Source organism: Pristiophorus japonicus, chromosome 20, assembly GCF_044704955.1.
Source record: "Pristiophorus japonicus isolate sPriJap1 chromosome 20, sPriJap1.hap1, whole genome shotgun sequence".
NCBI lineage: Eukaryota > Metazoa > Chordata > Chondrichthyes > Pristiophoridae > Pristiophorus > Pristiophorus japonicus.
In genome coordinates this window covers 79,578,576-79,650,267 of record NC_091996.1, presented here as the reverse complement: position 1 = coordinate 79,650,267, position 71,692 = coordinate 79,578,576, and the positions used below count along the sequence as shown (strand labels likewise).

General features: G+C 53.2%; 1 pseudogene; it reads right to left on the bottom strand.

Moving 5' to 3' along the window:
* Nucleotides 1-18,111: 18,111 nt before the first annotated feature.
* LOC139232620 (zinc finger protein 271-like) lies at nt 18,112-34,534 on the bottom strand (annotated as a pseudogene).
* Between the last annotated feature and the right edge of the window lie 37,158 nt (nt 34,535-71,692).

Below are 71,692 nucleotides of genomic sequence, written 5' to 3'. Positions count from 1 at the left end.
TGTGTGGCACCTTGTCAAATGCCTTCTTGAAGTCCAAATACACCACATCCACTGGTTCCCCTTTATCCACCCTGTTTGTTACATCTTCAAAGAATTCCAGAAAATTTGTCAAACATGACTTCCCCTTCATAAATCCATGCTGACTCTGCCTGACCAAAGTTTGCTTTTCCAAATGTCCTGTTACTGCTTCTTTAATAATGGACTCCAACATTTCCCGACCACAGATGTTAGGCTAACTGGTCTATAGTTTCCTACTTTTTGTCTGTCTCCTTGTTTGAATAGGCGTGTTACATTTGCAGTTTTCCAATCTGCTGGGACCTCCCCAGAATCCAGGGAATTTTGGTAAATTACAACCACCCCGGAACCTCAATGGTGGGAAAATTATTCTAAAAAAATCCTGAAGGACAGGATAAATTTTCATGTGGAAAGATATGGATTAATCAAGGACATTCAGCATGGATTTGTGAAGGGAAGGTCATGTCTGACTAACTTGATCGAATTTTTCGAGAAGGTAACAAGGAGGATCGATGAGGGCAGTGCATATGATGTAGTATATATGGATTTTAGCAAAGCTTTTGATAAAGTCCCACATGGCAGACTGGTCACGAAAGTAAAAGCCCATGGGATCCAAGGCAAAGTGACAAGTTGGATCGAAAATTGGCTCAGGCTGGAAGCAAAGGGTAATGGTTGATGGGCGTTTTTGTGACTGGAAGGCTGTATCCAGTGGGGTTCCGCAGGGCTCAGTGCTGGGTCCCTTGTTTTTGTTTGGTATATATCAATGACTTGGACTTGAATGTTGGGGATATGATTAAGAAGTTTGCAGATGACACTAAAATAGGCTGTGCGATTGAGAATTAAAAAGAAAGCTGCGGACTGCAGGAAGATATCAATGTACTGGTCAGGTGGGCAGAACAGTGGCAAATGGAATTCAATCCAGATAAGTGTGAGGTAATGCATTTGGGGAGGTCTAACAAGGCAAGGGAATACACATTACATGGTATGACACTGGTGTCGCAGTTGTGTGAGGCGGACTGGTTGGGCTGCCTGCTCTTTGCCTTTCCGTCATTGTTTATCGGTTTATATGTAACCTTCAGGGCTGCTGACCAAGGACCGTGCGGCTCTTTGTCGGCCAGCGCGGACACGATGGGCCGAAATGGCCTCCTTCTGCGCTGTAAATTTCGATGTTTCTATGTTTTTATGTGTAGAGGAACAGTGGGACCTTGGGGTGCAGGTCCACAGATCCCTGAAGGTGGCAGGCCAAGTAGATTAGGTGGTTAAGAAAGCATATGGAATACTTGCCTTTTAGTCGAGGCATAAAATACAAGAGCTAGGAAGTTATGCTTGAAAGGTATAAAACACTGGTTAGGCAGCAGCTGGAATACTGTGTGCAGTTCTGGTCACCACATTACAGGAAGGATGTGATTGTACTGGAAAGGGTACAGAGGAGATTTACAAGAATGTTGCCTGGACTGGAGAATTTTGGCTATGAGGAAAGATTGGAGATGCTGGGTCTGTTTTCTTTGGAATAGAGGAGGTTGAGGGGAGACCTGATTGAAGTGTATAAAATTATGAGGGGCCTGGATAGAGTGGATAGGAAGGACCGGTTTCCTTTGGCAGAGTGGTCAACAACCAGGGGACATAGATTTAAAATAATTGGTTTAGAGAAGATACGAAAGGAAATGTCTTCACCCAGAGGATGGTGGGGGTCTGGGACTCACTGCCTGAAAGGGTGGTAGAGGCAGAAACCCTCCAAAAAATTCTTGGATGTGCACTTAAAGTGTCGTTACCTACAGGGCTACAGACCAAGAAAGTGGGATTAGGCTGGATAGCTCTTGGTTGGCCGGCACGGACACAGTGGCCCAAAATGGCCTCCTGCCATGCTGTAAATTTTGATGATTTTATGATTAATGACCGAGATGAAGGGACCGAGTGTAATGTGTCCTAATTTACTGATGATACAGAACTAGGTGGGACAGTAAGTTGTGAGAACACAAGAGTCTGCAAGATATATAGATAGACGATGTGAGTGGGCAGTAAGGTGGCAGATGGAGTATAATGTAAGGAAATGTGAGATTATTCATTATGGTAGGAACAATAGAAAAACAGACTATCATTTAAATGGTGAGAAACTTTTAAATGTTGGTGTTCAGAGAGATTTGAGTCCTCGTGCAAGAAACACAGGAAGTGAGCGTGCAGGTACGCAAGCAATAAGGAAGGCAAATGGTATGATGTTCTTTATTGCAAGGGGTTGGAGTATAAGAGTAAGGAAGTCTTGCTACAATTGTACAGGGCCTTGGTGAGACCACACCTGGAGTACTGGGCACAGTTTTGGTCTCCTGATCTAAGGAAGGAAACACAAAGGTTCACAAGATTGATTCCTGGGATAAGAAGACTGTCTTATGATGAGGGATTGTGCAGAATAGACCTATACACTCTCGAGTTTAGAAGAATGAGGTGTGATCTCATTGAAACACACACGATTCTGAAGGGGACTGACAGGTTGGATGCTGAGAGGTTGATTCCCCCGGCTGGAGTGTCTAGAACTAGGGGGCACTGTCTCAGGATAAGGCGTAGGCCATTTACGACAGAGATGAGGAATTTCTTCATTGAGAGGGTTGTCAATCTTTGGAATTCTCTGCCCCAGAGGGCTGTGGATGCTCAGTCTATTCAAGGCTGAGACAGGTAGATTTTTGGACTCTCGGCCTCTCGAGCCTGCTCTGCCATTCAATGAGATCACGGCAGATCTTTTACCTCAACTCCACTTTCCTGCACTATTCCCATATCCCTTGATTCCTTTATATACAAAAATCTAGCAATCTCTACCTTGAATATACTCAACGACTGACCTTCCACAGCCCTCTGGAGTAGAGAATTCCAAAGATTCACCACCCTCTGAGTGAAGAGGTTTCTCCTCATCTCAGTCCTAAATGGCCAACCCCTTATTTTGAGACTGTGACCCCGGTACTCGACTCCCCAGCCAGAGGAAACATCCTCCCTGCATCTACCCTGTCAAGCCCTGTAAGAATTTTGTATGTTTCAATGAGATCACCTCTCAGTCTTCTAAACTCGAAAGAATATAGGCCTAGTCTACTCAATCTCTCCTCATACGACAATTCCCCCATCCCAGGAATTCAATCTGGTGAACCTTCATTGCCATCCTCAATGACAAGTACATCCTTCCTTAGGTAAGCAGCCAAAACTGTACACAGTACTCAGTTCCAGTCTCACCAGGGCCCTATATAATTTCAGTAAGACATCTTTACTCTTGTACTCAAATCCTCTTGTAATAAAGGTCAACATACCATTTGCTTTCTTAATTACTTGCTGTACCTGCATATTAATTTTATAATTTGTGTGCAAGGACACCAAGCTCCCTCTGAACACCAACATTTCCCAATCTATCACCATTTCAAGTTGCTGTTTCCAGTCCACTTTGGCTAAATCACATCTCAGCTTAGTAAAATTGGCTTTTCATTAATTGAGAACTTTTATTCCTGGTCTATCTTTGTCCTTTTCCATAACTACCCTAAATCTAACTGAATTATGATCACTAGCACCAACATGCGGTCCCATTGATAGCCCTTTCACCTGCCCAGCTTCAGTCACTAATACTAAGTCCAGAACTTCCCCCTCTCTTGTTGGGCTTGCTACGTTCTGGCTAAAATGTTCTGCTGGTTGCTGACCCCTCTGTGAAGGGAAATGGGTCCTTCCTATCCACTCTATCTAGGCCCCTCATAATTTTATACACCTCATTAAGGTCTCCCCTCAGCCTCCTCTGTTCCAAAGAAAACAAACTATTAAGGAGTGTTGGTGGGCAGGAGGAGGTTACAGAGATTGAGAGGGTTAGGCCCTGGAGAGATCTGAACAAAAGGATTGATTATTTTAAAGGCTGATGCCACCAGCCATCGCGCCCAGCACAGAATGTGACTCACTACCAGCAGGAAGGATGTTACTTTAACTACTAAAGATGCATAATGCAGGAAAATCAATCTCTGTCCCTTTAACTAACAGCGACATGGAAAGAGGAAAATGAATTACCTTTAAACACCTGGTCCACTTGGCACAGAAGTGTCTGAAACTCATAATAGGAACTCATGGAAATAAAATGCTGACAAATGTTAAACTGTTTTGTTGACAAAAGGAATCTCGACTTAACTTTAAAAAAATTAATTGTTCAAAGCACAAACTCACCTGACTGGCCGACTCAGGATCCACCCCTCAAGCACCACAATTGGTTGCAGAACACGCTGCTCCCTGGGCCCTCCGGCCTCTGAGCTCTCTTTCTGTTGGTTCCTAGGGCAATCAATCACCACTCGTCAACATTACGCTGCCAGATGAAGTCGAGAGGCTCGGAGGAAGAAATAAAATGAGGCCGTGAATCTGAATTAAGAAATAAAATTAGAGAAGCATGATTAAATGAATGAGGAGAGGCAATATAAACTAAAGGGTACAATCCTAAAGGGGGTGCATGAACAGTGAGACCTGCGGGTATATGTGCACAAATCGCTGAAGGTGGCAGGACAGGTTGAGAAAGCAGTTAAAAAAGCTTACAGGATCCTGGGATCATAGAGTACAAAAGGCAAGGAGGTTATGATGAATCTTTATAAAACACTGGCTCGGCCTCAACTGGAACATTGTATCCAATTCTGGTCACCGCACATTAAAATGTGGTGCCTTAGAGAGGGTGCAGAAAAGATTGACAAGAATGATTCACGAGATGAGGGACTTCAGTTACGTGGGTCGACTGTAGAAGCTGGTGTTGTTCTCCTTGGAGCAGAGAAGGTTGAGAGGAGATTTGATAGAGGTGTTCAAAATCAGGAGGGGTGTGGGCAGAGTAGATAGAGAGAAACTGTTTCTATTGGTGGAAGGGTCGAGAACCAGAGGAGACGGAGTTAAGGTGATTGGCAGAAGAACCAAAGGTGACATGAGAAAAATCTATTTTGCACAGCGAGTGGTTAGGATCTGGAATGCACGGCCTGAAAGGGTGGTGGAGGCAGACTCAATCACAGCTTTCAAAAGGGAGTTGGATAAGTATCTGAAAGAAAACATTTGCAGGGCCGGGGGAAAATGGCAGGGCAGTGGGACGAGCTGGGAGCCGGCAAGGGCTCGACGGGCCGAATGGCCTTCCGTGCTGTAACCATTCTCTGATTGTGTGAGCAGAACCACTCTGTTCCCTGACTCAATCTAACGCTTTCCTGACTGTGAGCACCTGTTAAACCTGCCCTGCACCTTCACTGCTCCTCCCCTCCCCTTTTATAGGGGGCACTGGAAAAAATTTTGATTTTAGCGCCCAAAAAATAAAACAAAAAAAAGAAAAACACAAAAAAAGGAGAGAAAAAAAAGGGCCTTGTAAATGTCTGATGTGTCACCCAGGTCGGGTGGCACGGTTTAATGTTTTTTTGTTTTGCAGATAAACTCCAAAAAGAGATTCACTGCTCCAAGGAGAACCACACCAGATGCTGCAGCCATCATCTTATTGAATAGCCATCTCCTATTTCTTATGTTCTCATGTATTCATGTCACTAGTCCCCATCCTGCAACGGGACAATGGAACGCATTGCGACGTTGAGGAAGCCCTGCCCCTGTCGCTCCCTGCTCCCAGCGGCGGGCGGACAAGTGCTGCCCAAAGATGGCGGCCGAACGCCTGCAACCCCCAACAGTAACCAAGGCCCGTCCCCGCCCGAAGGTGCCCTGCATCCGCCACCGACTCGGTGACGAAATCTCGCCGCCCACGCGTGTACGTGAGTGCGCAGGGAGGCTGGGCGCGCTGCCCGGGCTGCTCCTCCATCCTCCACGGCAGCTGTGAAATGTCGTCTGTCCTCGGGTAATCTCCCACAATAGGCTGGCCCCGCGCCTGCACACAACTCCGCCCCGCCTCACCCGGGCCACCGAGCTCAAAGGCCGCAAGTGGAGCCCGCCAACAAACCACCAACCCGCGCGCAACACTCAGCCCGCAGCCAATGGCGAGGAAGCACGGGGCACCAGCCCACCCAGCGCGCGCTGCTCCGCACCAATCAGCGGCGGGGGGCGGGGCCGCGGCACCAATCAATCAATCAGCGAACAATCCAGGGCGCGCGGTGCTGAAGGGAAAGTGTCTCTGGCGACACAAACAGAAGATGCTGGAAGTGTCCGCGGGTCAGGCAGCATCTGTGGGCAGCAACAGAGTTAACGGTTCGTCACAACTTGAGAGTGTTGGGAAAGGACAGATGTGCGGCAGGGACAGGCTGGTGGAGGACCTTTGTTTTACGGACGTTTAGTGTAAGGCCTATGCTTTCGTATGCCTCAGTCAATACGTTGACTATAACTTGGAGTTCAGCCTCTGTATGTGCGCAGAAGCAGGCGTCGTCCGCGTTCTGTAGCTTGATGACCGAGGTTGGTGGGTCTTGGACCTGGCCTGGAGAAGACGAAGGTTGAACAGGTGCCCACTGGTTCTGTAGTTTCGTTCCACTCCAGCAGGGAGCTTGTTGAGTGTGAGGTGGAGCAGGACAGTGACGGAGATTGAGAAGAGGGTTGGGGCGATGACACAGCCCGTCTGAACGTGGATTGGGTGTGTAATGGATCTGTTGGTAAGGATCACCCACCACCCCTGTGCTCACTGACCGACATTGGCTCCCGGTTCAGCAACGCCTCCTGGTTTACAAATCCCTCCACGGCCTCGCCCCTCCCTATCTCTGTGATCTCCTTCAGTCTCATAACCCCCGCCCTCCCCCTGAGATAGCCTCTAATTCTGGCCTTGACCATCCCGGATTATAATCGCTCCACCAGCGGTGGCCGTGCCTTGAGCTGCCTGGGCCCCAAGCTCGGGAACTCCCTCCCTAAACCTCTCCCTCTCTTTCCTCCTTCAAGCCGCTCCTTAAAAGCCGCCTCTTTGAGCGGCCTGTCGCTCCCCGGCCTTCATTGATTGTTGTGTCTCGGGGCCCAATGTATTTGTCCTGGAACACTCTCACACCGCGCGCTGTATAAATACAAGTTGTTGTTGTTGTGGCTCAGCCAATCAGCGGCACAGGTCCCGACCCTCGGGCTCCCCGATTGGTTGGAGGACCCGCCTCCGGCTCGCTCCTCCAGCCCCGCCCCGCTCGCTCCCCATTGGTCGGAAGCTCCCGTCAATCAGTCCGTGGGCCAGGGTCACGTGTCCCTCGAGCGCGCTCCACCAAACTGTGTGAAGTGGTGTCGGGGACCCGGATGTGCGGACTCTCAGGTTTGGATTTCCCTTTATTCTCCCCCTCCCCCCCCGCGCGATTCTCTACCCAATCGGAGCGGAGAAAACTCACTTTACGTCACCGATCGCGGCTCTTTAACGGACACAAACGCCTTTCCCCGGAAGGCCCCGCGCCCACCCGACTCCGCGTCACAGGATCCGATCGCGCAGGCGCAGCTCCCAGTGTGGGTGGGCTGTTCGTGTCCGCTGGACATGCGCTGCTGTTACCGATGGTGACCGAGAGGGGACGCTGTGCGGGGCGCGGTTCCCGTTGCGCAAGCGCGGGCTCTGGCCTGCCAATCACCCATCAGGCAGTGCGACTGCTGGTGAGACCTGTGACATCATAGAATCCCAGACAGTGACATCACAGAAGGAGGCCATTCGGCCCATCGTGTCCCTACCGGCCGGCACAGGGCTCTCCAGCCTAATCCCACTGTACAGCTCTTGGTCCTTAACCCCGTAAGTAACGGCACAAAAAAGAAAGACTTATATTTATATAGCGCCTTTCACGACCACCAAACGCCTCAAAGCTTTTCACAGAGAATGAAGTTCTGTTGGAGCGCAGTCACTGTTGTAATGTGGGAAACGCGGCAGCTAATTTGAGCACAGCAAGCTCCCACAGACAGCAACGTGATGACCAGATAAACGTTTTGTTATTTTGATTGAGGGATAAATATTGGCCAGGATGCCGGGGATAACTCCCCTGGTCTTCGAAATAGGATTGTTTACGTCCACCAAATAGAGAGTTGACAGGGTTTCGGTTTAATGCCTCATCCGAAAGACGGCTCCTCAGCACTCCCTCAGCACTGCAGTCAGCCGACAGTTTTTGTGCTCAAGTTCCTGGAGTAGGATTTGAACCCACAACCTTCTGACTCGGAGATGAGAGTGCTACCCACTGAGACATAGCTGACCCCTCTGCTAAGGGACATAGGTCCTTGCTATCCAGGCCCTCATAATTTTATACACCTCACTTAGGCCTCCCATCTAATCCTTCCTCCAAGTACTTTGATTCTATACCCCACGAGTTATTATCCATTCTGCTAAGGCAAGTCCTTCCTATCCACTTTATCTCGGCCTCTCAAGTGCATATCCAGGTACCTTTAAATGCTATGACGGTTTCTGCCTCGACCACCCTTTCAGGCAGTGAGTTCCAGACTCACACCATCCTCTGGATGAAAAAACTTCTCCTCAAATCCCATCTACACCTTTGACCAATTAATTGAAATCTATGCCCCCAAGTTATTGACCCCTCTACAAAGGGAAATAGGTCCTTCCTGTCCACACTATCTAGGCCTCTCATAACTTTATACACCTCAATGAGGTCTCCCCTCTGCCTCCTCTGTTCCAAAGAAAACAACCCTGGCCTATCCAATCTGTCCTCAGGAGGTAAAATTCTCCAGTCCAGGCAACATCCTCGTAAGTCTTTGTACCCTCTCTGCTGCAATCATATTTTTCCTGTAATGTGGTGACCAGAACTGCATGCAGTGCTCCAGCTGTGGCCTAACTAGATGCCAGCAAGAGTAAGCACCTTCAGGGAAGGAGAGGGAGGGAAACCAGTGAGTGTAGAACTGAACCCAGCCAGAGTCAGCACCTTCAGGGGAGGAGAGGGAGGGGAACCAGTGAGTGTAGAACTGAACCCAGCCAGAGTCAGCACCTTCAGGGGAGGAGAGGGAGGGGGAACCAGTGAGTGTAGAACTGAACCCAGCCAGAGTCAGCACCTTCAGGGGAGGAGAGGGAGGGAGGGGAACCAGTGAGTGTGGAACTGAACCGAGCCAGAGTCAGTACCTTCAGGGGAGGAGAGGGAGGGGGAACCAGTGAATGTAGAATTGAACCCAGCCAGAGTCAGCACCTTCAAGGGAGGGGAACCAGTGAGTGTAGAACTGAACCCAGCCAGAGTCAGCACCTTCAGCAAGGAAAAAATTTTGGAGGTGATGTAATGGGTTTGGATTTCAGCACGGGAAGTAGGGATAGTGTGTGTGACAGGGATTTACAGCTGTGGGGAAACCAGAGAGGAATGTGTGTACCACAGAAACTAGAATTGACTGTTCTGAATTTCTATCCTGTCCTTAGTGATTATTTTTGTAAACTCCTTTTACAGGGGATTGGAAATGGAGGATTTGCAGTTGGGAAATGCAAACCAAATATCACCATGATCTGACAGTCACTCGATCCACCGCAAGATGAATATCACTGGCCTTTGAATGTGGAAAGAGAAATGTTTGTCTGTTCTGCCTGTGGAAATAGATTTCAAACATCAGTGTGACTGGAAAAGCACCGAGACACACACACCCGAGTGAGAGTGTTCCAGTGCACTGCCTGTGGAAAGAGCTTTAACCAGTTACACAGCCTGAAAAAATATCGCACCATTCACAGCGGGGAGAAACTGTAAACGTGTTGTGTGTGGGCGAGGCTTCAACTGATCATCCAACCTGGAGAGACACAAGGACACCCCCACCACGGAGAAACCATGGGAATGTGGAGACTGTGGAAAGGGATTCCGTTCCCCGTCCCTGCTGGAAACTCATCGACGCAGTCACACTGGGGAGAGGCCGTTCACCTGCTCCGTGTGTGGGAAAGGATTCACTATTTTATCCAACCTCATTGAACACCAGCGAGTTCACACTGGGGAGAGGCCATTCACCTGCTCCGTTTTTTGGGAAGGGATTCACAAATTCATCCAACCTTCTGGTTCACCAGCGTATCCACACTGGGGAGAGACCGTTTACCTGTTGTGTGTGTGGGAAGGGATTCACTCAGTCATCCAGTCTGCTGAAACACCAAGTTGTTCACACCAATAGGAGACCATTTAAATGTTCTGATTGTGAGAAGAGCTTGAAAAGCAGAAGTGATCTGAGGAAACACCAACGTATCCGCACTGGGGAGAGGCCGTTCACCTGCTCTCAGTGTGGGAAGAGATTCACTGACCCATCTCACCTGCTGAGACACCAGCGAGTTCACAAGTGACTGCAGGGTTTGGATTCTGCTGTGAATCACATCAGGACTGAACTGTGTTCATTCTGACAGTTGGACTGTGTTTCCCCTGTAACTGGGCTGGAGTTTAATTTTTTGGATATCTGACAAATAAATCAGTTTTGGTTCAAACAGTGTGTCGATTCCTTGATTTCTCCAATATAAGAGGAGACGAATTGTTGTCCTGTCACCGACTGTTCCTTTTTTGGAACTTTTCTCCTTCAGTTAACAAAGACCTGTCCTGATGCAGCACCTTACATGACCTCAGGATGTCCCAAAGTGCTTTACAGCCAATGAAGTACAACAACATCAAAGTACATTTGAAGTGCATTCACTGTTGCAATGTAGGAAATGCAGCAGATGATTTGCACACAGCAAGCTGCCATGAACAGCAATGTGATACTGGCCAGATAATCTGTTTTAATGATATTGGTTGAGAGTTGATGGGGCCTCGGTTCAGGGATTCATCCGAAAGATAGCAACACTGACAGGGCAGCAATCCCTCAGTACTGCACTGGAATGTCAGCCTAGATTTTGTGCTCAAGTCTCTACAGGTGGACTTGAACCCACAACCTACTGACTCAGAGACAAAACTGCTACCACTGAGACACAACTGACACCCGATCATTACTCGTGATTATTTTAGTTCGGTTATTCTCATGGATAAACCCCAGCTCCCCAAACCTTCCAGAGTGCCTCTCCTAGCCTTGGTATCCAGAGAAGGTATTGGTAACATGTCCATGTACCTGTCCTGGGAGTGTTTGATGGGACAGTGTTATGGGAGTTTTACTCTGTATCTAACCCCATGCTGTACCTGCCCTGGGAGTGTTTGATGGGGCAGTGCAGAGAGAGATTTACTCTGTATCTAACCCATGCTGCACCTGCCCTGGGAGTGTTTGATGGGACAGTGTAGAGGGAGCTTTACTCTGTATCTAACCCCATGCTGTACCTGCCCTGGGAGTGTTTGATGGGACAGTGTAGAGAGAGATTTACTCTGTATCTAACCCCGTGCTGTACCTGCCCTGGGAGTGTTTGATGGGACAGTGTAGAGGGAGTTTTACTCTGTATCTAACCCCGTGCTGTACCTGCCCTGGGAGTGTTTGATGGGACAGTGTAGAGGGAGCTTTACTCTGTATCTAACCCGGGCTGTACCTGACTGCAGAGTGTTTATGGCAGACACGGGGTGCTCAGAATACTCCATTCCCCGGTGCTGACATCCATCACCTCGGTGAGAACATCATTTAAGACAAAGATAGAAACCCATCAGCTGTCCCTGGATACAGATCCGGAGGGACAGTGAGTGTCCCGAACATTGTTGTACAGAGTGTTCGATGGTTCATCCCTGGGTCTGGGCATTTTAGTGATGATTTGAATTTGATGCCCTCGAGTTACTGACTCACCGACTGATGGAAATAGTTTATCCTCATTTACCTTATCAAATTTTGAACACCTCCCTCAGATCTCCAATTACCTTTTGTTCTAATGAAAAGAGCCCCAGTTTCTCCAATCTCCCCTGATAACTAAAGCCGCTCTTCCCTGGTATCGTCTCAGTGAATCTCTCTGCACCCTCTCCATGGCCTAGACATCCTTCCTGGTGCAAGATCCCCAAAACCTGACACAATATTGGAACTGCAGCCTAACCAATGATTTGTACAGGTTTACATGACCTCTGCCCTTTTGTACTCCACACCCCTATTTATAAAACCTAAGATCCGGTGGGCTTTTTAACCACTTTATCAACTTGTCCTCCTACTTTTAAAGATTTGTGTAACTGAACCTTTTGTAGGTTTTAGACCTGGCTAAAATACATTAACTTTGACTTAAATGTGCATCATGGGAAAGAGAAGTTTAGTCTGAGTTAGAAACTCAAACAATCGATTCACTGCAGACAGGTCGCCATGGCAACACTGATAAGACATTCCATTCACTGAACCCACTGTTGGAATCTGTAATCAGATCAGGGGAAAGAACAGGGTTTGTCTGTTAGTAACCACAATATAAGCTTAAACCAGAGTGAGTAACACAATAGATTAGATTATAATGTGTGATGTTTGTACCTGTAATTGTGAAACTATAAGAAATAACGATTAACGGCAGGCGGGGGAGTTTAGGGATATTGAGAAAATTACTGAGGAAAAGTAACTGCTGGGAACCAGGGAAAGTATCCTTGTAAATCACAGATTAGAGAAGTTCCAGCTGCCTTTTCCTCGCTTCCTGCCCAAACCCAGCAGAGAAGACAAAGAGGAGTCCAGTGCCAGAGGTGGATCAGTGCAGGGTATAAAAGTGAGGGGAGACTGATGTAAGGGGGCAGTCGGGACTGGAGACACCGGAGATCAAGCTCAGGGCGCCCGAGGTTCCATCCAGCGGGCTGACTTGGTGTCAGTTCCTATGGACATGCGGGACTTGCATGTTTACTCTGATGTGGTAGAGCACACAGAATCTGCTCAAATTATATTTCTTAAGATATTAAAGTTGCTAATAATAATAATTGAATATATTTAAGGTGGAGATAGACAGTTTTGAAAGATAAGGGAGTGAAGGGTTATGGGGAGCGGGCAGGGAAGTGGAGTTGAGGCCAGGATCAGATCAGCCATGATCTTATTGAATGGCAGAGCAGGCTCGAGGAGCCAGATGGCCTACTCCTGTTCCTATTTCTTATGCTCTTGTGTTCCTTAATGAGACAATTAATTAGTTAGAATCTTACAACCCTAAATCGCTCTGCTCCTCTACTCCATTGAAAGTTTTACCATTTAATGTACAGTTCCTCTCTTTATCTTCCTCCCAAAATCTACCACAGCACATTTCTCTGCATTAAATTTCATTTCACATCTACCTGCCCCAATTACTAACCTGTATATTGACAATGAAGGCACTTAAAAGTCCTCTTCACAGCTGGCCATAGGCCCTTTTTGGCGTTCCCTGGAGATTTTGATCGTGTGCCCCATATACCCAAGCCCAGATCATTTCTCTATATTGAGCAGAGCAATGATCCCAACACTGACCCTGGGGACACCACTGTTTACATCCCTCCAGTCTGAAGAACCTCCATTAACTGCTACTCTCTGTTTTCTGCCCTTTACCCAACTTACTCTCCACACTGCCCCTCTCCCTTTAACACCGTGAGCCTTAATTTGATCAACAAGCCTCCTGTCCGGCACCTTATCAAACACCTTTTGACAATCCATCGACACAACATCCCCTGCATTTCCTTTCTCACTGCACTGTGTTACTTCCTGAAATAATCCCTGCTGTGTGTCCTGAATGAATCCATTTCACTACCAAACGTTGCAATGTTTGCTCCACACCACAGGGTTCCATCTGTTTAAAGCCACAACACAAAGGTCCAGTTTCCTCCTGGAGTTTGGGGGAAAACACTCCAAATTATCCACCTCCCCACAACTACCCGGGACACAAAGACACAAACTCCGGGACAACCAGGAAGTGCTGAGAAATCCCCAGTGGGTCAAGGAGCGTCTGTAAATGAAGGCAAAGTTACTATTTTTAGTGAACAAATATATCACTGATTTTAATGGGACTCTTCCCGTGACCCAGCTCCTGTAATAATACAATGTAATAACTTTTATGTAAAGAGCACCTTTAACATAGTAAAATGTTAATATGGTTGTAAAAGGACTGGATTCTCAGGAGGCTCGACACCACTAGCTACTCATGAGTCAGTGATCTCCCATCACATTAATGTGCTTCTGCTGTGTGTGTTTAACAAAGTGCCAGGAGCACTTCACAAAAAGTAGGGAACCAGTGAGTGTAGAACTGAACCCAGATACAGTCTGCACCTTCAAGGGAGGAGAGGGAGGGGAACCAGAGAGTGTAGAACGGAACCCAGCCAGAGTCAGCACCTTAACCAGTGAGTGTAGAACTGAACCCAGCTGGAGTCAGCACCCTCAAGGGAGGAGAGGGGAACCAGTGAGTGTAGAACTGAACCCAGCCGGAGTCAGCATCCTCAAGGGAGGAGAGGGGAACCAGTGAGTGTAGAACTGAACCCAGCCAGAGTCAGCACCTTCAGGGAGGAGAGGGAGGGAGACCAGTGAGTGCAGAACTGAACCCAGCCAGAGTCAGCACCTTCAGGGGAAGGGAACCAGTGAGTGTAGAACTGAACCCAGCTAGAGTCAGCACCTTCAGGGGAGGGGAACCAGTGAGTGTAGAACTGAACCCAACCAGAGTCAGCACCTTCAGGGGAGGGTAACCGGTGAGTGCAGAACTGAACCCAGCCAGAGTCAGCACCTTCAGGGGAGGGGAACCAGAGAGTGTAGAACTGAACCCAACCAGAGTCAGTACCTTCAGGGGAGGGTAACCGGTGAGTGTAGAACTGAACCCAGCCAGAGTCAGCACCTTCAGGGGAGGGTAACCGGTGAGTGTAGAACTGAACCCAGCCAGAGTCAGTACCTTCAGGGGAGGGGAACCAGTGAGTGTAGAACTGAACCCAGCCAGAGTCAGCACCTTCAGGAGAGGGGAACCAGTGAGTGTAGAACTGAACCCAGCCAGAGTCAGCATCTTCAGGAGAGGGGAACCAGTGAGTGTAGAACTGAACCCAGCCAGAGTCAGCACCTTCAGGAGAGGGGAACCAGTGAGTGTAGAACTGAACCCAGCCAGAGTCAGCCCCTTCAGGAGGAGGAGAGAAGTCGAACAAAAGGGAAAACATTGGAGATGGTTTGGACTTCAGCACAGGCAGGAGGGAATGTGTGTGGGCACAAGACAGGAAAGAACGTTCGATAGAAACTAGAATTGTCTATTCTGAATTTCTATCTTGTACTTAGTGATGACTTTTGTAAACTCCTTTTACAGGGTATTAGAAGGGGAGGATTTGCAGACAGAAAACACAAACCAAACATATAGTCAAGATCTGACTGAGACACTCGCTCAGGACCTGAATATCGTCGGCCTTTGAATGTGGAATGAGAAATGTTTATTCTGTTCTGTCTGTGTGAATAGATTTCAAACATCAGTGTGACTGGAAAAGCACCGAGGCACACACACCCGAGTGAGAGTGTTCCAATGCACTGTCTGTGGAAGGAGCTTTAACCAGTTACACAGCCTGAAAAAACATCGCACCATTCACAGCGTCGAGAAACCGAACACGTGTTGTGTGTGTGGACGAGGCTTCAACTGATCGTCCAAAACGTGGAGACACACAAGGATACCCACACCATGGAGAAATATTGGGAATGTGGGTACTGTGGGAAGGGATTCAATTACCCATCCCTGTTGGAAACTCATTGACGCAGTCACACCGGGGGGAGGCCATTCACCTGCTGTGTGCGTGGGAAGGGATTCACTCCAGGCTTCAAAAAACAAAACCGGCCTTGGAGCCTGGAAGGGAGTTAAGAACAGCTCTCCTACTGCTGAAACCCTCATCCATGCCTTTGTTACCTCTAGACTTGACTACGCCAACTCACTCCTGGCCGGCCTCCCACATTCTACACTACGTAAATTTGAGGTCTTCCAAAACTCAGCAGCCCCTGTCCTAACTCGCACCAAGTCATGATCACTCATCACCCCTGTGCTATCTGACCGACATTGGGTCCTGGTTAAACAACGCCTCGATTTCAAAATTCTCATCTTTGTTTACAAATCACTTCACGGCCTCGCCCCTTCCTGTCTTTTTCAGCCTCACAACCCCACAAGATATCTGTGCTCCTCAAATTCTGCCCTCTTGAACATCCCTCATTATATCTGCTCAACCATCGGTGGCCGTGCCTTCAGCAGTTTGGGTCCTATGCTCTGGAACTCCCTCCTTAAACCTCTCCACCTCTCTTTCCTCCTTTAAGATGCTCCTTAAAACCTACCTCTTCAACCAGGCTTTCGATCATCTATCTTAATTTCTTCTTTTGTGGCTCGGTGTCAAATTTATCTGTTTTGTCTTTTTAACACTGCTGTGAAGTGCCTTTGGATGTTTTACTACATTAAAGGTGCTATATAAGTAACAGTTTTATACAGGGATCGGTGCTGTGACCACTGTTCTGGCAATAGGTGGGCAGTGGTGTTCCCTAGGGATCGGTGCTGGGACCACTGTTCTGGAAATAGGTGGGAGGTGATGTTACACAGTGATCGGTGCTGGGACCACTGTTCTGGCAATAGGTGGACAGTGGTGTTCCCCAGGGATCGGTGCTGGGACCACTGTTCTGGCAATAGGTGGGAGGTGATGTTACACAGGGACCGGTGCTGGGACCACTGTTCTGGCAATAGGTGGGAGGTGATACATAGAAACATAGAAAATAGGTGCAGGAGTAGGCCATTCGGCCCTTCTAGCCTGCACCGCCATTCAATGAGTTCATGGCTGAACATTCAACTTCAATACCCCATTCCTGCTTTCTCGCCATACCCCTTGATCCCCCTAGTAGTAAGGACCTCATCTAACTCCTTTTTGAATATATTTAGTGAATTGGCCTCAACAACTTTCTGTGGTAGAGAATTCCACAGGTTCACCACTCTCTGGGTGAAGAAGTTCCTCCGCATCTCGGTCCTAAATGGCTTACCCCTTATCCTTAGACTGTGACCTCTGGTTCTGGACTTCCCCAACATTGGGAACATTCTTCCTGCATCTAACCTGTCTAACCCCGTCAGAATTTTAAATGTTTCTATGAGGTCCCCTCTCATTCTTCTGAACTCCAGTGAATACAAGCCCAGTTGATCCAGTCTTTCTTGATAGGTCAGTCCCGCCATCCCGGGGAATCAGTCTGGTGAACCTTCGCTGCACTCCCTCAATAGCAAGAATGTCCTTCCTCAGGTTAGGAGACCAAAACTGTACACAATACTCCAGGTGTGGCCTCACCAATGCCCTGTACAACTGTAGCAACACCTCCCTGCCCCTGTACTCAAATCCCCTTGCTATGAAGGCCAACATGCCATTTGCTTTCTTAACCGCCTGCTGCACCTGCATGCCAATCTTCAATGACTGATGTACCATAACACCCAGGTCTTTTTGCACCTCCCCTTTTCCTAATCTGTCACCATTCAGATAATAGTCTGTCTCTCTGTTTTTACCATCAAAGTGGATAACCTCACATTTATCGATTACACAGTGATCGGTGCTGGGACCGCTGTTCTGGCAATAGGTGGGAGGTGATGTTACAGTGATCGGTGCTGGGACCACTGTTCTGGCAATAGGTGGGCAGTGGTGTTCCCCAGGGATCGGTGCTGGGCCCACTGTTCTGGTAATAGGTGGGCAATGGTGTTCCCCAGGGATCTGTGCTGGGACCACTGTTCTGGCAATAGGTGGGAGGTGGTGTTCCACAGGGATCGGTGCTGGGACCACTGTTGTTCATCATTTACATAAAGGATTTGGACTCGGGAATCAGAAGTACAATTTCCACATTTTCAGATGACACAAATTGGGAGATAGAGTTAATACTGAGGAAGACTGTGACAAAATGCAAGACATTAATAAGTTTGCAGAATGCATGTGTAACTGGGAAATGAATTTCAGTATAGATCAGTGAGAGGTGGTGTGTTTTGGTCGGAAGAATAAGGAGGCCACATTCTATTTGGAAAATAAGAGTCTAAATGGGGCAGAGGAGCCAAGGGATCGAGGGGTACAGATACACAAATCATTAAAAGTAGCGACGTGCGTTAATATGGCCATTTAAAAAAGCAAACAAAGCACTGGGGATAATTTCTAAAGGAGCCTTCTGTTCCATGCCCAGGAGCTCTGAACAAAGGAAGAGTGGGACACATTTCTTACACACCTCAAGATTAACCTGCACGGCGACTGTGCTGTCAGTGCAGAGAGATGAGAGAGACCAAAGTGCTGTTTGGCCCGCTCAGTGTGGCCCTAAAGGATTGTGTCCAGGCTGAAGTTGTTTCCGCCGTACGATCCTCCCCTCAGATTGTCCTCTCTGAGCTCCAGCCGGGTGATGCTAAACACTCCGGTGGGAAAGACAAAAATCCACAGCAATGTGTTGAAAGCAAAGCTGATTTATTTCCCAATCATCCAGAATATTAAACTCCAACCCAGTTACAGGAGTTATCAGCAGAAACAAACCCCAACTGTCAGAATGAACATGGTTCAGTCCTGGATGTGATTAACAGCAGCAATACCAGCACAATCTAACCCCTGCAGTCACTTGTGAACTCGCTGGTGTGTCAGCAGGTTGCATGACTGAGTGAATCCCTTCCCACACACAGAGCAGGTGAACGGCCTCTCCCCAGTGTGAATGCGCTGGTGTATAGTAAGTCCAGATGATCGCGTGAACCCAGTCCTGCAGCGAGAGCACCTGAACGGTCTCTCCCCAGTGTGAATACGTTGATGGCACATCAATGGCCCGGGACTTTTATAGCACTTCCTGCAGTCCGAGCATTTAAAAGGTCTTTCGTCAGTGTGAACTCGCTGGTGAGTCAGCAGGCTGGATGACGAAGTGAATCCCTTCCCACACTCTGAGCAGATAAACGGCCTCTCCCCAGTGTGAACTCACTGGTGTATCAGAAGGTGGGATGACTGAATGAATCCCTTCCCACACTCTGAACAGGTAAACGGCCTCTCCCCAGTGAGACTGCGCTTGTGTCTCGATAGGCCAGAGATTTGGCTGAAGCCTTGTCCACACACAGAACACGTGTACACTTTCTCCCCACTGTCAACGGTGCTTTTTGCTTCCATATTGATGGGCCGATGATATACCGGTCCCAATGAATCGAGTGATGCCGTCAGATCTTGATGCGGTGTGCAATTTGAGTTTCCCGTCTGCAAATCCTCCCCTTCTAATACCTTGTAAAATTAATTTATAACAGGAAAAAGGGAGTGTGAGAGAGAACCCACAAAGAGGCAGGTTAGTAATAGACAAGACAAATTTGTGAAACATGATTCTGCCTGACTGAATTCTGCTTTTCCAAATGTCCTGCTACTGCTTCTTTAATAAGAGGCAAGTTAGTAATTTGAACTGAATGAATCTGCTAAATTGTGGGGCTGGCATTACAACAAAGTGACCATGACCCAGTGTGTCTGACTCTGGCTGGGTTCAGTTCGACACTCGCTGGTTCCCCTCCCTCTCCTCCCCTGAAGGTGCTGACTCTGGCGGGGTTCTGTTCTACACTCACTGGTTCCTCTCCCTCTCCTCCCCTGAAGGTGCTGACTCTGGCGGGGTTCTGTTCTACACTCACTGGTTCCCCTCCCTCTTCTCCCCTGGAGGTGCTGACTCTGACTGGGTTCAGTTCGACACTCACTGGTTCCCCTCCCTCTTCTCCCCTGAAGGTGCTGACTCTGGCTGGGTTCTGTTCTACACTCACTGGTTCCCCTCCCTCTCCTCCCCTGAAGGTGCTGACTCCGGCTGGGTTCAGTTCTACACTCACTGGTTCCCCTCCCTCTCCTCCCCTGAAGGTGCTGACTCTGGTTGGGTTCAGTTCGACACTCACTGGTTCCCCTCCCTCTTCTCCCCTGAAGGTGCTGACTCTGGCTGGGTTCAGTTCTACACTCACTGGCTCCCCTCCGTCTCCTCCCCTGAAGGTGCTGACTCTGGCTGGGTTCAGTTCTACACTCACTGGTTCCCCTCCCTCTCCTCCCCTGAAGGTGCTGACTCTGTCTGGGTTCAGTTCGACACTCACTGGTTCCCCTCCCACTCCTCCTCTGAAGGTGCTGACTCTGTCTGGGTGTCTGTGCTCTCGTCACCTCTTTATACACTCTGACCCTCCCTTCTATCTGTAATATCTCCCTGTTTTGGTGATGGGCTCTCCCTGACCACTCTCCATTTCACCTTCTGAGACAGATGCTCCCAGACTGTCACCATTTCAGAGAATCATACAGCACAGAAGACCAATCGGTCCATCAAGCCTGTCCGACTCACTGGAAGAGCCACTCCCTGCACCGACCCCAAAACACTGGAACATTTCCACTTTGAAGCATTCATCGTTTTGAAAGTTATTATTGATGAACTTTTCAAAGTGTGGAGCCCAACCCTCAATATCTGAGGTGTAACCAGTGACTGATAAAGGTTGACCATAATGAGCTTGTTGTTGTATCTATACTGCTATTAATACTGTAACAGATTGATCAGCTGACCCTGCCCCTCACAGATTTGTGGTCACCTTTAAATTGGACCATTTGGTTTAGAAAGCCTCCCATTTTTCTTCCTTCCAGAATACATTGAGTGTGGGTGTCCCTGGGAGCCTGAGGCCCTGTCCCCGCGGGCGGGACAACCCCGGGCTCAGCCTCTGGCCTGTTATTGGGCCCTGGGCCCTACACCAGGGGTTTATGAAGCTCACCAGCCCCACTCGCGGCTCCAATTCCTGCCCCGCGCCGACAACCCACCGTCTCGTGTCCCACATCATCCGGGCTCCACCCTCGCCGCCGCCGCCCGCGCATGCTCAGTGCGGGAGATCCGGGCTCAGCCCCGCCCTTTGCACACTCCGATTGGTTGGAGGACCAACTGCCCGCTCGGTCCTCCAGCCCCGCCCCCGATCTTCCTATTCGCCCAGAGCCGCCGTCAATCACCCGGGCAATGTGAGCTGAGCATGCGCGGTGGGGCTGCTGTGTCTGAGGCAGCGGCTGAGAGATGGACGGAGGGAGCGGGTTAATAAACCCCGGGGGGACGCGGGCTTCACACACACCGACAACACTCCGCATTATCCGCTTCACACACACCCGCTGTGGGCCTCAGGCCCCGAACAACAACCTGCGGCTCCGGCCTTTCCCCGGGCGCGGGGCTTTCTCCCGGTGACAGGCCCCCGGCAACGGCCGCTCTGTCCCGGGGTGGGCGCTGGGTGCGGGGCGGGGGGAGCTCTGTGTGTTGCAGCAGTTTGAGCGGCAGTGGGGATGGAGGAGAAGCTGCTGGGTTCCCCCCCAGTACTTCTGGGCCCAGTGGGTCCAACAATTGCCCATGTAGCTGTCCGGGGAGGTGGGCTCTGGGACCAACAATTGCCCATGTGGGGCTGTCCGGGGAGGTGGGCTCTGGGCCCAGTGAGACCAACAATTGCCCATGTGGGGCTGTCCGGGGAGGTGGGCTCTGGGCCCAGTGAGACCAACAATTGCCCATGTGTGGGGCTGTCCGGGGAGGTGGGCTCTGGGCCCAGTGGGTCCAACAATTGCCCATGTGTGGGCCTGTCCGGGGAGGTGGGCTCTGGGCCCAGTGAGACCAACAATTGCCCATGTGTGGGGCTGTCCGTAGGAGTGGGTTCTGGGCCCAGTGGGACCAACAATTGCCCATGTGTGGGGCTGTCCGTAGGAGTGGGTTCTGGGCCCAGTGGGACCAACAATTGCCCATGTAGCTGTCCGGGGAGGTGGGCTCTGGGACCAACAATTGCCCATGTGGGGCTGTCCGAGGAGGTGGGCTCTCGGCCCAGTGGGACCAACAATTGCCCATGTGGGGCTGTCCGAGGAGGTGGGCTCTCGGCCCAGTGGGACCAACAATTGCCCATGTGGGGCTGTCCGGGGAGGTGAGCAATGGGCCCAGTGGGACCAACAATTGCCCATGTGGGGCTGTCCGGGGAGGTGGGCTCTGGGCCCAGTGGGACCAACAATTGCCCATGTGGGGCTGTCCGGGGAGGTGGGCTCTGGGCCCAGTGGGACCAACAATTGCCCATGTGGGGCTGTCCGGGGAGGTGGGCTCTGGGCCCAGTGGGACCAACAATTGCCCATGTGTGGGGCTGTCCGTAGGAGTGGGTTCTGGGCCCAGTGGGACCAACAATTGCCCATGTAGCTGTCCGGGGAGGTGGGCTCTGGGACCAACAATTGCCCATGTGGGGCTGTCCGAGGAGGTGGGCTCTCGGCCCAGTGGGACCAACAATTGCCCATGTGGGGCTGTCCGGGGAGGTGAGCAATGGGCCCAGTGGGACCAACAATTGCCCATGTGGGGCTGTCCGAGGAGGTGGGCTCTCGGCCCAGTGGGACCAACAATTGCCCATGTGGGGCTGTCCGAGGAGGTGGGCTCTCGGCCCAGTGGGACCAACAATTGCCCATGTGGGGCTGTCCGGGGAGATTAGATTGTTAAACAGACATTGTGCACAATATAAAAGAGTTTTAGGATTAAGTATTTCTGCAGAGGCTTTACGTCCCTCTTACATACACAGATTTGTTTTAATTCATTCTTTGGATGTGGCCATTACTGGCAATATATTGCCAATCCCTAATTTTCCGTTGAACTGCTGCAGTCCGCATTTGCTCCCACAGTTAGGTAGGGAGTACCTGGAATGGCGATATATGTCTGATTCAGGATGGTGGAGAACTTGGAGATGTTAGAATCATAGAATGGTTACAGCGCTGAAGGAGACCATTCGGCCCGTCGAGCCCGTGCTGACTCCCTGCAAGAGCACCTCAGCCAGTCCCACTCATCTGTCCTTTCCCCGTAGCCCTGCAAATAGTTTTCTTTTAGGTACTTATCCAACACCCTTTTGAAAGCCACAGTTGAGTCTGCCTCTGCCTCCACCTCCCTTCCAGGCCGTTCATTCCAGATCCTAACCATTCACTGTGTAAAAATGTTTTTTCTTATGTCACCTTTGGTTCTTTTGCCAATCACCTTGAATCTATGTCCTCCGATTCTCGACCCTTCCACCAATGGTGGTCACTTTTTTAAAGCGCGGCCCCATAAATGACCAGATTCACTCAGCTCAATTTCACAACCTGCCTTTCATTTTTTCTTTCTCATGCTCCCTTTTTCCTATTTTATGTTCATTTCACAGGGCATTAGAAGGGGAGGATTTGCAGTCGCGAAGCTCAAACCAAACATTGCATCAGGATCTGACAGTCACTCGTGTCATCATGACCGAACTATCACACGCCTTTGAACATGGAATCAAAAAGCAGCGTTGACAGCGGGGAGAAACCGTGCACGTGTTTGTTGTGTGGATGTAGCTTCAGTCGATCCTCTGGCCTGGCGAAACACAAATGCAGTCACATCGGGGAGAATCTGCGTAAATGTGGGGTCTGTGGGAAGCGATTCAATTACCCGTCTGAGCTGGAAAATCATCAGCGAGTTCACACTGGGAGAGACCTTTTAAATGCCCTGACTGTGGGAAGTGTTATAAAAGTTCCAGGGAACTGAGCTGTCATCAATGTGTTCACACTGACGAGCGTCCGTTCAGGTGCTCTCACTTCGGGACTGGGTTCAGGCGATCATCTGGACTCACTGTACACCAGCGCACTGACACTGGGGAGAGGCCGATCACCTGCTCAGAGTGTGGTCATCCCACCTGCTGACACACCAGCAAGTTGACAAGTGACTGCAGGGGTTGGATTCTGCTATTATTGCTGCTGTTAATCACTTTCAGGACTGAACCATGTTCATTCTGATAGTTGGGCTTTGTTTCTACTGATGTTAATAACTCCTGTAACTGGGCTGGAGTTTAATCATAGAATCCTTACAGCACATTAGGAGGCCATTTGGTCCATCGAGCCAGTACCTGTGCAGGAGCACTTCAGCTCGTCCCACTCCCTCGCCCTTTCCCCATAGCCCTGCACATATATTTCTTTCAGGTACTTATCCAATTCCCTTTTGAAAGCCACGATTGAATCTGCGTCCACCACCCTTTCAGGCCAGATCCTAACCAATTGCTGCATTAAAAAGTTTTTTCTCATGTCGCCTTTGGTTCCTCTGTCCAATCATCTTAAATCTGTGTCCTCTGGTTCTCGATTCTTCGGCCAATGGGAACAGTTTCTCTCTCCACGCGGTCCAGACCCCTCATGGTTTTGAATACCTCCATCAAATCTCCTCTCAACCTTCTCTGCTCCAAGGAGAACAACCCCAGCTTCACCAGTTTATCCACGTAACTGAAGTCACTCTTCCCTGGAACCATTCTTGTAAATCTTTTCTGCACCCTCTCCAAAGCTAAAGTGCGGTGCCCAGAATTGGACATAATATTCCAGTTGTGGCTGAACCAGTGTTTTATAAAAATTCATCATTACTTCCTTGCTTTTATACTCTATGCCTCAATTTATAAAGCCCAGGATCCCCTATGCTTTGTAAACTGCTTTCTCATCTTGCCCTGTCACCTTCAATATTTTGTGCACATATACCAGCAGATCTCCCTGTTCCTGCACCCCGCCCCCCTCCCCTCTCAAAATATACCTTTTCATTTATATTACCTCTCATTCTTCCTCCCAAAATGTATCATTTTGCACTTTTCTGTGTTAAATTTCATCTGCTACATGTCCACCCATTCCACCAGCCTGTCTATGACCTCTTGAAGTCTATCACTATCCTCCTCACTGTTCACTATACTTCCAAGTTTTGAGTCATCCGCAACTTTTGAAATACTGCTCTCTACACCCAAGCCCAAATCATTAATATATATCAGGAAAAGCAGTGGTCCTAGTACCGACCCATGGGATAAACCACTGTATACTATCCTCCAATCCGAAAAACAGCTGTTCACCACTACTCTCTATTTCCTGTCTCTTAACCAATTTCATATCTGTGCTGCCACTGTGCCTTTTATTCCATGGGCTTCAAATTTGCTGGCAAGCCGATAATGTGGAACTTTAACAAACACCTTTTGGAAGTCCATGTACAGATCATCAATCACTTTACCCTGATCAGCCGTCTCCGTTACCTCATCAAAAATCTCAATCAAGTTATTTGAACACGATTTGCCTTTAACAAATCCGTGTTGGCTTTCCTTAATTAATCCACATTTGTCCAAACCATCTCTTTAATAGGCATTCCATTGTTCAATTAGTTTTGCCTGCTAATCTTTGATTCTAATTTACCTGGGCCAGATCCATTCTCATCCCACTGAAATTGGCTTTCCTCCAATTAAGTATTTTGACTATAGATTGCTCTTTGTTCTTTTTCATAGCTAACCTAAACATTAGGATACTATGATCACTATTCCCTAAATGTTCCCCGAGTGAAACATGCTCCACCTGACCCTCCTCATTCTCCAGGACCAGATCCAGCAATGCCTCCTTCCTCATTGGGCCAGAAACATACTGATCAAGAAAGTTCTTCTGAACACATTTTTGAAAGTCTTCCCCCTTTACATTATCACTATCCCAGTCTATATTAGGATAATTTAAGTCCCTGTTATCACTACTCTATAGTTCTTACACCTCTTTGTAATTTCCCTGCAAATTTGTTCCTCTCTATCCTTTCCACTGCCATCAGAGGAAATTCACAGCCTACAAGATATCCACGCTGAGACACAGGAAGCTTTGGCCTGGATATCCAACTTAGATATTGACATTTGATTTTCTTTGCTACTACTATACTAAAGAAGAAGATGATGAGTCGGTGACCAGGATATTCTGGATAGAAGTCAAATAGATCAGCTTTGCTTTTAACACAGTGCTATGGATTTTTGTCTTTCCCACCTGAGTGTTTAGCATCACACGGCTGGAGCTCAGCGAGGACAATCTGGGGGGAGGATCGTACGGCGGGAACAGAACTTCAGCCTGGACACAGTCCTTCAGGGTCACACTGAGAGGGGCAAACGGCACTTTGGTCTTTCTCATCTCCACTGACAGCAAAGTCGCCGTGCGGGTTAATCTTGAGGTGTGTAAGAAATGTGTCCCAGCCGCTCCCTTCCATGATTCAGAGTTCCTGGGCACGGAGCAGAAGGCTCCTTTACAACAGTGTTTAGAGTGGAGAAAAACAACGGTGAATGCTGGGAATGTGCTGTCCAATCAGAGATTAGTGTAAATCTGCGATCTGATGCTGACTGAAAGTGGAACGGCAGGTTTATGTTTCCACTATAAAATGACTGGTAATTATTCTATGAAGATTTAAAGTGTTTGTGTGATAATCTTGAATCTACCATTTTAAGGCAGGCTTTAACACATTTAAATAAATCCGTTTCAAATAAATTGGTTAAAGTCTGCATTAAAATAGCAGACGGAGGAGTTCACAGGAGCCTGATAACTGCTGGTACAATTACACAACAGTCAAGTGATCTCCAGATAAAGAAGGACCTGCAGCGTGTTTCCAGGAATTCCCTCTTTTATTGATGTGTGTGTGTGTTAGACACAAGGATAACTAAAACTACACGACCCGGAACATCCACGGGGGTGCGATCCTGACAGTTACTCTGGGATCACTCCCGCTGTGGAACTCCACCACTGACCCCGCTGAAGGTTGTAGGCTCAGGGAGTGGGGCCTCCAGGAGTTAGCCCCTTGCCCGTATTGTCAACAGCTCAATAGAGTCAGGGATTGTTGCCTCAGATTGGAAGGTAGCTCACGTAGTTCCCATTTTCAAAAATGGGGACAAATCAGAGCCAGATAAATAACAAAATAGTAAAATATTTTACAGGCACATCAATAAAATAAGGAAGGCTGGGATGGGAATAGGGCCATTAAGGGATAGACAGGGTGATACATAGGTAACGGTGGAGAGATGGCAGAAATATTAAATCATTATTTTGCTTCAGTATTTACCAGGGAGATAGAACAGGTGGACATGACATTGGATGATGAGATTAGAAATTAGATAAGTGCATTTAAATTTAAAAAGGGGATATATTAAATAAACTAATCAAGATCAAAGCGGACAAAACCCCTGGTCCGGATGGATTGCACCCAGGCATTTAAAAATAATCTAGGGAACAGATAGAAAAGGCATTACTATACATGTTTAGTAATTCGTTAGAAAAAGGTGCAGTGCCAGAGGACTGGCGGATAGCTAAGGTAATAGCTATATATAAGAAAGGGGACAGAACATGTCCAGATAATTATAGACCTGCAGCTTAACATCGGTGGTAGGAAAAATAATATAATCCCTGCTAAAGGAAAAAATAGATGATCAGTCATTGAAAGTTGGCATGCAGGTACAGCAGGCAGTAAAGGCGGCGGCAAATGGTATGTTGGCCTTCATAGCTACGGGATTTGAGTATAGGAGCAGGAAGGTGTTACTATAGTTGTACAGGGCCTTGGTGAGGCCTCACCTGGAATATTGTATTCAGTTTTGGTCTCCTAACGTGAGGAAGTACGTTCTTGCTATAGAGGGAGTGCAGCGAAGGTTCACCAGACTGATTCCCGGGATGGCAGGACTGACATACGAGGAGAGACTGGATCAATTGGGCCTGTATTCACTAGAGTTTAGAAGGATGAGAGGGGATCTCATAGAAACATAAAAAATTCTGATGGGACTGGACAGGTTAGATGCAGGAAGAATATTCCCAATGTTGGGGAAGTCCAGAACCAGGGGACACAGTCTAAGGATAAGGGGTAAGCCATTTAGGACTGAGATGAGGAGAAACTTCTTCACTCAGAGAGTTGTTAACCTGTGGAATTCCTTACCGCAGAGTTGTTGATGCCAGTTTATTGGACATATTCAAGAGGGAGTTACGGCTAAAGGGATCAAGGGGTATGGAGAGAAAGCAGGAAAGGGGTACTGAGGTGAATGATCAGCCATGATCTGATTGAATGGTGGTGCAGGCTCGAAGGGCCTACTCCTGCACCTATTTTTCTATGTTTTCTATGTCTATGTTTCTAAAAATATAATAATGAATAGTCAACATGGATTTCAAAAGGGAAAGTCTTGCTTGACGAACATTGAATTTTTTGAAGAGGTAAGAGAGTAGACAATGGTAATGTAGTCGATGTAATTTATCTAGATTTTGTACATCATAATGTACACCATAATAGACTGATGAACAAGGTCAGAGAATGCAGAGTCAGGGACAAGCAGCAGAATGGATAGCTATCTGGCTTCAAGGCAGAGAGTAGGGGTAAAGGGTAGCTATTCAGTGGCAGAATGGGGTAGTGGTGTCCCACAAGGATCATTGCTGGGACCGCTGCTGTCCACAATTTACAATAACAATTTATATTTGAAACCAAAAACACAATTTCCAAATCTGCGGATTACACCAAATTGGGGGAGATAGGAGGACTGCAACAAATTACAGGAGGACATTACTAAACTTGCAGAATGGGCATATATTTGGCAAATTAAGTTTAGCACAGATAAATGTGAGGTACAGGTGCAATGTCCCGAATCCGGAATTCTGAAAACCGTAATTGTCCAAAAACCAGCCATTTTGAGGCGGCCAAGATGGCGACATCGGGCGGCAAGGTCGAGGAAATCGGTAAAAAACACAGTGCCAGGGGGCTGCAGGTGGCATGAATCGGCGGCCATCGAGGAGCGCCAACAGCTCCGGCACGGATTCAGTCCCGAGGTGGCCGGACTTCAGACGTTGTACCTGTATTATATTTTGGTAGGAAGAATAGGGAAGTAACTTATTTCTTGAAGGGTGTGGGAAGGGCGGGGTAGGAGAACAAAGGGATCTCGGAATACAAGTACACAAATTACTAAAAGTTGCTACACAGGTTAGCAAGGTCATAGAAATGTAAACAAAGCACTCAGGTTTATTACTGGAGGTATAGAATTGAAAAATAGGGAAATTATGTTAAACCTGTATCGAACCTTGGTTAAACCACACACAGTACTGCGTACAGTTCTAGCTGCCATATTATAGAAAGGATATAGAGGCACTGGAGAGGGTGCAGAGAAGATTTAAAAGGATGATACCAGAAATGCGAGGGTATACACATCAGGAAAGGATGGACAGGCTGGGTCTCTTCTCTTGGGGAAAAAAAGGCGGCTGAGGGGTGACTTAATAAAGGTCTTTAAAATTATGAACATTTTTCAGAGGTGGATAGAGAATGTTTCCACTTGTTGAGAAGAGCATAACTAGAGGCCATCAATATAAGATAGTCACCAGGAAATCCATTCGGAAATTCGGAAGAAAATCCTTTACCCAGAGAATGGTGAGAATGTGGAACTCACTGCCACAGGGAGTGGTTGAAACAAACAGATGCATTTAAGGGGAGGCTAGACAAGTATATGGGGGAGAAGGGAATAGAGGGTTATGCTGATAGATTTAGATGAGGAAAGATGGGAGTGGACCATAAATGGCGGCATGGTCTGCTGGGGTTGAATGGCCTGTTTCTGTGCCGTATATCCTATATAATCCTATGCATCGTGATCATGAATACAGAATACTAAATTGCAAAAAGTACAAGAAAATCACTGTTTCACCTGGAAGGAGTGTTTGGGGCCCTGGATAGTGAGAAGGGAGGAGGTAAAAGGGCAGGTGTTGCATCTGCTGTGCTTGCACGGGAAGGTGCCATGGGAAGGGGAGGGGGTGTTGGGGGTGATTGTGGAGTGGACCAGAGTGTTGCAGAGGGAGCAATCCCTTTAGAATGCTGAGAGGGGAGGGGAAGATGTGATTGGTGGTGGGATCATGCTGGAGGGGGCAGAAATGGCAGAGGATGATCTGTTGAATGTGGAGACTGGTGGGGTGAAAGGTGAGGACAAGTTGAATCCTGTCATAGTTCTGAGAGGGAGGGGGAGGGGAAGGGGGTGAGAGCAGAGGTGTGGGAAATAAAATGGACACGGTCGAGGGAATCCTCGGTTGAGGAAAAAGGAAAACATCGGAAACACTAGTATGGATGGTGCCGTGATCCGAACAGATGCGACGGAGACAAGAGAAACTGGGAGAATGGAATGGAGTCCTTACAGGAAGCGGGGTGGGAGGAAGTGTGGTCCAGGTAGCTGTGGGAGTCAGTGGGCTTATAGTGGATGTTGGTCGATAGCCTGTCCCAGAAATGGAGACACAGAAGTGGAGGAAGGGAAGGGAAGAGTCAGAGATGGACCATGTGAAGGTGAGCATGTGCGGCACCGAGAAAGTTCCATCGATAATGGCACATTGGTGTTGTCAGCGACAACTTAGCATGGCGGCTGGAGCACGGGGGCTTGTGGGTATTGCAGCCGCCATTACTGTTGATACTTTCAACCAACCTATGCAGCAGCTGGGGCCTGAAAATCAGCTTCACTGCCCCTGGGCTGGGAAAGGGGGACATGAGGTAACATTTTCCCTATTCCCCTTTCTAAACTCACCACAGGGTTTTAGAAGTGGAGCATTTGTAGACAGGAAGTACAAACCAAACATCATGTAAAGGGGTAGTTACACTGCTTGGACCCCCAAAGAGACAGAGGGAGATAGACAAGCAAATATGTGGGTATATTTCTGAGAAGGTTAAATACAATAGGGCAATAATAGTAGGGCATTTCAACTACCCTAACATTAACTGGGATGGAATCAGTTTAAAAGGTATAGCGGGAGCAGAATTCTTAACATGCATTCAGGAGAACTTTATTAGCCAGAACCGAGCAAGCCCAACAAGTGAGGGATTTAGTTTTAGGGGATAAAACTGGGCAGGTGGAGAGAGTATTGTGGTGCTAGTGATCATAATTCAGTTACATTTAGGGTAGTTATGGAAAAGGACAAAGATAGACATGGATTAAAAGTTCTCGATTGGGGGAAAAGACCAATTTTAATAAGCTGAGATGTGATTTAGCAAAAGTGGACTGGAAACAACTTCTTGAAGTGTCAGAGCAGTGGGAGGCATTCAAGGAGGAGATCCTGAGGGTTCAGACCAAATATGTTCCCACAAACAAAAAGGGTGGGACTCCCAAATTTAGAGTCCCCTGGATATCAAGGGGCATAAAGGTTTGAAAAGGCAAAAAAGGGAAGCTTATGTCAGATACCGAGAGCTCAATACTGCAGAAACCCTCGACGAGTATAGAAAGTGCAGGGGTGAAACTAAAAAGGAAATTAGGAGAGCATGAAAAAATATTGGCAAGTAAAATGAAGGAAAACCCAAAGATGTTTTATGAATACATTAAGAGCAAGAGAATAACTAAAGAAAGAGTAGGAGACCAAAAAGGAAGGTTGTGGAATGTGAAGACGGAAGACGTGGGAATGGTTCTTAATGAATATATTGCGTCTGTCTTCACAGAAGAGAGGATCGATGCAGACATTGTAGTTAAGGAGGAGTGTGAAATATCAGATGAGATAAATATAGTGAGAGAGATAGAATGAAGGGTAGCATCTTTTGAAAGTGGATAAATCCCCAGGCCCGGATGAAGTGTATCCCAAGCAGTTAAGAGAAGCAAGGGAGGAAATAGCAGAGGTTCTAACCATCATTTTCAATCCTCTCTGGCTACAGGTGTGGTGCCGAGGACTGCTCACGTTGTACTGTTATTTAAAAAGGGAGAAACGGAGAGACCGAGTAATTACAGGCCAGTCAGCCTAACCTTGGTGGTGGGAAAATTGATGGAAGTATTTCTGAGGGACAGTATTAATTGTCATTTAGAAAGGCATCGATTAATCAAGAACAGTCAGCATGGATTTGTTATGGGAAGGTCGTGTCTAACTTGATTGAATGTTTTAAGGAGGGAACAAGGAATGTCGATGAGCGCATTTGATGTAGTCTACAAGGATCTTACCATAGAATCAGAGAATGGTTACAGCACGGAAGAGGGCTATGCGGCCTGTTGAACCTGTGCCAGCTCTCTGCAAGAGCACCTCAGCAAGTCCCACTCCCCTGCCCTTGGCCAAGGCCTTTGACAAGTTCCCACATGGCAGACTGGTCAGAAAAGTAAATGGCCTGGGATCCAAGGGAAGGTGGCACGTTGGATCCAAAATTGGCTCATGGACAGGAAGCAAAGGGTAATGGTCGACTGGAGTTTTTGTGATTGGAAGGCTGTTTCCAGTGGGGTTCCACAGGGCTCAGTACTGGGTCTCTTGTTGTTTGTGGTATACATCAATGATTTAGACTTGGATGTAGGGGGGCATGATTAAAAAGTTTGCAGACGATACAAAAATTGGCCTTGTGGTTAATAACGAGGAAGAAAGCTGCAGACTGCAGGAAGATATCAATGAACTGGTCAGGTGGGCAGAACAGTGGCAAATGGAATTCAATCTGGAGAAGTGTGAGGTAATGCATTTGGGGAGGGCTAACAAGGCAAGGGAATACACTTTAAATGGTAGGACACTGAGAAGTGTAGAGGAACAAAGGGACCTTGAAGTGCACAGATCCCTGAAGGTAGCAGGCCAAGTGGTTAAGGCGGCATACGGAATTCTTGCCTTTACTCGCCACAGAATAAAAGAGTGGGGAGGTTATGCTTGAACTGTATAAAGCACTAGTTAGGTCACAGCTAGAGTACTGCAAGCAGTTCTGGTCACCACATTACAGGAAAGTTGTGATTGCACTTGACAGGGTACAGAGGAGATTCACAAGGATGTTGACAGGACTTGGGAATTTTAGCTATGAGGAAAGATTGGATAGGCTGGAGTTGTTTTCTGTGGAACAGAGGCAGCTGAAGAGAGATTTAACTGTATAAAATTATGAGGGGCCTAGATAGAGTGGCTAGGAAGGACCTATTTCCCTTAGAAGAGGGGTCAACAACCAGGGGCACATGCTCTGACTTTAGTCATGAGTCCACTGTGTGGTATCTTATCGAAAGTCTTTTGAAAATCCAAGTATATTACCGTTTCTGTTCCCTCTTCAAAGAATTCACTGAGGTTGGTCAAGCATGACCTTCCCTTTTGAAATCCATGCTGACTGCATTAAGCTACTCTGTGGTTTACTGCACTTGTTGTGTCTCCCTTTTTAAACATAGGAATAACATTAGATATAACAATTATATATCTTTTCCAAATGTCATTAGTTTATCTTGTCTGATAGAAACCAACACCAGTCACTGACACCAATCCCCTCCTGTCTGATATAAACCCATCCCACAGTCACTGACACCAATCCCCTCCTGTCTGATATAAACCCACCCCACAGTCACTGACACCAATCTCCTCCTGTCTGATATAAACCCACCCCACAGTCACTGACACCAATCTCCTCCTGTCTGATATAACCCATCCCAGAGTCACTGACACCAATCTCCTCTTGTCTGATATAAACCAACCCCACAGTCACTGACACCAATCTCCTCTGGTCTGATATAAACTAACCCCACAGGCCTGGAAAGATTAAACTCAGCAGTTACTTGGTCTGGACTTGTCCCCATTCCCGTGCCGAAGGAATTGCTGTACCAGATGGAGGAGCAACATTTGGGGCTCTTGATTCTCCACCAATTCCCATCTTTCTGGTGGATACTGGAGGGGCCACGATGTGTAATGTGCAAGTCAGTAAGAATTGTCAGCAAGGATTAATCAGCACTTTCTAATTGGAGATGTTAATCAGTGAAGTCTTTCAGACAGTGAATTCTAGATTTTGTATCAAACATCAATTTAGGATTGAAATAAAAGTTCATAATGTTATTTTAAACTAATTTCTGACCAGAGTCCATAAATTAAGGGGAAAGATCACAGATAGCAGATCTTAAATGGACACTGCAGCCCCGAGAACACAATCAGCAATATATCCAGAATATTGAAGTCCAGCCCAGTTATAGGGTTGTTAACATTAACAGAAACAAACCCCAACTGTCAGAATGAATATGGTTCAGTCGGGATGTGATTAACAGCAGCAATAACAGCAGAATCCAACCCCTGCAGTTACTTGTGAGCTCGCTGGTGTTTCAGCAGGTTGGATGACTGAGTGAATACCTTCACACACTCCGAGCAGGTGAATGGCTTCTCCCCAGCGTGAACTCGCTGGTGTGCCAGTTGGCCAGATAGCTGAGCAAATCCCTTCCCGCACACGGAGCAGGTGAATGGCTTCTCCCCAGTGTGAACTCGCTGGTGTGCCAGTTGGCCAGATAGCTGAGCAAATCCCTTCCCGCACACGGTGCAAGTGAATGGCTTCTCCCCAGAGTGAACGCGCTGGTGTGCCAGTTGGCCAGATAGCTGAGCAAATCCCTTCCCGCACACGGAGCAAGTGAATGGCTTCTCCCCAGAGTGAACGCGCTGGTGTGCCAGTTGGCCAGATAACTGAGCAAATCCCTTCCCGCACACGGAGCAAGTGAATGGCTTCTCCCCAGAATGAACTCGCTGGTGTGCCAGTTGGCCAGATAGCTGAGCAAATCCCTTCCCGCACACGGAGCAAGTGAATGGCTTCTCCCCAGAATGAACTCGCTGGTGTGCCAGTAGGCCAGATAACTGAGCGAATCCCTTCCCGCACACGGAGCAAGTGAATGGCTTCTCCCCAGAATGAACTCGCTGGTGTGCCAGTTGGCCAGATAGCTGAGCAAATCCCTTCCCGCACACGGAGCAAGTGAATGGCTTCTCCCCAGAGTGAACTCGCTGGTGTGCCAATTGGCCAGATAGCTGAGCAAATCCCTTCCCGCACACGGAGCAAGTGAATGGCTTCTCCCCAGAGTGAACTCGCTGGTGTGCCAGTAGGCCAGATAACTGAGCAAATCCCTTCTCACACACAGAGCAGTTGAACGGCCTCTCCCCAGAGTGAACTCGCTGGTGTGCCAGTAGGCCAGATAACTGAGTAAATCCCTTCTCACACACAGGGCAGGTGAACGGCTTCTCCCCGGTGTGACTGCGCCGATGAGTTTCCAGCAGAGATGGGTAATTAAATCCTATCCCACAGTCCCCACATTTCCACGGTATCTCCATGGTGCGGGTGTCCTGGTGTCTCTCCAGGTTAGATGATCAGTTGAAGCTTCACCTGCACACAGAACACGTGTACAGTTTCTCCCCACTATGAATGGTGCGATGTATTTCAGGCTGTGTAGCTGGTTAAAAGATTTCTCCTTCTATATTCAAACACCGATGATATTCAGGTTCAGATGTATTGAGTGATTCTGTGAGATCTTGACGTGATGTTAGGTTTGAGTTTCCGGTCTACAAATCCTCCTCTTCTAATACCCTGTAAAAGGAGTTTACAAAACTCATCACTAAGTACAGGATATAAATTCAGAAAAGATCATTCTAGTTTCTATTCAAGAGAGAACATTATTTCCTCTCTTGTTCCCCCAAAGCTGTAAATCCCTCCACCCTGTGCAGACATCCCAACATTTTTCTTTTAAGTTGACTGATCTCCCTCTCCTGAAGGTGCTGACTCTTTCTGGGTTTAGTTCAAATCATCACCAAAAGGCTCAGACCCAGGGGTGAACTATCCAGCACACTGTACAACAATGTTTGGGACACTCACTGTCCCTCCGCATCTGTGTCCAGGGGAGGAACTGATGGGTTTCTCTTACCTTTGGGTTAAATGATGTCCTCACCGAGGTAATGAATGTCAACGCAGGGGAATGGGGTATTCTGAGCACCTAATGTCTGCCATAAACACTCTCCAGTCAGGTACAGCATGGGTTAGATACAGAGTAAATCTCCCTCTACACTGTCCCATCAAACACTCCCAGGGCAGGTACAGGGGGTTAGATACAGAGTAAAGCTCCCTCTACACTGTCCCATTAAACACTCCCAGGGCAGGTACAGCACGGGTTAGATACAGAGTAAAGCTCCCTCTGCACTGTCCCATCAAACACTCCCAGGGCAGGTACAGCAAGGGTTAGATACAGAGTAAAGCTCCCTTTACACTGTCCCATCAAACACTCCCAGGGCAGGTACAGCACGGGGTTAGATACAGAGTAAAGCTCCCTCTACACTGTCCCATCAAATACTCCCAGGGCAGGTACAGCACGGGTTAGATACAGAGTAAAGCTCCCTCTACACTGTCCCATCAAACACTCCCAGGGCAGGTACAGCACGGGGTTAGATACAGAGTAAAGCTCCCTCTGCACTGTCCCATCAAACACTCCCAGGACAGGTACAGGGGGATAGAGACAGAGTAAAGCTCCCTCTACACTGTCCCATCAAACACTCCCAGGGCAGGTACAGGGGGATAGAGACAGAGTAAAGTTCCCTCTACACTGTCCCATCAAATACTCCCAGGGCAGGTACAGCACGGGATTAGATACAGAGTAAAGCTCCTTCTACACTGTCCCATCAAACACTCCCAGGGCAGGTACAGGGGGATAGAGACAGAGTAAAGCTCCCTCTACACTGTCCCATCAAACACTCCCAGGGCAGGTACAGCACGGGGTTAGATACAGAGTAAAGCTCCCTCTACACTGTCCCATCAAACACTCCCAGGGCAGGAACAGGGGGTTAGATACAGAGTAAAGCTCCCTCTGCACTGTCCCATCAAACACTCCCAGGGCAGGTACAGGGGGTTAGATACAGAGTGAAGCTCCCTGTACAGTCCCCGCCCCGCTCGCTCCCCATTGGTCGGTAGCTCCCGTCAATCAGGCCGTGGGCCCGGGTCACGTGTCCCTCGAGCGCGCTCCGCCAAACTGTGTGGTGTCGGGGACCCGGATGTGCGGACTCTCAGGTTTGGATTTCCCTTTATTCTCCCCCTCCCCCCCGCGCGATTCTCTACCCAATCGGAGCGGAGAAAACTCACTTTACGTCACCGATCACGGCTCTTTAACGGACACAAACGCCTGTCCCCGAAAGGCCCCGCGCCAACCCGACTCCGCGCCACAAGATCCGAGTGCGCAGGCGCAGCTCCAAGTCGGGGGAGGGTGGTCGATGTCCTCTGGGCATGCGCGGTTGTTACCGATGGCGACCGAGAGGGGGCGCTGTGCTGGACGTAGTTCCCGGTGCGCAGGCGCGGACTTTGGGCTGTCATTGAACCATAGAAAATAGGTGCAGGAGTAGGCCATTCGGCCCTTCGAGCCTGCACCGCCATTCAATGAGTTCATGGCTGATCATTCCCTCAGTACCCCTTTCCTGCTTTCTCTCCATACCCCTTGATTCCCTTAGCCGTAAGGGCCATATCTAACTCCCTCTTGAATATATCCAATGAACTTATATCAACAATTCTCTGCGGCAGGGAATTCCACAGGTTAACAACTCTCTGAGTGAAGAAGTTTCTCCTCATCTCAGTCCTAAATGGCCTACCCCTTATCCTTGGACTATGTCCCCTAGTTCTGGACTTCCCCAACATCGGGAACATTCTTCCTGCATCTAACCTGTCCAGTCCCGTCAGAATTTTATAGATTTCTATGAGATCCCCTCTCATCCTTCTCAACTCCAGTGAATAAAGGCCCAGTTGATCCAGTCTCTCCTCATATGTCAGTCCTGCCATCCCTGGAATCAGTCTGGTGAACCTTCGCTGCACTCCCTCAATAGCAAGAACGTCCTTCCTCAAATTAGGAGACCAAAACTGATCACAATATTCCAGGTGAGGCCTCACTAAGGCCCTGTACAACTGCAGTAAGACCCCCCTGCTCCTATACTCAAATCCCCTAGCTATGAAGGCCAACATACCATTTGCCTTCTTCGCCACCTGCTGTACCTGCATGCCCACTTTCAGTGATTGATGACCTTTGACACCCAGCTCTCGTTGCACCTCCCCTTTTCCTAATCTGCCGCCATCCAGATAATATTCTGCCTTCGTGGTTTTGCCCCCAAAATGGATAACCTCACATTTATCCACATTATACTGCATCTGCCATGCATTTGCCCACTCACCTAACCTGTCCAAGTCACCCTGCAGCCTCTTAGTGTCCTCCTCACAGCTCACATTGCCACCTAGTTTAATGTCATCCGCAAAGTTGGAGATATTACACTCAATTCCTTCATCTAAATCGTTAATATATATTGTAAAGAGCTGAGGTCCAGCACTGAGCCCTGCGGCACTCCACTAGTCACTGCCTACCATTTTGAAAAGGACCCGTTTATCCCGACTCTCTGCTTCCTGTCTGCCAACCAGTTCTCTATCCACGTCAGTACATTACCCCCAATACCATGCGCTTTGATTTTGCACACCAATCTCTTCTGCGGGACCTTGTCCAAAGCCTTTTGAAAGTCCAATTACACCACATCCACTGATTCTCCCTTGTCCACTCTGCTAGTTACATCCTCAAAATATTCCAGAAGATTCGTCAAGCATGATTTCCCTTTCATAAATCCATGCTGACTTGATCCAATCCTGCCACTGCTTTCCAAATGCGCTGCTATTTCATCCTTAATGATTGATTCCAACATTTTCCCCACTACTGATGTCAGGCTAACCGGTCTATAATTACCCGCTTTCTCTCTCCCTCCTCTTTTAAAAAGTGGTGTTACATTAGCTACCCTTCAGTTCATAGGAACTGATCCAGAGTCAGTAGACTTTTGGAAAATGATCACCAATGCATCCACTATTTCTAGGGCCACTTCCTTAAGTACTCTGGGATGCAGACTATCAGCCCCGGGGATTTATTGGCCTTCAATCCCATCAGTTTCCCTAACACAATCCCGCCAGATAAGGATATCCTTCAGTTCCTCCTTCTCACTAGACCTACTGTCCCCTAGTACATTTGGAAGGTTATTTGTGTCTTCCTTCATGAAGACAGAACCAAAGTATTTGTGCAATTGGTCTGCCATTTCTTTGTTCCCCATTATAAATTCACCTGAATCCGACTGCAAGGGACCTACGTTTGTCTTCCCTAATCTTTTTCTCTTCACATATTTATAGAAATTTTTGCAGTCAGTTTTCATGTTTCCTGCAAGCTTCCTTGCGTACTCTATTTTCCCCCTCTAAATTAAACCCTCTGCTGAATTCTAAATTTCTCCCAGTCCTCAGGTTTGTTGCGTTTTCCAGCCAAATTATATGCCTCTTCCTTGGATTTAACACTATCCTTAATTTCCCTTGTCAGCCACGGTTGAGCCACCTTCCCCATTTTATTTTTACTCCAGACAGGGCTGTCCAATTGCTGAAATTCATCCATGTGATCTTTAAATGTTTGCATTGCTTATCCACCGTCAACCCTTTAAGTATCCTTTGCCAGTCTAGTCTAGCCAATTCACACCTCATACCGTTGAAGTTACCTTTCCTTAAGTTCAGAACTCTAGTTTCCGAATTAACTGCGTCACTCTCCATCTTAATAAAGAATTCTACCATATTATGGTCACTCTTCCCCAAGGGGCCTCGCACAACAAGATTGCAAATTAGTCCCTTCTCATTACACATCATCCAGTCTAGGATGGCCAGCTCTCTAGTTGGTTCCTCGCCATATTGGTCGAGAAAACCATCCCTAATACACTCCAGGAAATCCTCTTCCACCGCACTGCTACCAGTTTGGTTAGCCCAATCAATATGTAGATTGAAGTCGCCCATGATAACTGCTGTACCTTTATAGCACACATCCCTTATTTCTTGTTTGATGCTGGCCCCAACCTCACTACTACTGTTTGGTGGTCTGTACAGAACTCCCACTAGCGTTTTCTGCCCTTTGGAATTCCGCAGCTCCACCCATACCGATTCCACATCATCCAGGCTAATGTCCCTCCTTACTATTGCATTAATTTCCTCTTTAACCAGCAACGCCACCCCACCTCCTTTTCCTCTCTGTCTATCCTTCCTAAATGCTAAATACCCTTGGATGTTGAGTTCCCAGCCTTGGTCACCCTGGAGCCATGTCTCCGTGATGCCAATCACATCGTATCCATCAACTGCTGTCTGCGCAGTTAATTCGTCCACCTTATTCTGAATACTCCTCGCATTGAGGCACAGAGCCTTCATGCTTGTCTTTTTAACATATTTTGCCCCTTCAGAATTTTTCTGCAATGTGGCCCTTTTTATTTTTTGCCTTAGGATTCTCTGCCCTCCACTTTTACTATTCTCCTTTCTATCTTTTGCTTTTGACTCCATTTTATTTCTCTCTGTCTCCCTGCATAGGTTCCCATCCCCCTGCCACGTTAGTTTAATTCCTTCCCAACAGCACTTTGAAACACTCCCCCGAGGACATTGGTTCCGGTCCTGCCCAGGTGCAGGCCGTCCGGTTTGTACTGGTCCCACCTATCCCAGAACTGGTTCGAATGACCCAGGAATTTGAATCCCTCCCTTCCGTACCACTGCTCAAGCCACGTATTCATCTGAACTATCCTGCGATTCCTACTCTGACTAGCACGTGGCACTGATAGCAATCCTGAGATTACTACTTTTGAGGTCCTACTTTTTAATTTAGCTCCTAGCTCCCTAAATTCGTCTCGTAGGACCTCATCCCGTTTTTTACCTATACCTTTGGTACCTATATGCACCACGACAACTGGCTGTTCACCCTCCCTTTTCAGAATGTCCTGCACCCACTCCGAGACATCCTTGACCCTTGCACCAGGGAGGCAACATACCATCCTGGAGTCTCAGGTGCGGCTGCAGAAACGCCTATCTATTCCCCTTACAATTGAATCCCCTATCACTATCGCTCTCCCACTCTTTTTCTTGCCCTTCTGTGCAACAGAGCCAGCCACGGTGCCATGAACTTGGCTGCTGCTGCCCTCCCCTGATGAGTCATCCCCCTCAACAGTACTCAAAGCAGTGTATCTGTTTTGAGGGGGATGACTGCAGGGGACCCCTGCACTACCTTCCTTGCACTGCTCTTCCTGTTGGTCTTCCATTCCCTATCTGGCTGTGTACCCTTTACCTGCGGTAAGACCAACTCACTAAACGTGCTATTCACATCATTCTCAGCATCGTGAAAGCTCCAGAGTGAATCCACCTTCAGCTCCAGTTCCGCAACGCGGTCCATCAGGAGATGGAGGCGGATGCACTTCCCGCACACGTAGTCATCAGGGACACCGGAAGCATCCCTGACTTCCCACATAGTACAGGAGGAGCATAATACGGGTCCGAGCTCTCCTGCCACGACTTAACCCTTAGATACACTTAAATTGGCAACAACAATGCTAAAAGTTACTTACTGATAGAGAAAAGAAAAAAGAAAAACTACTTACCAATCACCAGCCAATCACTTACCCCCTTGGCTGTGACATCACCTTTCGATTTCTTTCTACTTCTTTTTTGCCTTCTCTCCTTGCTGCAGCTGCACCGGCCCCACCTTTATAGGCCTCTCACCGAAGTCCCGACTGCCTCTCCACACACCTCCTCGACACTGGGCCCCGGACTCAGTGCTGGGCCTTTATAGGCCTCTCACCGAGGTCCCGACTGCCTCTCCACACACCTCCTCGACACTGGTCCCCAGACTCCCTGCTGGGCCTTTATAGGCCTCTCACCGAGGTCCCGACTGCCTCTCCACACACCTCCTCGACACTGGGCCCCGGACTCTCCCTGCTGGGCCTTTATAGGCCTCTCACCGAAGTCCCGACTGCCTCTCCACACACCTCCTCGACACTGGGCCCCGGACTCCCTGCTGGGCCTTTATAGGCCTCTCACCGAGGTCCCGACTGCCTCTCCACACACCTCCTCGACACTGGGCCCCAGACTCCCTGCTGGGCCTTTATAGGCCTCTCACCGAGGTCCCGACTGCCTCTCCACACACCTCCTCGACACTGGGCCCCGGACTCTCCCTGCTGGGCCTTTATAGGCCTCTCACCGAAGTCTCGACTGCCTCTCCACACACCTCCTCGACACTGGGCCCCATACTCCCTGCTGGGCTTTTATAGGCCTCTCACCGAAGTCCCGACTGCCTCTCCACACACCTCCTCGACGCTGGGCCCCAGACTCCCTGCTGGGCCTTTATAGGCCTCTCACTGAAGTCCCGACTGCCTCTCCACACACCTCCTCGACACTGGGCCCCAGACTCCCTGCTGGGCCTTTATAGGCCTCTCACCGAAGTCCCGACTGCCTCTCCACACACCTCCTCGACACTGGGCCCCGGACTCCCTACTGGGCCTTTATAGGCCTCTCACCGAAGTCCCGACTGCCTCTCCACACACCTCCTCGACACTGGGCCCCGGACTACCTGCTGGGCCTTTATAGGCCTCTCACCGAAGTCCCGACTGCCTCTCCACACACCTCCTCGACACTGGGCCCCGGACTCCCTGCTGGGCCTTTATAGGCCTCTCACCGAAGTCCCGACTGCCTCTCCACACATCTCCTCGACACTGGGCCCCGGACTCCCTGTTGGGCCTTTATAGGCCTCTCGCCTATCAAGCGATGCGGCTGCTGGTGAGACCTGTGACATCATAGAATCCCAGACAGTGACATCACAGAAGAAGTCCATTCGGCCCATCGTGTCCCTGCCGGCTGGCACAGAGCTCTCCAGCCTAATCCCACTGTACAACTCTCGGCTTACATTGATAAAAGACTTACATTTATGTAGCGCCTTTCACTGCCACCAGACGTCTCAAAGCTCTTTACAGAGAATTAAGTTCTGTTGGAGCGTAGTCACTGTTGCAATGTGGGGAAACGTGGCAGCCAATAATGACCAGATAAACTGTTTTTCTTATTTAGATTGAGGGATAAATATTGTCCAGAACGCCAGGGATACCTCCCCTGCTCTTATTCGAAATAGTGCCATGGGATCTTTTACCAGACACCAGAGAGAGAGCAGACAGGGCATCGGTTTAACGTCTCATCCGAAAGTAGGCTCCTCCGACAGTGTAGCACTGCCTCAGCACTACACTGGCGTGTCAGCCTAGATTTTTTGTGCTCAAGTCCCTGGAGTGGGACTTGAACCCACAACCTTCTGACTCAGAGATGAGAGTACTACCCACTGAGCCACAGCTGACCCCTCTGCTAACAGAAATTTGTCCATGCTATCCACTCTATCCAGGCCCCTCACAATTTTACACACTTCAATTAGATCTCCCCTCTAATCCTTCTACCAATTACTTTTATTCTATGCCCTCCGAGTTATTGACCATTCTGCTAAGGCAAATAGGTCCTTCCTATCCACTCTATCTAGGCCCCTCAAGTGCATATCCAGGTATTTTTAAATACTATGAGGGGTTCTGCCTCTATCACCCTTTCAGGCAGTGAGTTCCAGACTCCCACCATCCTCTGGGTGAAAAAACTTCTCAAATCCCATCTAAACCTTCGACCAATTACTTTAAATCTATGCCCCCCAGATATTGATCCCTCTACTAAGATAAATAGATCCTTTCTATCCACTCTATCTAGGCCCCTTTATATACCGTAATGAGGTCTCCCCTGTTCCTCCTCTGTGACTTTGTACCCTCTCTGGTGCAATAACATCTTTCCTGTATGTGGTGACCAGAACTGCACACATACTCTAGCTGTGGCCTAACTAGAACCCAACCAGAGTCAGCATTTCAGGGGAAGAGAGGGAGGGGAACCAGTGAGTAAAACTGAACCCAGCCAGAGTCAGCACCTTCAGGGGAGAGAGGGAGGGGAACTAGTGAATGTGGAACTGAACCCAGCCATAGTCAGCACCTTCAGCAAGAAGGAAAAAATGTTGCCGATGATGTAATGGGTTTGGATTTCAGCACGGGGTGTAGGGATAGTGTGTGAGATGGGGATTTACGTCTGTGGGGACACCAGAGAGGAATCTGCGTGCCATAGAAACTAGAATTGACTGTTCTGAATGTCTATCCTGTCCTTATAGTGATAACTTTTGTAAACTCAGTTTACAGGGGATTAGAAGGGGAGGATTTGCAGATGGGAAACTCGAACCAAACATCACCAAGATCTGACAGTCAGTCGATCCACCGCAACATGAATATCATCGGCCTTTGAGTGTGGAAAGAGAAATGTTTGTCTGTTCTGTCTGTGGGAAAAGATTTCAAACATCAATGTGTCTGGAAAAGCACCAAGACACACACACACACGAGTGAGAGTGTTCCAGTGCACTGCCTGTGGAAAGAGCTTTAACTAGTTACACAGCCTGAAAAAACATCACACCACTCACAGCAGGGAGAAAACGTACACGTGTTCTGTGTGGACGAGGCTTCAACTGATCGTCCAACCTGGAGAGACACAAGGACACCCGCACCATGGAGAAACCATGGAAATGTGGGGACTGTGGAAAGGGATTCAATTCCCTACCCCTGCTGGAAACTTATTGACGCAGTCACACCGGGGAGAGGCCGTTCACCAACATAAGAACATAAGAATTAGGAATAGGAGTAGGCCATCTAGCCCCTCGATCCTGCTCCGCTATTCAACAAGATCATGGCTGATCTGGCCGTGGGCTCAGCTCCACTTACCCGCCCGCTCCCCGTAATCCATAATTCTCTTATTGGTTAAAAATCTATCTATCTGTGACTTGAATACATTAATGAGCTAGCCTCAACTGCTTCCTTGGGTAGAGAATTCCACAGATTCACAACCCTCTGGGAGAGGAAATTCCTTCTCAACTCGGTTTTAAATTGACTCCCCCGTATTTTGAGGCTGTGCCCCCTAGTTCTAGTCTCCCCAACCAGTGGAAACAACCTATCTGCCTCTATCTTGTCTATCCCTTTCATTATATTAAATATTTCTATAAGATCACCCCTCATCCTTCTGAACTCCAACGAGTAAAGATCCAGTCTACTCAATCTATCATCATAAGGTAACCCTCTCATTTCCGTAATCAGCCTAGTGAATCGTCTCTGAACCCCCTCCAAAGCTAGTATATCCTTCCTTAAGTAAGGTGACCAAAACTGCACGCAGTACTCCAGGTGCAACCTCACCAATATACTACACAGTTGCAGCAGGACCTCCCTGCTTTTGTACTCCATCCCTCTCGCAATGAAGGCCAACATTCCATTCGCCTTCCTGATTGCCTGCTTCACCTGCAAACTAACTTTTTGGGAAGAGTTTCATGCACAAGGACCAATCGTGGAGCAGTGGAGGCGTGTCCTGCTCAGTTGGGGCTGAGCTGCTGAGAGAGGAGCAGCTACCAACCTTAGCTCCTGCCTGGAAGGCCCTGAGAACAGCCCAGGAAGAGAAGGAAGGAAGGGGCTTCACCACCAACTTTCACCCAGAGGGAGAGGAGGAAAAAGCAGAAAACTTTTACTAACTTTTACCATTTCTGCAAAGAGTTGGAGAGAGGGGGAAAGACCAAAACAACATGTGGAAGGAGGGAGACTCTACCATTCTACAGGTGGGAGTGTTTTGGTGCAGTCCCCAATAGACTTTGTTATATCGGTGGGGGGAGGAAAGAAGACCACTGAGGGCCGGAACATCACGGGGTGTCTGTGTGTGTGGAAAGTGTGTGTGGGGGTCTTGCCTACAACTAGGCCCCACACACAATTGAACCCCCCCCCCAATTGCCTAGCCTAGGATAGCTGGAGCTATCAGGCTGAAGATTTCATTTCTTTAATCACCCATTTAACATCGTTAGGAGTGTGTGCCTGGTGGCTCTAGCTGCCCCAGGTGAAGACATCTTCTCCCCCCACCCGAAGACCACCCCAAAGACTATTTTGTGTTTTGCCATCTGGGGATTGCACCCACCCACAGCTGCGAGGGGAGACCTGCCCTCGCAGTCCCCCCCCCCCCTTCCCACCCCCCTCTCTCTTTCTCTGTTTCTTCCCTCTCTCTCTGAGACCCCTTCCTCCTAATTTAAAAAAAAAACATAAAACAATTAAGACAACTGAGCAGAGGGAGCAAGGCCCCTCCCCAATTGCCAACTAGGGGAGAGGTGTGCCTCGTTAAGAGCTCCTCTGCTCAGTCTTATCAAACGAGGCCTAATTAAGACCATTAAGGCCTGTGACTTTGGGGTGGGTGTAGCCCTTAAAGGGACCCCGTTATGGGGACCCCATCCACGCCGGTGGCAGGGCCAGCGAAGACATATGCGCAGGTGGCAACCGCTTCCACGGCACCTCCTGCGCCACCCACTGCCCTGCCACCTTTTACATTAATAACAAAGAAATACGGGGTCAAGAGCTACACTCACCCCACAATGAGCATTGAGGAGTGCATGCGGGCGATGGCTGGGGTAGTCGGCCCCTCGGCCATTGTCGCAGCCTCCAAGATGTCTGGGAAGGCCGTGTTCTTCCTGGGGTCGGAGCGGGCGGTGTCCCTGGCCCTTGAAAAGGGGCTTACGGTGGGCGGGACGTTCCTGCCGGTGGATCCTCTCGAGGCCACCGCGCAGAGGGTCATCGTGTCAAACGTCCCGCCCTTTGTTCCCGCTGAGCTCCTCCTCCCTCACCTACACCAACTGGGGGAGGTAAGGTCGGGGATCAACCCCATACCGCTCGGCCTCAGGGAGAGCAACCTGCGCCACGTGTTCTCCTTCCGCCGCCAGCTCTTTGTCCGGCTGGCGCGGGAGGAGACGACGGAGGGCTATTTTAATGTGGTGCACGAGGGGACTGCCTACCGCGTCTTCTGGACGTCGGACGGCGTGCGGTGCCATGCCTGCAGGGAGGTGGGGCACATTCGCAAGAACTGCCCTGCCTCCAAGACCGCCAAACCACCGAGGGCGGCCAAGGCTGGCACCGCCGCCACCCCTCCCCCTAGTTGCGTCCGCGTGCCGGGAGCCGTAGGTGCGCGGGCATCGTTGGGGGCCTTTGTTTTCACGGCCTCCGGCGGGGGGGAGGGAGAGCGTCCGATCGAAAAGAAGGCGCGGAAGAAGACGAGACATCTAGAGGCGGGTCCCCTCAGTGCGCCGGAAAGTTTGACCACCGCGCTCAGCCCAACCCAGTCACCGGCGAGCGCGGGGTGCCCTGAGCCCGTGCCTGAGCCCTTGACCAATACCGCAGAGGGGCGGGAGGCCTCGGCAGACATGGAGGTCTCCCTGCCTCCGCGCACCCACAGGAACAAAAGGAGGCACCGCCCCAATGAGGCGGAGGGGGAACAACATCCCTCCGCGGAGGAGGCGGTGCCCGCCGCGTGTCCCGCGTCCCCCACCAGCGCCCCCAAATTGCGCTGTAGGCGCGAGGAATCTGTCCCCGGGGAGGGTGAGGCAGTCGAGGCTGCCCAGCCGCTGCCTCCTGGGGAGGGCGTGGAAGATCTGCCTGTCGTGGGGGGCGTGGGGCCAGCGGAAGAATGCGTAGCCGCCGGGTCGAGCGTCCCGGGGACCGAGGCGGGCGGGGCCGAAAAGGCCGAAGCTGAGCCCGCCCAGCCAATACCCAACTTCCCCTGGGATTTGCTCGACATGGCAGAAACTGAAAATGCCAATTTTATTGAATCCGTACACGCTGGGCTGGGGGGTGGCGGCGGGGAGTGAGAAGAACAACAATCCTCGCCCCCTACTGTGGAGCTGGGGGAATTGCAGGACCTGGAACATTACTTTGACCAGGTCTCTCCCTGTTCCCCGGTTCCTGGGGCAGAGGGGGAACCCCTTCCGCTGTCGCTTCCCGACCCAGCACCAATTTTAAAAGAGCCCAGTGGGGACTCCTCTGCCGACGATCCTGGGGGTGGGATCGGGGCAGAGCCAGGGCCAGATGGAGCGGCCGAGCCGTTTGCCGTACCTCGTGCGGTCGACGGGCCGGCTGCTAGCGGCGTCCTCCCGGAGGGGGACGGGAACTCGGTGGAGGACGCGGGTGAAGATCTCGAGTCCATCGCCAGTGAGGCGGTGGATCTGCCTGCGGCCGCCACTGAGACCCTCCTCATTCCCGTAGAGGAACTCTGGGTCTTTTTGGTCCAGTGCCGGGGTCGCCGCGACCAAGCCCGTCTGGCCCTGGAAAGATGGTCCGAGCCGGGGCTGCTCGTCGCGTCCGTCCGCGCCGCCGCTAAAACCATGGCCGCGGGCGGGCCCTTATCAAAGGCTCAGGGCCTTGAGCTGCGCCAGCTCAAAAAGTTCCTCGCTGGGCTGCTGAAGGAGTGGAGGTCAACAAACGACTCCACTCCTCCCCCACAATAGGTTAGGTAGAGGTTGCACTATGCTCTAGTCATGAAGATAACCATAGCCAGCCTCAACATCAACGGCGGCAGAGGGGCACGCCGTAGATTTGACAATTTTTCACTCCTGTGGGAGGGGAAATATGCGGTGTGCTTCCTGCAAGAAACCCACACCGTTCCGGGAGACGAAGCCACGTGGCTCCTGGAATGGCAAGGAGAGGTCCCCATGAGCCACCTCACCGCCACTTCTAGTGGGGTGGCCATCTTGCTGGGCCCGCATTTTCAGCCGGAGATCTTGGGGGTCGAGGAGCCCATGCCAGGCCGCTTGCTGCACGTAACGGTTCGCCTGGGGGACGTGCCGCTCCATCTCGTGAACATGTACGCCCCTCATCCCGGCCCGCAGCAGACGCGCTTCTTTGAAGAGGTGACCGCTCTTCTTGGCTCCGTCGACGTCGGCGACTGCATTGTCCTCGGGGGGGATTTTAACTGCACCCTCGAGGCGAGGGACCGCTCCGGTGCCCCGCAGTGCATGACGGCGATGGAGAAGTTGAGGGACCTGGTCGGGTCCTTCGACTTGGTGAACGTCTGGCGAAATCTCCACCCCGACTCCAGCGCCTTTACTTGGGTGAGGCCTGGAGTTGGATGGTCCAGAGTCGACCGCCTTTACGTGTCTCGGGCATACGTTTCCTGCATCCCGGCGGCCTCCATGCGGCCGGTGCCGTGTTCGGACCACCACCTGGTGTGGGCGGAGCTCGCTTCGCTCCGTGCGAGGACGGGGTCCGCGTACTGGCACTTTAACAACCGGCTGCTGGAGGACGTGCGGTTCCAGGACTCGTTCCGTCGATTCTGGTCCGACTGGAGAAGGAAGCAGGGGGGCTTCCCCTCCTTGAGGCTATGGTGGGACGTGGGCAAGGCTCACGTCCGCGTCTTCTGTCAAGAGTACGCGAGTGGGTCGACCAAGAGGCGGGCGGCCAGAGTTGGGCGCCTAGAAAAAGAGTTGCTCGACCTGGAAGCCCATCTCGGTCAAGTCGTCCAGGACCCGGCCCTGCGGACGGTGTACGAAGCGAAGAAGGCCGCGCTAAAGGACCTGCAGCTCGTCAGGTCCCGAGGCGCATTCGTGAGCTCGCGGATCCGGTTCCTGCGGGATCTGGACCGCGGCTCCCCCTTCTTCTACTCTCTGGAAAAAAGGCAGAGTGTCCGTAAGCAGCTCTTGACGCTGCTGGCCGACGATGGCTCTCTCGTCTCGGATCCGGAGGTCGTCAACAACAGGGCCCGTGAATATTACGGGGCTCTGTTCTCTCCGGATCCGTCCAGTGAGGAAGCGCGTAGAGTTTTGTGGGAGGACCTGCCGAAGGTCAGCCCGGAGGGCGCCGAAAATTTGGAAGCTCCGCTAAGGCTGGCGGAGCTGACCGGCGCCCTCGACCGGCTCTCGAGGGGAAAATCCCCGGGGCTGGACGGGCTGACCGTGGAGTTCCACAGGGCGTTCTGGGACGTCCTGGGGAGCGATTACGCGCGGGTCCTTGGGGAAAGTCTGGCGACCGGGGAGATGCCCCTCTCTTGGCGCAGGGCAGTCATCGTCCTGCTGCCTAAGAAGGGCGATCTCCGCCTCCTTAAGAACTGGTGCCCGGTCTCCCTCCTCAGCACGGACTACAAAATCTTCGCCAGGGCGATGTCTGCTCGCCTTGGTGCCGTGCTGGACCACATGATCCACCCCGACCAGTCCTACACGGTCCTGGGCCGGACAATCCACGATAACATCCATCTGGTCCGGGACCTCATCCATTGTTCCCAGGAGGCTGGTCTGTCGGTCGCCTTCCTATCCCTCGACCAAGAGAAGGCATTCGACAGGGTGGATCACGACTATCTGCTCGGAACTCTGCGCGCTTTCGGGTTCGGGAAGCATTTCGTTGCCCGGATCCGAATTTTGTACGCCACAGTGGAGTGTCTGATTAAGGTTAACGAGTCCTTGATGGCGCCCCTTTGCTTTAGGAGAGGGGTGCGCCAGGGATGCCCCATGGCCGGCCAGTTATATGCTGTTTGCGTGGAGCCTTTCCTGCGCCTCTTGCGGACGAGGTTGATGGGACTGGCTCTGCAAGGGCCGGGTGTGGGGGTCGTCCTCTCGGCTTACGCCGATGACGTGCTCCTCGCGGTAGAGGATGCGTGAGTGCCAGGAGATTTACTCGGCCGCGTCCTCCGCCAGGATCAACTGGGAGAAATGTTCCGGACTCCTGGTGGGTCAGTGGCAGGTGGACTCCCTGCTGGAGGAGCTCAGGCCTTTTGCCTGGAGCACGACCCATCTCCTCTATCTGGGAGTCTACCTTAGCCCCGACGAGGGAGCCTGGCCGGCGAACTGGCAGGAGCTGGAGGCCAAGGTCGCCGCTCGCCTAGGGCGCTGGACAGGACTGCTCCGAGTGCTGTCCTACAAGTGTCGAGCGCTAGTCATAAACCAGCTGGTGGCCGCAATGTTGTGGTACCGGCTGGTCACTTTGACCCCTCCCCCTGCTTTTGTTGCCAAGATACAGAAGAAGCTGATGGACTTCTTCTGGAACAACAGGAAGCACTGGCTCTCTGCTGCGGTCTTGAGTCTCCCGCTTGAGGAGGGCGGTCAGTCGCTGGTGTGCGTCAGCGCCCAGCTCGCGACTTTCCGTCTTCAGACCCTGCAGAGATACCTTTACATCGAGCCGCCTCCTAGGTGGTGTGCTCTGGCGACGTATTTCTTCCGCCAGCAGCGCGACCTCAATTATGACATGCAGCTCCTGTTTGTGAATTGGGGTGTGTCAGGACCGCCCTCCGGGAGCTGCCTGTCTTTTACAAGGAACTCATCAGGGTCTGGAACAAAGTCTCCACCAAGCGCAGCTCTCCGCCGGCTGGAGTGGCGGCCGTCCTGCAGGAGCCGCTGCTCGGGAATCCGTACCTCCACGACTGAGGTTTTATGTGGCGGTCGGAAGAGAGGGGTGTGGCTGGTGAGGTGACCAGGGTCAGGGACCTGCTCGATGGTGGAGGAGCGGGCTGGATGGCGCCAGACACGCTGGCGCGGCGCCTAAATTCTGCCAACGTCCGCCACGCGGCCGATGCCATCGAGTCGCTAAAAACAGCTCTGGGCCCTGACTCCGTTAGGTGCATCGAGCAGGCTCAAGCACGTGGGGAGATCCCGTCCGAACTGACCCCCGTCCGGACAGAATTCCTCATTGGCGCCAAACCCCGGAACCTCCCTCGGGGGCCGGCGCCTCACAACTTGAGCCGCCTCGGGGAAATCCCCTCCGTGCCCTTCAGTTCCACGCGGAGGGGTTTCCTGTACGGGCTGCTCCTGCACACTCTCAACTTTGCCATCCTCGCCTGCCGTCCGGACACGCCATGGCGTACCATCCTGCCGTCCAGAGGAGGCGGGGGTCCCCGATAGGGGGCACTCTACGCAGGGGTCCTCCCACTATTTGTCGGGGACTTGGCCTGGAGGGTGGTGCACGGAGCAGTGCCGTGCAATAAATTTTTAAGCCGGTTCACGGACTCCCAGGCCGCCTGCAATTTCTGCGGTCTGGAGGAGTCCGTGTTCCATGTTTTTATTGAGTGCACAAGGTTGCAGCCCCTGTTTTATTATTTGAAGGGGCTGCTCCTGAAATTCTGGCTGCACTTCAGTCCCACTCTCCTGATCTTTGGGCACCCTGTGCGGAGGGGAGCGGGTAGGTCCGAAGGCCTCCTCGGAGGACTGCTCCTGGGCACGGCCAAGGGTGCCATCAGCCGGTCCAGGCAGCGGACGGTCGAGGGGGTCGTTCAACCTGACTGCCTGCCTCTCTTCCGCTCTTACATCCGGTCCAGGGTGTCCTTGGAGATGGAGCAAGCGGTGTCCACCGGTACGCTCGCGGCCTTCTGCGAGAGGTGGGCACCGGAGGGACTGGAGTGCATCATCAGGCCCGGCAACCAAATTTTAATTTGATTTTACGTTTTAAAGTTTAATTTGTTTTAATTGCCGGTGCTTTTAGTGTCCCCTTTTCTTTTATAGGGGGCACTGGGGAAAAATTGTGATTTTAGTGCCCAAAAAAACCCCCCCAAAAAAAGAAAAACACAAAAAAAAAAAAAAAAAGGAAAAAAAGGGCCTTGTATATGTCTGGTGTGTCACCCAGGTCGGGTGGCACGGTTTAATGTTTTTTGTTTTGCAGATAAACTCCAAAAAGAGTTTCATGCACAAGGACCAATTGTGGAGCAGTAGAGGCGTGTCCTGCACAGTTGGAGCTGAGCTGCTGAGAGAGGAGCAGCTACCAACTTTAGCTCCTGCCTGGAAGGCCTGGAGAGCCCTGAGAACAGCCCAAGCAGAGAAGGAAGGAAGTGGCTTCACCACCAACTTTCACCCAGAGGGAGAGGAGGGAAGCAGAAAACTTTGAAGATTTTACCATTTCTACAAAGAGTTGGAGAGAGGGGGAAAGACCAACAACAACATCCAGTGTGGAAGGAGGGAGACTCTACCATTCGACAGGTGGGTGTGGGTGCAGTCCCCAATAGACTTTGCTGTATCGGTGGGGGGAGGAAAGAAGGTCACTGAGGGCCGGAACATCGCGGGGGGTGTGTGTGTGTGGAAGTGTGTGTGGGGGCCTTGCTTACAACGAGGCCCCACACACAATTGAACCCCCCCCCCCCCCGCAATTGCCTAGCCTGGGATAGCTGGAGCTACCAGGCTCAAGAATTTATTTACCACCTATTTAACATCGTTAGGAGTGTGTGCCTGGTGGCTCTAGCTGCCCCAGGTGAAGACATCTTCTCCCCTCACCCGAAGACCACCCCAAAGACTATTTTGTGTTTTGCCATCTGGGGATTGCACCCACCCACAACTGCGAGGGGAGACCTGCCCTCGCAGTTCCCCCTCCTTCCCACCCCCTCTCTCTTTCTCTGTTTCTCCGCTCTCTCTCTGAGACCCCTTCCTCCTAATTTAAAAAGATATAAAACAATTAAGACAACTGAGCAGAGGGAGCAAGGCCCCTCCCCAATTGCCAACTAGGGGAGAGGTGTGCCTCGTTAAGAGCTCCTCTGCTCAGTCTTATCAAACGAGGCCATTAAGGCCTGTGACTTTGGGGTGGGTGTAGCCCTTAAAGGGACCCCGTGATGGCGACCCCATCCACGCCGGTGGCAGGGCCAGCGAAGACATATGCGCAGGTGGCAACCGCTTCCACGGCACTTCCTGCGCCACCCGCTGCCCTGCCACCTTTTCAACTCATCACGAAAAAACACGGGGTCAAGAGCTACACTCAACCCACAATGACCATTGAGGAGTGCGTGTGGGCGATGGCTGAGGTAGTCGGCCCCTCGGCCATTGTCGCAGCCTACAAGATGTCTGGGAAGGCCGTGTTCTTCCTGGGGTCGGAGCGGGCGGTGTCCCTGGCCCTCGAAAAGGGGCTCACGGTGGGCGGGACGTTCCTGCCGGTGGACCCTCTCGAGGCCACCGCGCAGAGGGTCATCATTTCAAACGTCCCGCCCTTTGTTCCCGCTGAGCTCCTCCTCCCTCACCTACACCAACTGGGGGAGGTAAGGTCGGGGATCAACCCCATACCGCTCGGCCTCAGGGAGAACAGCCTGCGCCACGTGTTCTCCTTCCGCCGCCAGCTCTTTGTCCGGCTGGCGCGGGAGGAGACGACGGAGGGGAACTTTAATGTGGTGCACGAGGGGACTGCCTACCGCGTCTTTTGGACGTCGGACGGCGTGCGGTGCCATGCCTGTAGGGAGGTGGGGCATGTTCGTAAGAACTGCCCCGCCTCCAAGGCTGCCAAACCACATAAGGCGGCCAAGGCTGGCGCCGCCGCCACCCCTCCCCCTAGTTGCGTCCACGTGCCGGGAGCCATAGGTGCGCGGGCATCGTCGGAGGCCTTTGTTTTCAGGGCCACCGGCGGGGGGGAGGGAGAGCGTCCGAGCGGAAAGAAGGCGCGGAACAAGGCGAAACATTTAGAGGCGGGTCCCCTCAGTGCGCCAGAGAGTTTGACCACCGCGCTCGGCCAAACCCAGTCACCGGCGAGCGCGGGGTGCCCTGAGCCCGTGCCCGAGCCCTTGAACAACACCACAGAGGGGCCCGGGCGCGGGCAAGAAAAGGAAAAGAGGGGGGCGGAGTGGGAGGCCTCGGCAGACATGGCGGTCTCCCTGCCTCAGCGCACCCCCAGCAACAAAAGGAGGCGCCGCTCCGTTGAGGCGGAGAGGGAACAACATCCCTCCGCGGAGGAGTCGGTGCCCGCCGCGTGTCCCGCGTCCCCCACCAGCGCCCCCAAGCAGCGCCGTAGGCGGGAGGAGTCTTTCCCCGGGGAGGGTGAGACAGTCGAGGCTGCCCAGCCTCTGTCTCCCGGGGATTGTGTGGAAGATCTGCCTGTCGTGGAGGGCGTGGGGATCGCGGAGGAATGCATTGCCGCCAGGCCGGGCGTCCCGGGGACTGAGGCGGGCGGGGCCGAAAAGGCCGAACCTGAGCCCGCCCAGCCAATACCCAACTTCCCCCGGGAGTTGCTCGACCCGGCAGAAACCGAAACTAAAATTCTTAATGAAACTCTACATGCTGGGACGGGGGGTGGCAGCGGGGAGGGGGAGGAACACCCACCTTCGCCCCTTACTTTGGAGCTGGAGCACTTGGAGAGCCTGGGGATTTCCTATGGCCGGGTCTCTCCTTGTTCCCCGGTTCCTGGGGCGGAGGGGGAACCCCTTCCGCTGTCGTTTCCCGACCCAGCACCATTTTTTAAAGAGCCCAGTGGGGACTCCTCTGCCGACAAACCTGGGGGTGGGATCGGGGCAGAGCCAGGGCCGGTTGGAGCGGCCGGGTCATTTGCCGTACCTTGTGCGGTCGATGGGCTGGCTGCTGGCGGCCACCTCCCGGAGGAGGACGGGGACTTGGTGGGGGACGCGGGAGAAGAACTAGAGACCACCGCCAGTGAGGCGGTGGATCTGCTCGCGGCCGCCGCTGAGGCCCTCCTCATTCCTGCAAAGGAACTCCGGGACTTTTTGGCCCAGAGCCGGGGTCGCTGCGACCAAGCTCGACTGGCCCTGGAAAAATGATCCGAGCCAGAGCTGATCAAGGGGTCCGTCCGCGCCGCCGTTAAAACCTTGGCCGCGGGCGGGCCCTTGACAAAGGAGCAGCACCTTGAGCTGCGCGAGCTCGAGGGACTCCTCGCTGGGCTGCGGAGGGAGCGGAGTTCAACAAAAGACTCCGCTCCCTCCCCCACAATAGGTTAAGGTAGAGGTTGCACTATGCTTTTGCCATGAAGATAACCATAGCCAGCCTCAACATCAACGGCGGCAGAGGGGCACGCCGTAGATTTGACAATTTTTCGCTCCTGCGGGAGGGGAAATATGCGGTGTGCTTCCTGCAAGAAACCCATACCTTTCCGGGAGACGAAGCAACGTGGCTCCTGGAATGGCAAGGAGAGGTCTGCATGTGCCACCTCACCGCCATTTCTAGTGGGGTGTCCATCTTGCTGGGCCCGCATTTTCAGCCGGAGATCTTGGGGGTCGAGGAGCCCGTGCCAGGCCGCTTGCTGCACGTAACGGTTCGCCTGGGGGACGTGCTGCTCCACGTCATGAACGTGTACGCCCCTCAGCCCGGCCCGCAGCAAACGCGCTTCTTTGAAGAGGTGTCCGCTCTTCTTGGCTCTGTCGACGTCGGCGACTGCATTGTCCTCGGGGGGGATTTTAACTGCACCCTCGAAGCGAGGGACCGCCCCGGTGCCCCGTAGTGCATGACGGCGATGGAGAAGTTGAGGGACCTGGTCGGGTCCTTCGACTTGGTGGACGTCTGGCGAAATGTCCACCCCGACTCCAGCGCCTTTACTTGGGTGAGGCCTGGAGTAGGATGGTCCAGAGTCGACCGCCTTTACGTGTCTCGGGCGTACGTTTCCTGCGTCCCGGCGGCCTCCATGCAGCCGGTGCCGTGTTCGGACCAGCACCTGGTGTGGGCGGAGCTCGCTTCGCTCCGCGCGAGGACGGGGTCCGCGTACTGGCACATTAACAACCGGCTGCTGGAGGACGTGCGGTTCCAGGACTCGTTCCGTCGATTCTGGTCCGACTGGAGAAGGAAGCAGGGGGGCTTCCCCTCCTTGAGGCTATGGTGGGACGTGGGCAAGGCTCACGTCCGCGTCTTCTGTCAAGAGTACGCGAGGGGGTCGACCAAGAGGCGGGCGGCCAGGGTCGGGCGCCTAGAAAAAGAGGTGCTCGACCTGGAATCCCATCTCGGTCAAGTCGTCCAGGACCCGGCCCTGCGGACGGTGTACTAAGCAAAGAAGGCCGCGCTGAAGGACCCGCAGCTCGTCGGGTCCCGAGGCGCGTTCGTGAGGTCGCGGATCCGGTTCCTGCAGGATCTGGACCGCGGCTCCCCCTTCTCTACTCGCTGGAAAAAAGGCAGAGTGTCCGTAAGCAGCTCTTGACGCTGCTGGCCGACGACGGCTCTCTCGTCTCGGATCCGGAGGGCGTCAACAACAGGGCCCGTGAATATTACGGGGCTCTGTTCTCTCCGGATCCGTCCAGCGAGGAAGCGCGTAGAGTTTTGTGGGAGGACCTGCCGAAGGTCAGCCCGGAGGGCGCCGAAAATTTGGAAGCTCCGCTAAGCCTGGCGGAGCTGACCGGTGCCCTCGACCGGCTCTCGAGGGGAAAATCCCCGGGGCTGGACGGGCTGACCGTGGAGTTCCACAGGGCGTTCTGGGACGTCCTGGGGAGCGACTACGTGTGGGTCCTGGGGGAAAGTCTGGCGACCGGGGAGATGCCCCTCTCTTGGCGCAGGGCAGTCATCGTCCTGCTGCCTAAGAAGGACGATCTCCGCGTCCTTAAGAACTGGCGCCCGGTCTCCCTCCTCAGCACGGACTACAAAATCTTCGCCAGGGCGATGTCTGCTCGCCTTGGTGCCGTGCTGGACCACATGATCCACCCCGACCAGTCCTACACGGTCCCGGGCCGGACAATCCACGATAACATCCATCGACCCCGGGACCTCATCCATTGTTCCCAGGAGGCTGGTCTGTCGGTCGCCTTCCTATCCCTCGACCAAGAGAAGGCGTTCGACAGGGTGGATCACGACTATCTGCTCGGAACTCTGCGCGCTTTCGGGTTCGGGACACATTTCGTCGCCCGGATCTGACTTTTGTACGCTGCCGCGGAGTGTCTGATTAAGGTTAACGGGTCCTTGACGGCGCCCCTTCGCTTTAGGAGAGGGGTGTGCCAGGGATGCCCCATGTCCGGCCAGTTATACGCCGTTTGCGTGGAGCCTTTCCTGCGCCTCTTGCGGACGAGGTTGACGGGACTGGCTCTGCAAGGGCCGGGCGTGGAGGTCATCCTCTCGGCTTACGCCGATGACGTGCTCCTCGCGGTAGAGGATCCCGCTGACCTGCGGAGGATGCGTGAGTGCCAGGAGATTTACTCTGCCGCGTCCTCCGCCAGGATCAACTGGGAGAAATGTTCTGGACTCCTGGTGGGTCAGTGGCGGGTGGACTCCCTGCCGGAGGAGCTCAGGCCTTTTGCCTGGAGCACGACCCATCTCCTCCATCTGGGAGTCTACCTTAGCCCCGACGAGGGAGCCTGGCCGGCGAACTGGCAGGAGCTGGAGGCCAAGGTCGCCGCTCGCCTAGGGCGCTGGACAGGACTGCTCCGAGTGCTGTCCTACAGGGGTCGAGTGCTAGTCATAAACCAGCTGGTGGCCGCAATGTTGTGGTACCGGCTGGTCACTTTGACCCCTCCCCCTGCGTTTGTCGCCAAGATACAGAAGAAGCTGATGGACTTCTTCTGGAACAACAGGAAGCACTGGGTCTCTGCTGCGGTCTTGAGTCTCCCGCTTGAGGAGGGCGGTCAGTCGTTGGTGTGCGTCAGCGCCCAGCTCGCGACTTTGGGTCTTCAGACCCTGCAGAGATACCTTTACGTCGAGCCCCCTCCTAGGTGGTGCGCTCAGGCGAGGTATTTCTTCCGCCAGCAGCGCGACCTCAACTACGACATGCAGCTCCTGTTTGTGAACTTGGGGGGTGCCAGGACCGCCCTCCGGGAGCTGCCTGTCTTTTACAGGGAACTCACCAGGGTCTGGAACAAAGTCTCCACCAAGCGCAGCTCTCCGCCGGCTGGAGTGGCGGCTGTCCTGCAGGAGCCGCTGCTCGGGAATCCGTACCTCCACGACCGAGGTTTTATGTGGCGGTCGGAAGAGCGGGCTGTGGCTGGTGAGGTGACCAGGGTCAGGGACCTGCTCGATGGCGGAGGAGCGGGCTGGATGGCGCCAGGCACGCAGGCGCGGCGCCTAAATTCACCCGACGTCCGCCACGCGGCCGAAGCCATCGAGTCGCTAAAAACAGCTCTGGGCCCTGATTCTGTTAGGTGCATCGAGGAGGCCCAAGCACGTGGGGAGATCCCGTCCGAACTGACCCCCGTCTGGACGGGATTCCTCATTGGCGCCAAATCCCGGAACCTCCCTCGGGGGCCGGCGCCTCACAACTTGAGCCGCCTCGGGGAAATCCCCTCCGTGCCTTTCAGTTCCGCGCGGAGGGGTTTCCTGTACGGGCTGCTCCTGCACACTCTCAACTTTGCCATCCTCGCCTGCCGTCCGGACACGCCATGGCATACCAGCCTGCAGTCCGGAGGAGGCGGGGGTCCCCGATGGAGGGCACTCTACGCAGGGGTCCTCCCACTATTTGTCGGGGACTTGGCCTGGAGGGTGGTGCACGGAGCAGTGCCGTGCAATAAATTTTTAAGCCGGTTCACGGTCTCCCAAGCCGCCTGCAATTTCTGCGGTCTGGAGGAGTCCGTGTTCCATGTTTTTATTGAATGCACGAGGTTGCAGCCCCTGTTCCATTATTTAAAGGGGCTGCTCCTGAAATTCTGGCTGCACTTCAGTCCCACTCTCCTGATCTTTGGGCACCCTGTGCGGAGGGGAGCGGAGGCTTCCTCGTAGGACTGCTCCTGGGCACGGCCAAGGGTGCCATCAGCCGGTCCAGGCAGCGGGCGGTCGAGGGGGTCGTTCAACTTGACTGCCTGCCTCTCTTCCACTCTTACATCCGGTCCAGGGTGTCCTTGGAGATGGAGCACGCGGTGTCCACCGGTACGCTCGCGGCCTTCCGCGAGAGGTGGGCACCGGAGGGACTGGAGTGCATCATCATGCCCGGCAACCAAATTTTAATTTGATTTTACGTTTTAAAGTTTAATTTGTTTTAATTGCCGGTGCTTTTAGTGTCCCCCTCCCCTTTTGTAGGGGGCACTGGAAAAAGGAAATTTGATTTTAGTGCCCAAAAAAAATCCCCCAAAAAAGGAAAAAAAGAGGGCCTTGTAAATGTCTGTTGTGTCATCCAGGGCGGGTGGCACCGATTAATGTTTTTGTTTTACAGGTAAACTCCAAAAAGAGTTTCATGCACAAGGACCAATGGTGGAGCAGTGGAGGCGTGTCCTGCACAGTTGGAGCTGAGCTGCTGCCTAGGAAGGCCTGGAGAGCCCTGAGAACAGCCCAGGAAGAGAAGGAAGGAAGGGGCTTCACCACCAACTTTCACCCAGGGAGAGGAGGAGAGCAGAAAGCTTTCAACAACTTTTACCACTTCTACAAAGAGTTGGAGGGAGGGGGAAAGACCAACAACAACATCCAGTGTGGAAGGAGGGAGACTACTATTCTACAGGTGGGTATGTTTTGGTGCATTCCCCAATAGACTTTGCTGTATCGGTGGGGGGAGGAAAGAAGACCACTGAGGGCCGGAACATCACGGGGGGTGTGTGTGTGTGGAAGTGTGTGTGGGGGCCTTGCTTACAACTAGGCCCCACACACAATTGAACCCCCCCCCCGCATTTGCCTAGCCTGGGATAGCTGGAGCTACCAGGCTGAAGATTTTCTTAATCACTCATTTAAACATCGTTAGGAGTGTGTGCCTGGTGGCTCGAGCTGCCCCAGGTGAAGACATCTTTTCCCCCCACCCGAAGACCAACCCAAAGACTGTGCTTGTGTGTTTTGCCATCTGGGGAGTGCACCCCAAGAAAAACACCCACCCATCACTGTGAGGGGAGACCTGCCCTCGCAGCCTCCCTCTTTCCCGCACCCCCCTTACTCTATCTCTCTCTCTCTGTCTCTCCCCTCTCTCTCTGAGACCCCTTCCTCCTAATTTAAAAAAAAAACAAACAAAAAACAACTGAGCAGAGGGAGCAAGGCCCCTCCCCAATTGCCAACAAGGGGAGAGTGTGCCTCGTTAAGATCTCCTCTGCTCAGTCACATTAAACGAGGCCAATTAAGACCATTAAGGCCTGTGACTTTGGGGTGGGTGTAGCCCTTAAAGGGACCCTGTGATGGCGACCACATCCACGCTGGTGGCAGGGCCAGCGAAGACATATGCGCAGGCGGTGTCCACATCCACGGCACCTCCTGCGCCACCCGCTGCACTCATCACGAAAAAACACGGGGTCAAGAGCTTCACTCACCCCACAATGAGCATCGAGGAGTGCGTGCGGGTGATGGCTGGGGTAGTCGGCCCCTCGGCCATTGTCGCAGCCTCCAAGATGCCTGGGAAGGCCGTGTTCTTCCTGGGGTCGGAGCGGGCGGTGTCCCTGGCCATCAAAAAGGGGCTCACGGTGGGCGGGACGTTCCTGCCGGTGTACCCTCTCGAGGCCACCGCGCAGAGGGTCATCGTGTCAAACGTCCTACCCTTTGATCCCGCTGAGCTCCTCCTCCCTCACCTACACCAATTGGGGGAGGTAAGGTCGGGGATTAACCCCATACCGCTCGGCCTCAGGGAGAACAGCCTGCGCCACGTGTTCTCCTTCCGCCGCCAGCTCTTTGTCCGGCTGGCGCGGGAGGACACGACGGAAGGGCACTTTAATGTGGTGCACGAGGGGACTGCCTACCGCGTCTTCTGGACGTCGGACGGCGTGCGGTGCCATGCCTGCAGGGAGGTGGGGCACGTTCGAAAGAACTGCCCCGCCTCCAAGGCCGCCAAACCACCGAAGGCGGCCAAGGCTGGCGCCGCCGCCACCCCTCCCCCTAGTTGCGTCCGCGTGCCGGGAGCCATAGGTGCGCGGGCATCGTCGGGGGCCTTTGTTTTCAGGGCCTCCGGCGAGGGGGAAGGAGAGCGTCCGACCGGAAAGAAGGCGCGGAACAAGGCGAAACTTCTAGAGGCGGGTCCCCTCAGTGCGCCAGAAAGTTTGACTACCGCGCTCGGCCCAACCCAGTCACCGGCGAGCGTGGGGTGCCCTGAGCCCGTGCCCGAGCCCTTGAACAACACCACAGAGGGGCCGGGGCGCGGGCAAGAAAAGGAAAAGGGAGGGGGCGGAGCGGGAAGCCTCGGCAGACATGGAGGTCTCCCTGCCTCAGCGCACACCCAGCAACAAAAGGAGGTGCCGCTCCATTGAGGCGGAGAGGGAACAACATCCCTCCACGGAGGAGTCGGTGCCCGCCGCGTGTCCCGCGTCCCCCACCAGCGCCCCCAAGCAGCGCCGTAGGCGGGAGGAGTCTGTCCCCGGGGAGGGTGAGACAGTTGAGGCTGCCCAGCCTCTGCCTCCCGGGGATGGCGTGGAAGATCTGCCTGTCGTGGGGGGCGTGGGGATCGCGGAGGAATGCGTAGCCGCCGGGCCGGGCGTCCCGGGGACTGAGGCGGGCGGGGCCGAAAAGGCCGAACCTGAGCCCGCCCAGCCAATATCCAACTTTCCCCGGGATTTGCTCGACCCGGCTGAAACCGAAATTATTAAGAATTTTAATGAAACTGTACATGCTGGGCCAGGGGGTGGCAGCGGGGAGGGGGAGGAACACCCACCCTCGCCCCTTACTTTGGAGCTGGAGCACTCGGGGAGCCTGGAGATTTCCTATGGCCGGGTCTCTCCTTGTTCCCCGGTTCCTGGGGCGGAGGGGGAAGCCCTTCCGCTGTCGGTTCCCGACCCAGCACCATTTTTAAAAGAGCCCAGTGGGGACTCCTCTGCCGACGATCCTGGGGGTGGGATCGGGGCAGAGCCAGGGCCGGTTGGAGCGGCCGGGTCATTTGCCGTACCCTGTGCAGTCGATGGTCCGGCTGCTGGCGGCCACCTCCCGGAGGAGGACGGGGACTCGGTGGGGGACGCGGGAGAAGAACTAGAGACCACCGCCAGGGAGGCGGTGGATCTGCTCGCGGCCGCCGCCGAGACCATCCTCATTCCTGCAAAGGAACTCCGGGACTTTTTGGCCCAGAGCCGGGGTCGCTGCGACCAAGCCCGACTGGCCCTGGAAAAATGGTCCGAGCCAGAGCTGATCAAGGGGTCCGTCCGCGCCGCCGCTTAAACCTTGGCCACGGGCGGGCCCTTGACAAAGGCGCAACACCTTGAGCAGCGCGAGCTCGAGGGACTCCTCGCTGGGCTGCGGAGGGAGTGGAGTTCAACAAAAGACTCCGCTCCCTCCCCCACAATAGGTTAAGGTAGAGGTTGCACTCTGCTTTAGCCATGAAGATAACCATAGCCAGCCTCAACATCAACGGCGGCAGAGGGGCACGCCATAGATTTGACAATTTTTCGCTCCTGCGGGAGGGGAAAAATGCGGTGTGCTTCCTGCAATAAACCCACAATGTTCCGGGAGACGAAGCTACGTGGCTCCTGAAATGGCAAGGAGAGGTCCGCATGAGCCACCTCACCGCCATTTCTAGTGGGGTGGCCATCTTGCTGGGCCCGCATTTTCAGCCGGAGATCTTGGGGTCGAGGAGCCCGCTTGCTGCACGTAACGGTTCGCCTGGGGGACGTGCCGCTCCATCTCGTGAACGTGTACGCCCCTCATCCCGGCCCGCAGCAAACGCGCTTCTTCGAAGACGTGTCCGCTCTTCTTGGCACCGTCGACGTCGGCGACTGCATTGTCCTCGGGGGGGATTTTAACTGCACCCTCGAGGCGAGGGACCGCTCCGGTGCCCCGCAGTGCATGACGACGATGGAGAAGTTGAGGGACCTGGTCGGGTCCTTCGACTTGGTGGACGTCTGGCGAAATCTCCACCCCGACTCCAGCGCCTTTACTTGGGTGAGGCCTGGAGTAGGATGGTCCAGAGTCGACCGCCTTTACTTGTCTCGGGCGTATGTTTCCTGCGTCCCGGCGGCCTCCATGTGGCCGGCGCCGTGTTCGGACCACCACCTGGTGTGGGCGGAGCTCGCTTCACTCCGCGCGAGGACGGGGTCCGCGTACTGGCACTTTAACAACCGGCTGCTGGAGGACGTGCGGTTCCAGGACTCGTTCCGTCGATTCTGGTCCGACTGGAGAAGGAAGCAGTGGGGCTTCCCCTCCTTGAGGCTATGGTGGGACGTGGGCAAGGCTCACGTCTGTGTCTTCTGTCAAGAGTGCGCGAGGAGGTCGACCAAGAGGCGGGCGGCCAGGGTCGGGCGCCTAGAAAAAGAGGTGCTCGACCTGGAATCCCGTCTTGGTCAAGTCGTCCAGGACCCGGCCCTGCGGACGGTGTACGAAGCGAAGAAGGCCGCGCTGAAGGACCCGCAGCTCGTCGGGTCCCGAGGCGCGTTCGTGAGGTCGCGGATCCGGTTCCTGAGGGATCTGGACCGCGGCTCCCCCTTCTTCTACTCGCTGGAAAAAAGGCAGAGTGTCCGTAAGCAGCTCTTGACGCTGCTGGCCGACGACGGCTCTCTCGTCTCGGATCCGGAGGGCGTCAACAACAGGGCCCGTGAATATTACGGGGCTCTGTTCCCTCCGGATCCGTCCAGCGAGGAAGGGCGTAGAGTTTTGTGGGAGGACCTGACGAAGGTCAGCCCGGAGGGCGCCGAAAATTTGGAAGCTCCGCTAAGCCTGGCGGAGCTGACCGGTGCCCTCGACCGGCTCTCGAGGGGAAAATCCCCGGGGCTGGACGGGCTGACCGTGGAGTTCCACAGGGCGTTCTGGGACGTCCTGGGGAGCGACTACGCGCGGGTCCTGGGGGAACGTCTGGCGACTGGGGAGATGCCCCTCTCTTGGCGCAGGGCAGTTATCGTCCTGCTGCCTAAGAAGGGCGATCTCCGCCTCCTTAAGAACTGGCGCCCAGTCTCCCGCCTCAGCACGGACTACAAAATCTTCGCCAGGGCGATGTCTGCTCGCCTTGGTGCCGTGCTGGACCACATGATCCACCCCGACCAGTCCTACACGGTCCCGGGCCTGACAATCCACGATAACATCCATCTGGTCCGGGACCTCATCCATTGTTCCCAGGAGGCTGGTCTGTCGGTCGCCTTCCTATCCCTCGACCAAGAGAAGGCGTTCGACAGGGTGGATCACGACTATCTGCTCGGAACTCTGCGCGTTTTCGGGTTCGGGACGCATTTCGTCGCCCGGATCCGACTTTTGTACGCCGCCGCGGAGTGTCTGATTAAGGTTAACGGGTCCTTGACGGCGCTCTTTCGCTTTAGGAGAGGGGTGCGCCAGGGATGCCCCATGTCCGGCCAGTTATATGCCATCTGCGTGGAGCCTTTCCTGCGCTCCTGCGGACGAGGTTGACGGGACTGGCTCTGCAAGGGCCGGGCGTGGAGGTCGTCCTCTCGGCTTACGCTGATGACGTGCTCCTCGCGGTAGAGGATCCCGCTGACCTGCGGAGGATGCGTGAGTGTCAAGAGATTTACTCGGCCGCATCCTCCGCCTGAATCAACTGGGAGAAATGTTCTGGACTCCTGGTGGGTCAATGGCGGGTGGACGCCCTGCCGGAGGAGCTCAGGCCTTTTGCCTGGAGCACGACCCATCTCCTCTATCTGGGAGTCTACCTTAGCCCCGACGAGGGAGCCTGGCCGGCGAACTGGCAGGAGCTGGAGGCCAAGGTCGCCGCTCGCCTAGAGCGCTGGACAGGACTGCTCCGAGTGCTGTCCTACATGGGTCGAGCGCAAGTCATGAACCAGCTGGTGGCCGCAATGTTGTGGTACCGGCTGGTCACTTTGACCCCTCCCCCTGCGTTTGTCGCCAAGATACAGAAGAAGCTGGTGGACTTCTTCTGGAACAACAGGAAGCACTGGGTCTCTGCTGCGGTCTTGAGTCTCCCGCTTGAGGCGGGCGGTCAGTCGTTGGTGTGCGTCAGCGCCCAGCTCGCGACTTTCCGTCTTCAGACCCTGCAGAGATACATTTACGTCGAGCCCACTCCTAGGTGTTGTGCTCTGGCGACGTATTTCTTCCGCCAGCAGCGCGACCTCAATTACGACACGCAGCTCCTGTTTGTGAACTTGGGGGGTGTCAGGACCGCCCTCCGGGAGCTGCCTGTCTTTTACAAGGAACTCATCAGGGTCTGGAACAAAGTCTCCACCAAGCACAGCTCTCCGCCGGCTGGAGTGGCGGCCGTCCTGCAGGAGCCGCTGCTCGGGAATCCGTACCTCCCTGACCGAGTTTTTATGTGGCGGTCGGAAGAGAGGGCTGTGGCTGGTGAGGTGACCAGGGTCAGGGACCTGCTCGATGGCGGAGGAGCGGGTTGGATGACGCCAGACACGCTGGCGCGGCGCCTAAATTCTGCCAACGTCCGCCACGCGGCCGATGCCATCGAGTCGCTAAAAACAGCTCTGGGCCCTGACCCCGTTAGGTGCATCGAGGAGGCTCAAGCACGTGGGGAGATCCCGTCCGAACTGACCCCCATCCGGACGGAATTCCTCATCGGCGCCAAACCCCGGAACCTCTCTCGGGGGCCGGCGCCTCACAACTTGAGCCGCCTCCGGGAAATCCCCTCCGTGCCCTTCAGTTCCGCGCGGAGGGGTTTCCTGTACGGGCTGCTCCTGCACACTCTCAACTTTGCCATCCTCGCCTGCCGTCCGGACACGCCATGGCGTACCATCCTGCCGTCCGGAGGAGGCGGGTGTCCCCGATGGAGGGCACTCTACGCAGGGGTCCGCCCAATATTGTCGGGGAATTGGCCTGGAGGGTGGTGCACGGAGCAGTGCCGTGCAACAAATTTTTAAGTCGGTTCACGGACTCCCAGGCCGCCTGCAATTTCTGCGGTCTGGAAGAGTCCGTGTTCCATGTTTTTATGGAATGCACGAGGTTGCAGCCCCTGTTCCATTATTTGAAGGGACTGCTCCTGAAATTCTGGCTGCACTTCAGTCCCACTCTCCTGATCTTTGGGCTCCCAGTGCGGAGGGGAGCGGGTAGGTCCGAAGGCCTCCTCGTAGGACTGCTCCTGGGCACGGCCAAGGGTGCCATCAGACGGTCCAGGCAGCGGGCGGTCGAGGGGGTCGTTCAACTTGACTGCCTGCCTCTCTTCCACTCTTACATCCGGTCCAGGGTGTCCTTGGAGATGGAGCACGCGGTGTCCACCGGTACGCTCGCGGCCTTCCGCGAGAGGTGGCCATCCGGAGGGACTGGAGTGCATCATCACGCCTGGCAACCAAATTTTAATTTGATTTTACGTTTTAAAGTTTAATTTGTTTTAATTGCCGGTGCTTTTAGTGTCCCCCTCCCCTTTTATAGGGGGCACTGGAAAAAGGATAATTTGATTTTAGTGCCCAAAAAAAAACCAAAAATAGGAAAAAAAAAAGAGGGCCTTGTAAATGTATGGTGTGTCATCCAGGGCGGGTGGCACCGATTAATGTTTTTGTTTTACAGGTAAACTCCAAAAAGAGTTTCATGCACAAGGACCAATTGTGGAGCAGTGGAGGCGTGTCCTGCACAGTTGGAGCTGTGCTGCAAAGAGAGGAGCAGCTATCAACCTTAGCTCCTGCCTAGGAAGGCCTGGAGAGCCCTGAGAACAGCCCAGGAAGAGAAGGAAGGAAGGGGCTTCACCACCAACTTTCACCCAGGGGGAGAGGAGGGAAGCAGAAAACTTTGCCCAACTTTAACATTCTACAAAGAGTTGGAGAGAGGGGGAAAGACCAACAACAACATCCAGTGTGGAAGAAGTGAAACTCTACCATTTCGACAGATGGGTGTATTGGTGCAGTCCCCAATAGAATTTTTTGTTTCGGTGGGGGAGGAAAGAAGACCACTGAGGGCTGGAACATTGCGGGGTGTGTGTGTGTGTGGATAGTGTGTGTGGGGGTCTTGCCTACAGCTAGGCCCCACACACAATTGAACCCCCCCCCCATTGCCTAGCTTGGGATAGCTGGAGCTACCAGTCTGAAGATTTCTTTAACCACCTATGTAACATCGTTAGGAGTGTGTGCCTGGTGGCTCTCGCTGCCCCAGGTGAAGACATCTTCTCCCCTCACCCGAAGACCACCCCAAAGACTGTGCTTGTGTGTTTTGCCATCTGGGGATTGCACCCACCCACAGCTGCGAGGGGAGACCTGCCCTCGCAGTCCCCCCCCCACTTCCCACCCCCCTCTCTCTTTCTCTGTTACTCTCTGTTTCTCCCCTCTCTCTCTGAGAGCCCTTCCTCCCAAATTGGGGAAAAAAAACAAAAGAGACAACTGAGCAGAGGGAGCAAGGCCCCTCCCCAATTGCCAACAAGGGGAGAGGTGTGCCTCGTTAAGAGCTCCTCTGCTCAGTCACATTAAACGAGGCCAATTAAGACCATTAAGGCCTGTGACTTTGGGGTGGGTGTAGCCCTTAAAGGGACCCCGTGATGGCGACCCCATCCACGCCGGTGGCAGGGCCAGCGAAGACATATACGCAGGCGGTGTCCACATCCACGGCACCTCCTGCACCACCCACTGCCCTGCCACCTTTTACACTCATCACGAAAAAACACGGGGTCAAGAGCTACACTCACCCCATAATGTGCATCGAGGAGTGCGTGCGGGTGATGGCTGGGGTAGTCGGCCCCTCGGCCATTGTCGCAGCCTCCAAGATGTCTGGGAAGGCCGTGTTCTTCCTGGGGTCGGAGCGGGCGGTGTCCCTGGCCCTCGAAAAGGGGCTCACAGTGGGCGGGACGTTCCTGCCGGTGGACCCTCTCGAGGCCACCGCGCAGAGGGTCATCGTGTCAAACGTCCCACCCTTTGTTTCCGCTGAGCTCCTCCTCCCTCACCTACACCAACTGGGGGAGGTAAGGTCGGGGATCAACCCCATACCGCTTGGCCTCAGGGAGAACAGCCTGCGCCACGTGTTCTCCTTCCGCCGCCAGCTCTTTGTCCGGCTGGCGCGGGAGGAGACGACGGAGGGGAACTTTAATGTGGTGCACGAGGGGACTGCCTACCGCGTCTTCGGGACGTCGGACGGCGTGCGGTGCCATGCCTGCAAGGAGGTGGGGCACGTTCGCAAGAACTGCCCCGCCTCCAAGGCCGCCAAACCATTGAAGGCGGCCAAGGCTGGCGCCGCCGCCACCCCTCCCCCTAGTTGCGTCCGCGTGCCGGGAGCCATAGGTGCGTGGGCATCATCGGAGGGCTTTGTTTTCAGGGCCTTCGGCGGGGGGGAGGGAGAGCGTCCGACCGGAAAGAAGGCGTGGAACAAGGTGAAACATCTAGAGGCGGGTCCCCTCAGTGCGCCAGAAAGTTTGACCACCGCGCTCAGCCCAACCCAGCCACCGGTGAGCGCGGGGTGCCCTGAGCCCGTGCCCGAGCCCTTGAACAACACCACAGTGGGGCCCGGGCGCGGGCAAGAAAAGGAAAAGGAAAAGGGGGGAGCGGAGCGGGAGGCCTCGGCAGACATGGAGGTCTCCCTGACTCAGCGCACCTCCAGCAACAAAAGGAGGCGCCGCTCCATTGAGGCGGAGAGGGAACAACATCCCTCCGCGGAGGAGTCGGTGCCCGCCGCGTGTCCCGCGTCCCCCACCAGCGCCCCCAAGCAGCGCCGTAGGCGGGAGGTGTCTGTCCCCGGGGAGGGTGAGACAGTCGAGGCTACCCAGCCTCTGCCTCCCGGGGATGGCGTGGAAGATCTGCCTGTCGTGGGGGGCGTGGGCATCGTGGAGGAATGCATTGCCGCCGGGCCGGCATCCCGGGGACTGAGGCGGGCGGGGCCGAAAAGGCCGAACTTGAGCCCGCCCAGCCAATACCCAACTTCCCCCGGGATTTGCTCGACCCGGCAGACACCGAAATTATTAAGAATTTTAATGAAACTGCAAATGGTGGGCCGGGGTGTGGCAGCGGGGAGGGGGAGGAACACCCACCCTCGCCCCTTACTTTGGAGCTGGTGCACTTGGGGAGCCTGGGGATTTCCTATGGCCGGGTCTCTCCTTGTTCCCCGGTTCCTGGGGCGGAGGGGGAACCCCTTCCGCTGTCGTTTCCCGACCCAGCACCATTTTTAAAAGAGCCCAGTGGGGACTCCTCTGCCGGCAATACTGGGGGTGGGATCGGGGCAGAACCAGGGCCGGTTGGAGCGGCCGGGTCATTTGCCGTACCTTGTGCGGTCGATGGGCCGGCTGCTGGTGGCCACCTCCCGGAGGAGGACGGGGACTCGGTGGGGGATGCGGGAGAAAATCTAGAGACCACCGCCAGCGAGGCGGTGGATCTGCTCGCGGCCGCCGCTGAGACCATCCTCATTCCTGCAAAGGAACTCCAGGACTTTTTGGCCCAGAGCCGGGGACGCTGCGACCAAGCCCGACTGGCCCTGGAAAAATGGTCCGAGCCAGAGCTGATCAAGGGGTCCGTCCGCGCCGCCGCTAAAACCTTGGCCGCGGGCGGGCCCTTGACAAAGGCGCAACACCTTGAGCAGCGCGAGCTCGAGGGACTCCTCGCTGGGCTGCGGAGGGAGTGGAGTTCAACAAAAGACTCCGCTCCCTCCCCCACAATATGTTAAGGTAGAGGTTGCACTCTGCTTTAGCCATGAAGATAACCATAGCCAGCCTCAACATCAACGGCGGCAGAGAGGCACGCCATAGATTTGACAATTTTTCGCTCCTGCGGGAGGGGAAATATGCGGTGTGCTTCCTGCAATAAACCCACACCGTTCCGGGAGACGAAGCCACGTGGCTCCTGGAATGGCAAGGAGAGGTCCGCATGAGCCACCTCACCGCCATTTCTAGTGGGGTGGCCATCTTGCTGGGCCCGCATTTTCAGCCGGAGATCTTGGGGGTCGAGGAGCCAGTGCCAGGCCGTTTGCTGCACGTAACGGTTCGCCTGGGGGACGTGCCGCTCCATCTCGTGAACGTGTACGCCCCTCAGCCCGGCCCGCAGCAAATGCGCTTCTTCGAAGAAGTGTCCGCTCTTCTTGGCTCCGACGACGTCGGCGACTGCATTGTCCTCGGGGGGTTTTTAACTGCACCCTCGAGGCGAGGGACCGCTCCGGTATCCCGCAGTGCATGACGGCGATGGAGAAGTTGAGGGACCTGGTCGGGTCCTTCGACTTGGTGGACGTCTGGCGAAATCTCCACCCCGACTCCAGCGCCTTTACTTGGGTGAGGCCTGGAGTAGGATGGTCTAGAGTCGACCGCCTTTACGTGTCTCGGGCGTACGTTTCCTGCATCCCGGCGGCCTCCATGCAGCCGGTGCCGTGTTCGGACCACCACCTGGTGTGGGTGGAGCTCGATTCGCTCCGCGAGAGGACAGGGTCCGCGTACTGGCACTTTAACAACCGGCTGCTGGAGGACGTGCGGTTCCAGGACTCGTTCCGTCGATTCTGGTCCGACTGGAGAAGGAAGCAGGGGGGCTTCCCCTCCTTGAGGCTATGGTGGGACGTGGGCAAGGCTCACGTCCACGTCTTCTGTCAAGAGTACGCGAGGGGGTTGACCAAGAGGCGGGCGGCCAGGGTCGGGCGCCTAGAAAAAGAGGTGCTCGAACTGGAGTCCCGTCTCGGTCAAGTCGTCCAGGACCCGGCCCTGTGGACGGTGTAAGAAGCGAAGAAGGCCGCGCTGAAGGACCTGCAGCTCGTCGGGTCCCGAGGCGCGTTCGTGAGGTCGCGGATCCGGTTCCTGCGGGATCTGGACCGCGGCTCCCCCTTCTTCTACTTGCTGGAAAAAAGTCAGAGTGTCCGTAAGCAGCTCTTGATGCTGCTGGCCGACGACGGCTCTCTCATCTCGGATCCGGAGGGCGTCAACAACAGGGCCCGTGAATATTACGGGGCTCTTTTCTCTCCGGATCCGTCCAGCGAGTAAGCGTGTAGGGTTTTGTGGGAGGACCTGCCGAAGGTCAGCCCGGAGGGCGCCGAAAATCTGGAAGCTCCGCTAAGCATGGCGGAGCTGACTGGTGCCCTCGACCGGCTCTCAAGGGGAAAATCCCCGGGGCTGGACGGGCTGACCGTGGAGTTCCACAGGGCATTCTGGGACATCCTGGGGAGCGACTACGCGCGGGTGCTGGGGGAAATTCTGGCGACCGGGGAGATGCCCCTCTCTTGGCGCAGGGCAGTCATCGTCCTGCTGCCTAAGAAGGGCGATCTCCGCCTCCTTAAGAACTGGCGCCCGGTCTCCCTCCTCAGCACGGACTACAAAATCTTCGCCAGGGCGATGTCTGCTCGCCTTGGTGCCGTGCTGGACCACATGATCCACCCTGACCAGTCCTACACGGTCCCGGGCCGGACAATCCACGATAACATCCATCTGGTCCGGGACCTCATCCATTGTTCCCAGGAGGCTGGTCTGTCGGTCGCCTTCCTATCCCTCGACCAAGAGAAGGCGTTCGACAGGGTGGATCACGACTATCTGCTCGGAACTCTGCGCGCTTTCGGGTTCGGGACGCATTTCGTCGCCCGGATCCGAATTTTGTACGCCGCCGCGGAGTGTCTGATTAAGGTTAACGGGTCCTTGACGGCTCCCCTTCGCTTTAGGAGAGGGATGCACCAGGGATGCCCCATGTCCGGCCAGTTATACGCCGTTTGCGTGGAGCCTTTCCTGCGCCTCTTGCGGACGAGGTTGACAGGACTGGCTCCGCAATGGCCGGGCGTGGAGGTCGTCCTCTCGGCTTACGCCGATGACGTGCTCCTTGCGGTAGAGGATCCCGCTGACCTGCGGAGGATGCGTGAGTGCCAGGAGATTTACTCGGCCGCATCCTCCACCAGGATCAACTGGGAGAAATGTTCTGTACTCCTGGTGGGTCAGTGGCGGGTGGACTCCCTGCCGGAGGAGCTCAGGCCTTTTGCCTGGAGCACGACCCATCTCCTCTATCTGGGAGTTTACCTTAGCCCCGACGAGGGAGCCTGGCCGGCGAACTGGCAGGAGCTGGAGGCCAAGGTCGCCGCTCGCCTAGGGCGCTGGACAGGACTGCTCTGAGCGCTGTTCTACAGGGGTCGAGCGCTAGTCATAAACCAGCTGGTGGCCGCAATGTTGTGGTACCGGCTGGTCACTTTGACCCCTCCACCTGCGTTTGTCGCCAAGATACAGAAGCAGCTGGTGGACTTCTTCTGGAACAACAGGAAGCACTGGGTCTCTGCCGCGGTCTTGAGTCTCCCGCTTGAGGAGGGCTGTCAGTCGTTGGTGTGCGTCAGTGCCCAGCTCGCGACTTTCCGTCTTCAGACCCTGCAGAGATACCTTTACGTCGAGCCCCCTCCTAGGTGGTGTGCTCTGGCGACGTATTTCTTCCGCCAGCAGCGCGAACTCAATTATGTCACACAGCTCCTGTTTGTGAACTTGGGGGGTGTCAGGACCGCCCTCCGGGAGCTGCCTGTCTTTTACAGGGAACTCATCAGGGTCTGGAACAAAGTCTCCACCAAGCGCAGCTCTCCGCCGGCTGGAGTGGCGGCCATCCTGCAGGAGCCGCTGCTCGGGAATCCGTACCTCCACGACCGAGG